Raw genomic sequence first — 72,089 nt, 5'->3', positions numbered from 1 at the left:
GTAGGACAGGCAGAACCTGGGGGTGAAATCAAGAGAGGAATCAGCCTAGAATCATTATGTTCCCACAAAGGGTCTAAGTCCCGCCCCTCTTGAATGCTGTTAACTCTTATCTAGCATCTAGTGCTGACCATTAGTTGACTAGATTCTTATATATAGGTATGAGCAATAAGTCAGCTTAGCTGGAACTTAATATGTGTTCCTGATTCTTCATGCCTGACAATAACACCAAACCAAAGTGCACATATGAGATGAACCTGTGAACTTCTGTGTAGAATTGTGTATACTTTTCAAGAACAGTCAGCTGGATTTTCCCTTTAAAAATGCAGTTTAATCAATAAACACTAAGAAGAAGAAGAAGAAGAAGAAGAAGAAGAAGAAGAAGAAGAAGAAGAAGAAGAAGAAGAAGAAGAAGAAGAAGAAGAAGAAGAAGAAGAAGAAGAAGAAGAAGAAGAAGAAGAAGAAGAAGAAGAAGAAGAAGAAGAAGAAGAAGAAGAAGAAGCATATCCATTATCAGACGTTGGCGATCATGTTGGTGATCTTGTTTTTATCAGCAGCCGCACAAAAAAGTGCTGCTGAGTTTTGTCCAAACCGGTCCCTTAGATTTTGAAGCCACGATGTTCTTCTTCTGCCTGGACCTCGTTTGCCTTCAATCTTTCCCTGGAGGATTAAATGGAGTATGCCGTATTTTTCTAGGTGTCGCATCACATGTCCAAAATATTCTAATTTTCGTTTTTTAATTTTTTGGATGATTTCCCTTAGCTTTCCCAGGCGGCTTATCACCTCCTCATTTCTGATCTTGTCAACCCAGCTTATACGTAACAGCCGCCTGTAAATCCACATTTCAAATGCTTCTAGTCTCTTCAAGTGGCCTTCTGGTAAAGCTGTTTTGGATATCTGGTCAGGTGGCTCTGAAAAAAACCCCCCACCTCTATATAGTTCCAATGAAACAATGATGACGGTTGACGAATTGGCATTAATTAGAGTTGACAGCCCAGGGGAACTGTCCTCTTGAGATATATGTGTTTAAATACCAATAATGTGTGACTGGAAACAAAATTAAAATGTCAAATTAACAGGAGTGATTAGAAAAAGAAATTTTAGCCCCAGGCAATTCTTGGGGAGGTCACCAGGAAAGGAAAATAAAAGTAATTGAAAAGAGAAATGTAGACAAGAGGAAGGAAAGAGATTCTCCCTTCGCTGCCCCTGTCCCCTCATCCTGCAGATAATATGCTGTGGCTTATTACAGCCGTTATCTGCATTGACTTAATTATTAGCAGAAACAGTCAATCTTTGGAAAAGTAATTATGATTTCCTTTCAAAGCTATTGGAACAGGTAACTATCAGCAGGGGGCTTCAGGCTAGAAATGCATGCTGGGAGGTGATGGAGGAGACTATAGTCAGATTTGGAGGGAAAAGTCTTTGATTTATAAATGACTTTTCTGGTAGGAATGGCAATCTTCGGGTTCATGCAGTTTTCCAGACCCATTAAAAAAAAATCCACAGCAAATGGACTATTTCTGGCAGGTTTAGATTTTCTAAATATATATATATATATACTCTAAAGTACAACATCAAGACTGTGACAGACTGAATACCCTCATTTTAAGTAAGAACCCTTTTAATTCTGCGCCTGCCAAAGGAAAAAGTAACTTTGGGGTTTGTTTGTTTTTCCTTTTACATTTGGTAAATTTGACAGTTTTTAAATGCTTTGCCTCTTAATTTGTCTATTCTGCTGCACATTTTCCAGGTCTGTGCTTGTTTTGGAGTTTTGCCTGATATGTGGAGTTTTTGAATCAGTTTTCCCCGATACTGAATTTTCCTTTTTTTCCACGATACTATGGATATATATACACAGTTTTCTATGGGTTTTTTGCCCCCATGTGTGTCTCACAGAAACATTTTAGTTTAAGAACTGTAGATGACGGTTCCAAAAGAAGTAAAAGTTACTTAGTCTGCGTATGTACCGCAAAGTGTTGATTCAAAGGGAACGAAATGAAAATTTTCTCTAATTTTAGATTCAGATGTAGTCATTAACTGAGTTGGGTCCAATTTTGTGGCATTTTTGTCATGGTCATTAAGTGAATCACCATGGTCATAAAGCGAACAAGGCTTCCCTCATTGCCTTTGCTGATCAGAAGCTCCTTGGGAAGGTTATAAATGGCGATTAGATGTGCTGCAGCTGCCAAAAAAGCCAACACAGTGCTGGGCTGCATTAACAGAGGGATAGAATCAAGATCACGTGAAGTATTAATACCACTTTACAATGCCTTAGTAAGGCCACACTTGGAATACTGCGTCCAGTTTTGGTCACCACGGTGTAAAAAAGATGTTGAGACTCTAGAAAGAGTACAGAGAAGAGCAACAAAGATGATTAGGGGACTGGAGGCTAAAGCATATAAGGAAAGGCTGCTGGAATTGGGTATGTCTAGTTTAATGAAGAGAAGGACGAGGGGGGACATGATAGCAGTATTTCAATATCTCAGGGGCTGCCACAAAGAAGAGGGAGTCAAGCTATTCTCCAAGGCACCTGAAGGCAGGACGAGAAGCAACGGATGGAAACTGATCAAGGAGAGAAGCAACCTAGAACTAAGGAGAAACTTCCTGACAATTAGAACAATTAACCAGTGGAACAACCTGCCTCCAGAAGTGGTGAATGCTCCAACACTGGAAGTTTTTAAGAAGAGACTGGACAGCCATTTGTCCAAAATGCGCAGTGCTTTTTTTGTAAAAAAAAAAAAAAAAAAAAAAGGTACCGGAACTCATACATGTCATACAACCCGCCTTGCCTACCCTACAAGGTTCCATCCAAAAAAGGTGCTGGAACTCCGTTCTGGGTGTTCTATGACAGTGATGGCAAACCTTTTAGAGACCGAGTGCCCAAACTGCAACCCAAAACCCACTTATGCATCGTCGAGTGCCGGGTGGGTGTGGCCCATTGGCTAGGTGTGGCCCATTGGGTGGGCATGGCTGCAGTAGTAACGGCAGACTGGGTGGGACTAAAAAGTTCAATCAATCAATTCCAACTTTGCAAGATCTTTTTTTTTCCTGTGAGAAGTTGAAATTGACTGATTGAACCTTTTTTTTTTTTTTGCACACGGCGGCAGAGGCTTAAAGCGAAAAGGTTTTATAAAACCCAGCTGAAGGCCTAGGATTGGGGCGATAGTGCGCATGCCCACAGAGAGGGCTCTGAGTGCCGCCTCTGGCACCCGTGCCATAGGTTCGCCACCACTGTTCTATGACAAAAAAAAGCCCTGCGAAATGGTATAGGGTTTCCTGCCTGAGCAGGGGGCTGGACTAGATGACGTCCAAGGTCCCTTCCAACTTTATCATTATTAACATGTCCTTTTTTCTTTCTTTTTTTTCTTTCTTTCTTTTTACAGTCTCTCCCTTTCAGACTTTCCTCACCCCTTACTTGGAACAAGCTCGTCAGATCTGGCCATGGTTACTCGGAGCTGGTGTGATTGGGGCCATAATAGCGATGGCCATCAAAGGACTTGTCGCATTAGGAACTCGAAAGAAGAAAAGAAACACAGAAGAGACCCAGCCTTTACTCATGGAGGAGGAAAATTATCCACACATTAAGTATCAGTCACACTTATAAAACCATCCTGGTGCAGACACCTAAAGCTAACTTTGTGATGATGTCCCAAATGTGCTTTTTCAAAAGGCAACTGGACTTTGTTTTTCCTTGAAGATGTTTCGCTTCTCATCCAAGGAGCTTCTTCAGATCTGGCTGAATGGGGGAGGATGGAAGGATTTCTATTCCTTGCAGTCATCTGGTTGTTAGTGCTCTTTCTGAGAGTTGTTGAGGCCACTCTGTGCCCTCGGGGTCACCTGAGTAGTGCAAATGGTTGTGGAGCCTTCTTAGAACTGCTGAAAGAACTGTGTCGTAAACAGGAGCTATATGGTGTCATATCCTGTTTACAACCCAGTCAGGACCATTCAGTAGAATTGAAGAAGCTTCTTGGATGAGAAGCGAAACATCTTCAAGGGGAAAAAAAAAGAACAGTTGCCTTTTGAAAAAGCACTTTTGGGACAACCATGGCCTGGAGGATTGAGAATCTCCATCAACATCTGTGATGACATCTTTTGAGGATTCCCAAACTTGGTGGGCAGTGTCCCTGTTTACACAATATTTTTTCTACTCAATATTCCTCCTTCTCTACAAAATAGTTGTCATTATGTGTGAAGCAATGTGAGAAACCCTTAATAATCCCTGGGGAGCTATTGTTTGGATCCCCATCCTGATGTCACTCCATGTTAAACTTTGAGAAAAGACCAGGAGATGACACAGGAGATCTGTTGGATTCCATTGACCCTGGCCTGTAAATTCAAGTTATTTTAAGGTGCTAATTGAAATTAAAGTAATTGAAAACTGTCTAAGAGTCATTCCTAAGCTGACTTTCAGGTCTCCTTTATATCTGCAACAAAGTTGGTGGAGTGGTGATGAAAGGATAAAGGTTTTCTTTTTTAATGTATGTTTGTGTTGTCTGAATGGCGCATATTATGTTGCATACGATGGCTTATAAAGTGCACAGAGGAATACGAGCTATATATTCTTCCTGTTCCAAAAGGCAAATGGACTTTCTTGGTTTTTTTCTATTAAAGCATTTCACTTCTTAACCAGTTATAAAGAAGCTTCTTGGATGAGAAGTGTGTCAGAGCGTGCACAGTCTTATTGCGCTTAGATAAACCAGGAGTAAACACAGTAAACAGTGGTCTATATTAAATGGTGGTTTATCTTACACTATCTACAACAGGGGTGTCAAACTCGCCTGTCGTGACGTGTCGCGATGTATAGCGACTTTTTTTCCATTGCCGGCAATGGGGTGGGCGCGTTTTCACTATAATGCATCCGGTCTGCAGGCCGGCAGTTTGATACCCCTGATCTACAATTCCAGATTTTGGCCTGATGTCATGGTTCCGAAAGAAGAAGCTCTTCAAAGAACTTTGAGGCATTGTTTACCTTAAAGAGTCTTTAATTTGCAACATAGCTTCAGCACGTACATAGAGAAGCCAAAATCTGGAATTCTCCTCCCCCAACACACAGTATCTAAGCATAACTCACTCCTTCATTTAACAGTCATTAATCACATTCTCCAATTGGTTTGAAGTGTGAACTTTCTCTCCCGTTCCATAAACCGCCAACACTTATCTCCTCTTATTACAACTAGCCTTGAAGAATACGCTACTGAAATATTGTTATGGCTAACTAGTCCCCAAGCACATTCTTTCCCCCCCTCCCTTCCAGCACCATCTAATTTTTATTCTAAAAGTAATACACAGGTTAAATAGAAAATGTCTGCATCTTCATATATTGTCAAGCAAGAACATCCGATGTTAGCAGCATTGACAATCATACACCAGGAACAATATACAAACACATACTAATACAGCAGACTACAACACACAGCATTTACAGCAGGAAAACGAAAGAGAACACAGCAGAGCCTTACTTTTACACAAAGGCTCTTAAAGGGACACAGACCCTGCTGAGTCATTCCCATCATTACATCATACATCTCACATTATACAAGCTGGTTAGCTGTTAAATTATTACCTTGACAAAGTGAAACATTTTGAAAGAAAAAAAAATCAGGAAAGTCCAGTTGCCTTTTGGAAAAAAAATACCTTTTAGACAACTATGACCTGGATGATTAAGAATCTCCAAGTTCTTCTTGTGCCATAATAGCTGGGGAAATGAACCATCGAGTGATGATGGGAATATTCACATGTATTATGGAGTTTTGAAGTCATAGCAATTATCAATTGGCAATTGGGGTTTGGGGTTGGAACATAGGAATTAAACAGAGACGTTCTGACTCACCTTTTTTCAACCCACTCCATTTTTTTTAGAGAGGGGGATAATTAGGTAAAACTATGAAGAGTTGGGATGGATTCAGGATTCATTAGGTATGAGGAACCAGGTAGTCCCATCAAACAAATGCCTTATATTACTTGCACACACTCTAGTTTGCCATATTACCTAGCAATCATCTTTTATTTCAATATTATCCAAAGGCATTTCCAGATTGTCTCGCTCCAGAATCTGCTTCATGACTCTTTGTTCTGCACACCGTAATCTGTAGGCAAATACTGAGTTGATTTATTTCTGACTTGGCTGGCATGTATCTCAAATTGCTAAAAAAAAAATGTTCTAATTGCAGCAACAGTGCTTTGCGGAGCTTGTGGGTGATCCATTGGAAAAGATTCTTGCCTCTCTCCTTCTTCTGGTTCAGTGATGACGAACCTTTTAGAGGCCGGGTGCCCCAAAACTGCCCCGCTTCTGCCCCCACTCTGCCTTCTCTGCTCCGCTCCGCTCCACCCCCCACCCCACCTGACCCTGCTTTATCTCTGCTCCGCCCTGCCCCACCCACCTGCAGGACCATTCACCACCTCCACGGCCACTGCAGCAGATCTCCCAGGCAGCCCTGCAGTGCCATGGTGGCCACGCCCTCCACCCACATCCCGCAGCATCATCTGGGGCATGAGGGCGGAGTCTTGTCCCTGCTGCCTGGTTGCTGTGTGCTTGGCTGCGCTGCTCCGCATGGGCCATGCATGGGGGCCTCTCCTCCAGGGGGGCTGCTGGTGAGGAGGGGGCCGTGGGGAGAGGCAGTGCTGGGGCGACGGCACATGTGCCCACAGAGAGAGCTCTGAGTGCCGCCTCTGGCACGCGTGCCATAGGTTTGCCACCACTCTTCTAGTTCCTAAGCTTCACTGGTCTTAAAGCAGAAAGGTGGTATGCCAGTTTCACACATTTATATATATTCCTCACTTTACAACCTTCGGTTAAGTGACTGTTTGAGGTTACAACAGTACGGAAAAAAAGGGAATTATGAGTGTTTTTTATACTTGTGACCATTGCAGCATCCCCATTGTCATGTGATCAAAATTCAGACGCTTGGCAACTGACTCATATTTATGACGGTTGCCGTGTCCCAGGGGTCATGTGATCCCCTTTTGTGATCTTCTGACGAGCAAAGTCCCAATGGGGAAGCCAGAGTCACTTTGGGAAAAAATGATGGGCAATTAAAGCAAGGAATTGAAACCTGGAGGACCGATGAGAAAACGTGGAATTTTGTGACGAGCCAATACACTGGAGTCAAAAATATGTCTAGAAATACAGGTGGTCCTCAAGTTATGACAGCAACTGAGTCCAAAATTTCTATTGCTAAGCAAGACATGTGTTAAGTGAATTTTGCCCCATTTTATGATCTTTCCTACCACAGTTGTTAAGTGAATCACTGCAGTTGCTAAGTGAGTGACACGGTTGTTAAGTGAATCTGGCTTCTCCAATGACTTTTCTTGTCAGAAGGTCACAAAAGGGGATGACGTGACACCCCCCCCCAGGGCACTGCAACCGTCATAAATGTGAGTCGGTTGCCAAGCATCTGAATTTTGATCCTATGACCCTGGGGATGCTGTGGAAAACGGTCATAAATCACTTTTTTTGAATGGTCACTAAATGAACGGTTGTAAGTTAAGAACTACTTGTATAAGCACACATTGGAGAAAAACTGAAGTACAGGTCACTATTTGTTTAGTGACCATTCAAAGTGACAATAACACTGGAAAAAAAAACAGACTTAGGCCTGGTTTTTGCAGCCATCGTCATGGTTGCATGATCAAAGTTCAGACGCTTGGCAACTGGCATGTACTTACGACAGTTGAACTATCTAGGAGTCATGTGATTACCATTTGTAACCTTTCCCGGCCGTCTTCTAACAGGCGAAGTCAATAAGAGAAACCAGATTTGCTTAATGACCGAATGATTCACTTAACAACTGTGGCAAGAAAGGTCATAAAATGTGGCAAAACTCACTTAACAACTGTCTTGCTTAGCACTGGAAATCTTGGGCTCCATCGTGGTTGTTAAGTCGAGGACCACCTGCATTTTTTTATAGAAGTAAGCTTGCATAAATGGGTCCATAAAATTTCCAGCTTTTCTGAAAAGCAAAAAACTATAACTGTGTCCTACTTAAAATTCCAGCAGTGTTGCAAGATTGTGGTTTACTGAAAAGCCACACAAATGCTTTCCTGATCGTAATAGCTCGGGGAAAAAATATAGGTGGCTTTATTTAAAGTTTCTGTTCATGACAATATATTTTCATAACACCCAATACATTTCCGTAACAGTTCTCTGTCAGATGCACTCCTGGCAACTGTAGCAATTAATATGAATTGAAGCTGGCTTTGAGGGATCTTTTATCTGGAAAGACAGACTGAATGGCACAGACTCAAAATTTCTTTGACTTTTCAGACAGGGACAATAGAAGATCTTCAGCAGTTCTGTTCACTACTTCAGTCATTCAGTAGAAAACGGCAGCGGGGAGGAAAAAGAATTGGCAACGCACAACTGCGATGGGCTCGCCTACTGCATGACTCAACAATAGCAATAGCACTTACTGTAGACTTATATACTGCTTCGCAGTGCTTTACAGCCCTCTCTGAGTGGTATACAGAGTCAGCATATTTGCCCCCAACAATCTGGGTCCTCAGTTTACCAACCTTGGAAGACTGAGTCAACCTTGAGCTCATCAGGATTGAACCCCAGGCTGTGGGCAGAGTTAGCCTGCAATTCTAACCCCTGCACCACCAGGGCTCTTATTATAGAAGGTAAGAATGAAACATATTTTGAAGCTGGGGAAAAACAGGCTTGAGAAATATTAAATTTTGTACCCAGTTCTATTAAAAAGAAGGTCTCTGTTGATTTGGTGCCTTGGGTGCAATCCCAAAACAACTGGAGCACGCCATTGGCATTGACAAATTCGCCATTAGTCAATTGCAAAAGGCGGCCTTACTAGGAACTGCTTCCATCCTGCGACGATATCTGTAATACCATCAAACATCCACATCTGCCTATCCCAGGTCCTTGATAAAGACTCGATAGGTAGATAAAAATACCAAATCCAATCTGAACATCTGGCTGACTGTGCGATGATTAATAATAATAATAATGAAGTTGGAAGGGACCTTGGAGGTCATCTAGTCCAACCCCCTGTTCAGGCAGGAAACCCTATACCGTTTCAGACAAATATGTCCTTTAATATTTTAATGGCTGTTGCCAGATTCCTATGGGGTCACGTAGGGGTCATGGCTGGCTGTTTTCTGCCTTTGTTAAGATATTTCTCCTCTTCTCCTTTAGGGAAAATATTCGATCCTGCCTCTTTTTAATATTAATAATAAATTTGATTCTGGGGAGGGGGAGCCTTCGTACAGTACTCTCTGAGCTTGCTTGTTTTCTTGCAGACGTTTCCTTACCCAACGAGGTAACATCATCATGATTACCTAATTGGGTGATGGAACATCTGCAAGAAAGAACCAAGCTGAGAGAGCACCGAGGACCCAAAGAGGAAACATTTTTTGCCCCTAAATGACCTCCAGCCTCTTCCAGTTGCCACCCCAACAAAGAAGCTAAATATTTCAGCTTGAAAAGGTAAAGGTTTCCCTGTCAAGTCATGTCCAACTCTAGGGCATTTCTTGGCCAAGGGAGCTAGAATTGTCCAAAGACAATTTCCGTGGTTATGTGGCCAATATGGCTGTATGCCAAAGGTGTACGGAATACTGTTACCTTCCCATCAAAGTGATACCTATTTACCTACATGCATTCGCATGCTTTCAAACTAGTAGGTGGGCAGGAGCTGGAGCAAGGAACGGGAGCTCACCCCGTTGCCAAGGGCTCAGATTTCGAACCAGGGCTGTCAGCTTTCTAGCTGACACGCTCAGTGTCTTTAAATATTAGTACACCCCAAGGTGAGAGCTATTATCTCCCAAGGCTGAAGAAATATCAAAATGAAAATGAAAGATGTTGAGACTCTAGAAAGAGTGCAGAGAAGAGCAACAAAGATGATTAGGGGACTGGAGGCTAAAGCATATAAGGAACGGTTGCTGGAATTGGGTATGTCTAGTTTAATGAAGAGAAGGACGAGGGAGGACATGATAGCAGTCTTCCAATATCTCAGGGGTGGCCCCAAAGAAGAGGGGGTCAAGCTATTCTCCAAAGCGCCTGAAGGCAGGACAAGAAGCAATGGATGGAAACTAACCAAGGAGAGAAGCAACCTAGAACTAAGGAGAAACTTCCTGACAGTTAGAACAATTAACCAGCGGAACAACCTGCCTCCAGAAGTGGTGAATGCTCCAACACTGGAAGTTTTTAAGAAGAGACTGGACAGCCATTTGTCTGAAATGCTATAGGGTTTCCTGCCTGAGCAGGGGGTTGGACTAGATGACCTCCAAGGTCCCTTCCAACTTTTTTATTATTATTATTATTATTATTATTATTATTATTATTATTATTATTATTATTATTATTATTATTATTATTTGTAGTTGCTAAAAGGTTGCCTACATCCCACATGAAAGCTGAAATATAAGATCCTCTCGAGAATAACATGCTGAAAACCGCATGCCAGTCTGGAGATGGATGGATAATCTCCAGCCTGCCTGTGTTATCCCTTCCTCAAGTTCATTGAAACTTCCTTCCAGTTCCCTTATTCATTCAACTGGAAGTTAGGATTTGTTCAGGGAAGCCTAGAGCTAAAAATGGCACTAGGGCCACAGATTGTCCATCTAAGCCAGGGGTAGGCAACCTTGGCTCTTTGATGACTCGTGGACTTCAACTCCCAGAATTCCTGAGCCAGCCATGCTGAGGGGAGAGGGAGAGGTTTCCAAGCTGAGCCATGCTGGCTCAGGAATTCTGGGAATTGAAGTCCACGAGTCATAAAAGAGCCAAGGTTGCCTACCCCTGATCTAAGCTAATCCTTGACTTACAACAGTTTTTTTAGTGACCAGATGAAATCACACCGGCACGGAAAAAATGACCATTTTTCACACTTATGACCATTGCAGCATCTCCCTGGTCACGTGATCAAAATTCAGACACTTGGCAACTGGCATGTACTTATGGCGGTTGCAGTGTTCCTGGGGTCATGTGATCCCCTTTTGTGACCTTCTGACAAGCAAAGTCAATTGGGGAAGCCAGATTCACTTTACAACCGTGTTACTAAGTTAACATCTGCAGTGATTCACTTAGCAACTGTGGCAAGGAAGGTCGTAAAGTGGGGCAAAGCTCATGTAACAACTGTCATGCTTAGCCACAGAGATTTTGGGCTCAATTGTGGTCGTAAGTCGAGGACAAGCTGTATTAGGCAGGGCAAGGTATGAACTTTAATGACCGATATTCAAAAATTCTCCAATTTATTCTTCCAGGAACGTTCTGTTTTCAAACAATTTGGGGCTGGTCCTAAGTTCTGTACAGTACTGAAACCCTACAGCTGTCCCATCATTTAATGTGTGCTTTTGAGAAAATCTGTACTTGCAAAAATAAAGCCCGATTGTTACAGTACTTTTAATGCACTAAGTGCTTTGTTGTGTATTGCTACTCAACAATACTGTATCTGAGTGTTGTTCCCATTTTACACAAGTCAATTAGTGCCTGCAACGACTGCATGCCAAAGAGGATGCCAAAGTAGCCATTAGTGGTCAACCCTATTATTTAGATGGGGGGGGGGAAATGAAATTTGTAACAACTGAAATTGATTTTTAAAACCTTTTCAGAGGATATAAAAAAGCTTCCTTCCTTTTAGCTAAGTTAAGGCAGCTCCCAAAGTAATTTCACAGTCGGGCTAATTAAACACAGTTCCATAAAATGACCCACAGCAGGTTAAAATGTATAAAAATAAGGGAGGGGGAGAGGAGAACTATATGCCATTAAAGAAAAGTGCAAATCAAATACGTTCCTTGGCATTTGATGTAGAAGTGGGGACTTTCCATTTGAGACACCCCAATGCTTTGCAAACTCTACTGGACTAATGTAGGCAACATGGATATGAAAGCAAATAGGAACTCCTCAAATATTGCAACACTGCTATCATGTCATCTCCAGTCTGTCTAGAGCAGGCGTCCCCAACCCGGTCCGCACGTGAAGTATTAATACCACTTTACAATGCCTTAGTAAGGCCACACTTGGAATACTGCATCCAGTTTTGGTCACCACGATGTAAAAAAGATGTTGAGAGTCTAGAAAGAGTACAGAGAAGAGCAACAAAGATGATTAGGGGACTGGAGGCTAAAACATACAGGGAAAGGTTGCTGGAATTGGGTATGTCTAGTTTAACGAAGAGAAGGATGAGGGGTGACATGATAGCAGAGTTCCAATATCTCAGGGGCTGCCCCAAAGAAGAGGGAGTCAAGCTATTCTCCAAGGCGCCTGAAGGCAGGACGAGAAGCAACGGATGGAAACTAATCAAAGAGAGAAGCAACCTAGAACTAAGGAGAAACTTCCTGACAGTTAGAACAATTAACCAGTGGAACAACCTGCCTCCAGAAGCGATGAATGCTCCAACACTGGAAGTTTTTAAGAAGAGACTGGACAGCCATATGTCTGAAATGGTATAGGGTTTCCTGCCTGAGCAGGGGGTTGGACTCGATGACCTCCAAGGTCCCTTCCAACTTTTTATTATTATTATTATTATTATTATTATTATTATTATTATTATTATTATTATTATTATTATTATTAAAGCTCCATCCGTGAGATGCAGGCAGCACACAAAATCATGCACCCTCCGGTCCATGGAAAACCTCTCTCCACGGAACTGGTCCCTGATGCCCCAAAAGTTGGGGACCTCTGGTCGAGAGAAAAGAAGGACTAGGGGGGGGACATGACAACAGCGTTCCAATATTTGAGGGACCGCCACAAAGAAAAGGGGGTCAACCTATTTTCCAAAGCACCTGAAGGCAGGACAAGAAACAATGGATGGAAACTAATCAAGGAAAGAATCAACCTGGAATTAAGGAGAAACTTTCTAACAGTGAGGACAATTAACCATTGGAACAGTTTTGCCTTCAGAAGATGTGAGTGCTTCATCCCTGGAAGTTTTTAAGAAAAGGCTGGACAGCTACCTGTCTGAAATGGCATAGGGTCTCCTGCTTGAGGTTGGACTAGAAGACCTCCAAGGTCCCTTCCAGCTCTATGCTGCAGGTATATGTACTGTATATATATGAAAAGTTAGGATCCTCTGGATCTATGTCGTGGAGAATGCTTTTTCTAGCAGTTTTCTCAATGGAAATCTAACTATTTAGCTAAATATCTGAATTCTCTTCTAAACTGGCAACGTCCACAGTATAATCTCTGCCAAATATCTGCTTCCTGATAACTACAAAATTGGCCATAGATATAATCCGAAAGCATTTTTAAGTTTCCTCTCCAGGATTTTGCTCCAAATCTAGCAGGGAAATAAATCAATTCTACTGTATGATTCCAAAGACACTGTTTAAAGTATTCAATTGGCAGACAAACTCTGATTTGGGACATCCTTAATGAATCCTTTCACTGATATCTGAACTGTAAAAGAAAAATCTAATTTCAGTCCAATAAGCTCAAATCCTGGCAATTACACGTGGAAGTCCATGTTATTTTTCTGGATAACAAGCCAGAGGTAGTTTGCTATTGTCTTTCTCTGAGGTTTTTTTCCACCCAAATTCCCAGTCTAGCCTACAGCCTTGTGGGGTTTTTGGATGGCTGCCCAAGCATTTGTTAAGGAAATCTGATCATGTTTGGTTTCTAAATTCAGATAATTTCTGCTGGGTGCTGCCACTTCTTGAGAGTTCATTTAAATCAAGGGTCCCCAACCCCTGGTCCGTGGACTGGTACCGGGCTGTCCACAGCTGGAAAGCAGCAAAGGAAGAAGGCCATTGTCCACATGCCCTGGATGTGAGCTTAAACAAAACCCTAAACCTCACGAATTATTGACTTCATCCCAACAAGATTTTTATTGTACTGTTATGCACAGGCTATTTCTCCCATAGCCATTTTTAAATTGCAGGATTTATCAAAATCCCCAAAGTAGCATTGCACTGTCATGCTGCATGAACCATCACGATTTAATAGAAAGACGTGTATGTATGTATGCATATATGTGTGTATGTATGTATGTATGTATATGTGTGTGTGTGTGTATACGGGGCGTTGTCTTACCTGAACGCCTTTTCTCAGTACGGAGATGGAGAAACACACATATATATATAATGTATATATAATGTATATCTTGGACTGCAAGGCATTCAAACCGGTCAGTCCGAGAGGAGATCAACCCCGACTGCTCTTTAGAAGGCCAGATCCTGAAGTTGAAATTCAAGTACTTTGGCCACCTAATGAGAAGGAAGGACTCACTGGAGAAGAGCCTCATGCTGGGAAAGATGGGGGGCAAGAGAAGAAGGGGACGACAGAGAATGAGGGGGCTGGATGGAGTCACTGAAGCAGGAGGCGTGAGCTTAAATGCACTCCAGAAGATGGTAGAGGACAGGAAGGCCTGGAGGAACGTTGTCCATGGGGTCGCGATGGGTTGGACACGACTTCGCAACTAACAACAAATAGTTGTTGTTCTTTTTCTTTTTTTTCTGCAGTTTATTTTTATTCCTTTTTAGTTTGCATTAGTTTTCATCTTTTTAATTGTAATGTTAAACAAATTTATTATTCTTTTTTTTAAAAAAAAAAAATCAGAGCAACTGCTCAAAATCAGGTTGTCAATTTCTACCCCCTGATGCCAGGGCTGCTGCTATGCCTCCCTTCCGTTGGTTTTATTTCCTTTCGTCTCTGTAGATTTCTCCCTGGGAGTTTCCAGAGAGCATGGCAGTGCATGCTTAATGAAGGCACGCTGCCTTGTGAATACACACCAGGACACTCTGCAAGAGCAGCGGCCAGGTGACATATCTTTGTGATTATTAATGGGGTGTCTGGCAGCTTTTCCCATGCTTGGGTAGAACCAGGGCATGGCTGCATCAACTGACGGGCAAGTCTCTTGATCAGGACCCCGAATCAGTCAAACCCAGAGGGTGCTGTCTTTTCCCCCCAGACGCGGGTATGATAAGCAGCAAGAAATGCCCTGCAACAGCGTGGAGACGTATCTCTCGAGTAACAGGGGAGAAGCACAATTGTCATTTTCCTATCCACGTTCTGCACCCAGAGGGAGAAACCAGCAGAAGGATCAGAAGACAAACACAATGACCTTGCAATGACAGAATTTTAATGGGTGTCTGGCACTCCTAAAGCAATGCTTTGGCTTGCCAGCCTGCGCGCTCGCTCTCTCTCGCTCCTTTTTTCCAAGTGTTCTTATATACACCAGACTTTTATGTAAGTCTGTTTCTCAGCCTTCATGCTTGTCCTTACCTGAGGTCAACACGCCGTTTAATCAAGATTTATTTATTAAGCTGTCAAATTTGCTTACCTCCCCGGGGACGCTCTGTTCCCGCTTTTGACAGCCCTGGGAGGTGAAGGAGTTAAAATATAAATACACATACAATGATATCCAGATCAAAGCACAGATCAAAGAGGGTGACCAAGAAGCCCTTTCTGAAATATTGCTGTCCCTCCCCCTCCAAGTCATGCAGTGAAGGGCCGCAGAGAAGGACGTCTCAAAACGCTCCTTTGGGTCATTGAGGACACGAGAGATGGTCTTCATTGGAGACATTTTTCTTCCCGCAACACACAATCTGCAGAGTAGGATCCAAATTGGACCATTGACAAAAATTTCGGTAAAGACTGGGGCTGGGGAGGGGAGGCATGGAGAGCAATGGCAGGCAGGCTTGACCCACACAGCTACTCCATCTTGGAATCTTAGAGGCAGAGATTCAAGGACACAGCTCTGGGTAAGTTTGTTTTTAAAACAGATCCTAGAAAAGCTATAACTACAGCAGGAAATCAGCAATTAGCAACCATTATCAATCAATCGGAATAGAGCTGGAAGGGACCTTGGAGGTCATCTAGTCCAACCCTCTGCTCAAGCAGGAGATCCTATACCAGTGATGGCGAACCTTTTAGAGACTGAGTGCCCAAACTGCAACCCAAAACCCACTTATGTATCGTCGGGTGCCTGGTGGGGGTGGCCCATTGGGTGGGCGTGTCCCATTGGGTGGGCATGGCTTCGGTGGTAATGGCAGACTGGGTGGGATTAAAAAGTTCAATCAATCAATTCCAACTTTGATTGATTGAACCCTTTTTTTTTTTTTTGCACACAGTGGCGGAGGCCTAAAGCGAAAAGGTTTTATAAAACCCAGCTGAAGGCTTAGGACTGGGGCGACGGTGCACGTGCCCACAGAGAGGGCTCTGTGTGCCACCTGTGGCACACGTGCCATAGGTTCGCCACCATAGCCCTATACCATTTCAGACAAGTGGCTGTCCAGTCTCTTCTTAAAGACCTCCAGTGATGAAGCACCCACGTCTGAAGGCAAGCTGTTTCACTGGGTATAGGAGGAATGAAATGGAATTGTTTGAAGAGGGCACATCTAGCTGGCTGGCACTTTGCGGAGATGCCCTTCCTATTTCAGCATTTAATTGCAGTTCTCACTTGATTGCCATGGTTGATTGAGTAGGATCTGAAAATCTCTGGATGGATTGCAGAAGTATTTAAAACATGAAAAGCATTTTTTTAAAAAAGAATAGGAAGGATATTATAAAAATATCAAAAGCAGCTATTCCAGAATAACAGAGTTGGAAGGGACCTTGGAGGTCTTCTAGTCCAACCCCCTGCTCAAGCAGGAGACCCTATACCATTTCAGACAAATGGTGATAGCCATCACCGGACGTTTGCAAGTGGCTTCCAGGATCTTTCTTGGATCTCCAAATGACAAGTATTGATGAACATTAGGAGACATAATTTTTCACCATTTTGAGGCAGGACATACATGAGAGGTCTCCTTTAAGTCACAGAAGGCTTAACAAAGTTTGAATTATATAGAATACTCTGGAATCTCTTCAAATTATCAATAAATAATAAATATAATAAAATAAAATAAAATAGGTTTGTCCTTTTTTCATCAGTTTCATCCACCGAAGCTACTGAGTTCCCCACCTCCATCCCCCAAAATGTTAAATGGAATCGGGGGTCCTTGGTGCCCTCTGAGCTTGCTTGTTTTCTTGCAGATGTTTCATCACCCAAACTAGGTGACATTTGTCAGTGCTAGGTACAAAGTGATCAGTGCATCATCATCACTAGCACTGATGATGTTACCTAGTTCAGGGCTTTTCAACCAGTGGTACGGGTACCACCTGTGGTACATTGGCACCTGGTAGGTGGTATGCGACCATCCTAGAAAAGTGGTAGCGGGGGAGGGGAATGAGCTGAACCGGTGGCAGCACCGCACAAGCCTGAGCGAGAGACGGCTGGAGCTGCAGGGCTGTCAGGGCTCAGTGGAAGCACCAGGATCAGCGCCAGGCTCCAGCTGTAGCTCAGCACTGATCCTGGCACTTCTGCTGAGCCCAGAAGAAGAGCCGATCAGCTGGAATGTTGCAGCATCTCCAGGGTCTTGTGATTTACATTCAGATGCTTGGCAACTGATTCATATTTATGACGGTCACAGTGTCCCAGGGTCATGTGAAGTGACCAAAACCTGCTGCAACCACCCAGCAGACGGGGGGGAATAAAAACCAAACACCCCTCCACCCCACCCCCGCTGCCACTCCTCAACAGAAATGCTCACAACAATGGAAACCTCGGACAGGAGGAAGAGCGCCGCTGGGTGGGCATGCAGGTGTCTTCCTCGGCTGTGGCTTGGGGGGCAGTTTTTTCAGTGACATTGTAACCTCCAACAGTCACTAAGCGAATTGTTGTAAGTCGAGGACTACCTGTACTTCATCACTTTTTTCTTTTTTGGGGGGGGCATCAAGGTTTTGACACCTTGCTAGGCGACTGGTGGTACTCGGATGTTGCCATATCCTAAAAGTGGTACAATGGGTGAAAAGGTTGAAAAGCCCTGACCTAGTTGGGGTGATGAAAAGTCAGCAAGAAAACAAGCAAGCTCGGAGAGCACCAAGCACCCCACATTACAACCCCCGAGCTACAAATATTCTCTTTTATTGGTTAAATGGAATCCTATTTGCAGCTTTACAAATTTAATCGCCCAATGAATAGGCGCTAAGTATGTACAGGTAGTGCCTCGACTTCATTTAGTGACCGTTCAAAGTTACAATGGCACTGAAAAAAAATGACTTAGGACCATTTTTCACACTTAGGACCAATGCAGCATCTCCTTAATCATGTCATCAAAATTCAGACGCTTGGCAACTGGTTCATATTTATGACGGTTGCCGTGTCCCGGGGTCACATGATCACCTTTTACGACCTTCTGACAAGGAAAAGCCAATGGGGGAAGACAGATTCACTTAACAACGGTGTTACTAACCTAACAACTGCAGTGATTCACTTAACAACTGTGGTAAGAAAAGGCGTAAAATGGGGCAAAACCCACTTAATGAATGTTTTCACTTAACAGCAGAAATTTGGGGCTCCATTGTGGTCGTAAGTCGAGGACTACCTGTATACAGCGGATCCCTTGGTCAGATAGTTTCGAGTTTGTTAGAAATGCTGGGCTGAAGTTAGAAAGTTCCACCCAAGGAGAGTTAGGGAGAAACCTCGAATTTGCTAAGTCTCCTGGCTTTCAGCTTCAGTGCACCTGTAAATATTTAACTGTAGTTCTCTATTATTCTGATTCCTGAATTGCTCTGCCGTGTGACAAATGTGCAATGACACTACTTAGCTGCAACTCCATCACCTCTCAACCTCTCCTCTCCTCTCCTGACATCATACAAGTTACCAAGCAAAAGATGTAGGTTTGAGTTTACTATTCCTTTGACAGCAAGAATGCAGAAATATAATTACTCCCTGCTTACTCCCTTGGTGATCTCAATCAGGTTTTCACTGACCACTACACAGATCCCCCGTCCCTTGGCTAACACCTGCTATTTCCTGAGCTAATGCATCTATTTTTCCTGCTGTGTTCTCTGTACAAACCCTGGTTTTGAGCAACATCAATATATAACTCTTCTAACAGGCCACACCATAAGGGACTCACTGTTTTATATATATTATATATATATAAATTTAGCGACTGTTCCAAGTTACAGTGGCACAGAAAAAAAAATGCCTTCTGACAGTTTTTCACACTTAAGATGGCTGCAGCATCCCCATGGTCGTGTGATCAAAATTCAGACACTTGGCAGCTGGCTCATATTTATGACGATTGTCCTGGGCTCGTGTGGTCATCTATTGTGACCTTCTGACAAGCAAAGATTCATTTAACAAACGTGTAGCTAACTTAACAACTGCAGTGATTCACTTAACAACTGTGGCAAGAAAGGTCATAACATGGGGCAAAACTCACCAGTCTTGCTTAGCAGCAGAAATTCTGGGCTCGATTGTGGTAATAATAATAATAATAATAATAATAATAATAATAATAATAATAATAATAATAATAATAATAATAATAATAGTAGTAGTAGTAGTAGTAGTAGTAGTAGTAGTAGTAGTAGTAATAATAATAATAATAATAATAATAATAATAATAATAATAATAAAGTTGGAAGGGACCTTGGAGGTCTTCTAGTCCAACCCCCTGCTCAGGCAGGAACCCTACACCATTTCAGACAAATGGCTGTCCAGTCTCTTCTTAAAAACTTCCAGTGTTGGAGCATTCACAGCTTCTGGAGGCAGGTTGTTCCACTGGTTAATTGTTCTGTCAGGAAGTTTCTCCTTAGTTCTAAGTTGCTTCTGTCCTTGATTAGTTTCCACCCTTTGCTTCTTGTCCTGCCTTCAGGTGCCTTGGAGAATAGCTTGACTCCCTCTTCTTTGTGGCAGCCCCTGAGATATTGGAACACTGCTATCATGTCCCCCCTCGTCCTTCTCTTCGTTAAACTAGACATACCCAATTCCAGCAACCATTCCTTATATGTTTATCATTTCTAAGTTTTAAATGTTCCCAATTCCCTTTATCACAATTCCTCACAATCTCAGCATATTTTTTACATCGTGGTGACCAAAACTGGATGCAGTATTCCAAGTGTGGCCTTACCAAGGCATTGTAAAGTGGTATTAATACTTCACGTGATCTTGATTCTATCCCTCTGTTAATGCAGCCTAACACTGTTGGCTTTTTTGGCAGCTGCAGCACACGGCTGGCTCATATTTAAGGTGAGGGCTATCTGTATTTTCAGTTCATTTTGCCACCCCTCCTCCAATGATAAACTTGCAGTTTTGCGACTTCCTGAAGATGCGTTATGGACGGATCTTTCTTTCAAAATTCCATCTCAAAGCTGCTCAAAGTGAATTAGATTGTCCTTGAATCTCTACTTGGAACTGAAGTAGGACTAATTGGCTTAGCCCTAGGATGCGTCCTGAGAGGGGATTTTAGGCATTAAGTTAAGGGATTGGAGAATGGATTATTTTGAAAGGTTGTGAGGTTGGATATGAAGAGGCTGCGCTTGATAAAGTTAGGCTGGACTCAAAGAAGGGATGCCGCAGAGTCTTGTAATATTCTTGCAAACTGCCTCCCTTCTACCTCCTAGCTGTCTTGTCTTTGTTTTAAATATGGGTATATTTCATTGCCTTATTTATTCATTCATAATAGGCGCATCCATCTTTTCATTCAGAAGCTCGAGGCATTCCCTCTTCCCTCCGAGTGTCTATGGCAGGGGTAGGCAACCTTAGTTCTTTTATGACTCGTGGACTTCAAATCCCAGAATTCCTGAGCCAGCCAAGCTGGTTATGGAGATTCTCAAGTCATCCAAAAGTGCTTTTCCAAAAGGCAACTGACTTTCTTCATTTTTTTTCCCCTTGAAAACATCTCACTTCTCATCCAAGAAGCTTCTTCAGTTCTGAGTCTTCCCCACCTCTGTCCTATGAAGGAGGTTGGGCTGAGAGAGAGAGAGAGAGAGAGAGAGAATGACTGGGTCACCCAGGGAACGTCCATGGCTGAGCAGGGAAATGAATCTGGGTCTCCCATTCCTAGTCCTACAATACAGGTATGTCATGGCCCCATTGGAGCACGGTTCGGAGGAGGAGTTGGAACCAGGACCGTCCGTCAGGGATGGCACGTCTCTCTTGGCATGTTTGGAGAGGCCAGGGGCTGAGGTTGTCCCACACCCCTCAAGCATTGGGGGAGGTGGTCAACCGGACGGAGAGCTGCCTGCCTTCACAGACACAGGGGAGGATCGGCTGCTGACAGGCAGTGGTGCTGATGGACAGCAGATCCCCTCTGATGAGGAACAGCTGCCTCCTCCACTCGATCCAAGGGCACGGAGAGTGGAGCGTAGGCAAGCCCAGAGAAGGGCTGCAAGGCTACTCAAGAGAAGGTCACCCCACCCCTCCTTACAAGGAACATCTGGAGGGGATTGACTTAAGGAGAAGTCGTGGGGAGTTAGTGTTTTCCAGGAACAATTGCTTGCTTTGGTTTACACTCTCACCGCTTTGACTCGTGCCTGTTGCCATTGGCCTTGCCTCGCTTTGAAGACTGCTTTTCGCTTTGCCTAGCCTTGAGGACTGCTTTTGTCTTGGACCTCATCCTTGTCTTGTGGACTGTTTTTGGCCCTTTGCTTCACCTTTAGCACTGCCTCTTGCCTTGTACCTTGTCTCTGCCCTGAGGACTGCCATTTGTCTTGTGCCTGGACTTTGCCTTGTGGACTTGCTCAGCCGGGTGGGCTGGACTCGGAGCCCTGGATCTTGCCCTGTGAGCATGCTCCTTGTTGTGATTCCTCATCAGCCAGCAGACTCAGCAGCTGAATATGGGGAATCAGAGGAGGAGGAAGAGGACGGGCCTGGAGGGACATCAGAGTCAGAGGAAGGGTCTGATGAGCTCCAAGACTTACAGTCTGACGAGGAGCCTGGCCCCTCTACTCGCGCTCAGGCTGAGACACAGCTGTGCTGGGAGTCTGAGTTGGACAGTGATGAAGAACAGTTGGGAAACATCCAGGATGCACAAAAGCGCAGGCAAGAGAAACGAGTAGGACAGAGGAATGCAATGGGGCGGCTCCAAAGGCAAAGGAGAAGGCATTAGGAAGCCACGCCTTGGTGTGGAGGTGCTGGTTGCTGAAGGCAACCGTTTGTGTTAAGGAATCAAGTTTCATGAACTGTGTTTTGTTTGCCTTTGGACATTTACTCAGGTCTGTAAATAATAAAAGGGGATTGGTTTTTTTCCTGCGGTTCCAGCCTGCTTGTTGGAAGAGGGATTTCTCCCTGTGAGCTTAACAAGGACTCACGTAGGCTGGGACAGAACACTCCTACTCTGTGGGCTTTATTTGTAATACAGTATAGGGGCTGTTGTTTGGGGACTGAGGATGGCTGCCTTCAGGGTAACATGGGGGTGGAGCTTTACTGGTTGTTGAAGGGGGGATGGCTGGAACATTTATTGAGAATAATAAAGGATTTTCTAGAGCAGGGGTCCCCAACCTCCAGTCTGTGGACCGGCACCAGGCCGCAGCATGCCAGAAACTTTGCTGCACAAACAAGCAAAGCCCCATCCATGGGATGCAGGCAGGATGCAAAACCACGCTCCCTCCAGTCCGTGGAAAAACATGGAACCAGTCCCTGGTGCCCAAAAGGTTGGGGACTGCTGCTCTAGAAGCCGGCCTTGCCTTGACCACCTGGGTCATAACCAGATAGTCCTTGATGCATGACTAATCATTTAGTGACCATTTGAAGCCACGACGGCATTGAAAAAAGTGACTTACGACTGGCCGTCACATTTGCAAACGTAGCATCCTGACAGCCATGAGATCAAAATTCGGGTATGCATTTACAATGGGTTGCAGCGTCTTTGTTTGTCAGGTCACAAAAGGTGATCACATGACCCTGGCACCCTGCAGGGGATGCCACAACGGTTTTAAGTGTGAAAAACAGTTGTCACTTTTTTCATTGCAGCCATAACTCCGAATGGTCACTAAATGAACTTCAATAAATTGAGGACTACACTCCCCTATGATGCTGATACTTACATTAGATTTGGAAAGTAAAGGCAGTGGTTCCTCCAAATCCTTTACCTTGTCTAAACTGGCACTGCCATTTTGGCAGCCTCCGGTATGGTTTTGATCCCTGTCTAATTAACTGAAATTGACTGAGGATATTGGAAGGTCTTTATTTTCTCCTATTGAATCTGTAGCCGTTCTGCCTTCATTTTCAAGTTTGCTTTATTCGTCTGCCAGCACAGGGAAGAATTTTATTATTATTTTACTTCCACTACATACTCCCGTCTCTTATCCAATCAAGCAATGTTATTTCCTGGGATATGAGGAAAGTTCAAAAGTCCCAGAGATTGTTCTGAAAAAAGCAGCCAAAGAAGCAAGTCTCCATCTCTAATTGCCTTTGTGTAATTTGGGCAGATTGCCAACGCCTGTAATAACTTGGCTTTCTTTCTTTCTTTTTGCATATCCAAAAGGAGTGTATTTCATTTTTTTATGCTTTTCAGATTTAAATAGTCATAAATTATCAGGAAAAGGAGAAAGCAAGGAAGGAAAGAAAAGACAGGCTTTGGTACAAGTGGTCAAAGTAAAGCTGTTGATTTTTTTTTCTTTTTTTAACCAAAAAAAAAAATTGCACTCAAATCTTCAAGCAGTCCTTGGAAAGCCCCCGATGCTCTCAGCTAAAGGATTCTTTGTTGTATTCAAACCTTGTCCCGTAAGGATTGCGCCTATTGCTTTGTTTGTGTACAGCTTTGGAGATTCCACGAGGGCCGCAGCAAAAAACGCCAACTGTTTTCCTGGGGAGACCAAGGAGAGAATCACCAAACTCATTAATGCGAACAATAAAAATAAACATTAACACTGAGCACATCCTTTTCTTTCCCTTCGTTGGCTTGAAAGGCTAATGGCTGTGGTGGAATATAGTCTGGATTCCCAGAAGGCAGAGAAGAGCAACAGGAAGCTCAGTTTAGATAGTCTGCATGGGAGAAAGTGGGTGAAGATAGCTTCTCCCTAAGAGTTCCCAGAATATATGCTTTAAACAAAATTGCACTATAACCAACAGTGTTTCTCAAACTTAGAGACATTAAGACGTGTGGGCTTCAACTCCCAGAATTCCCCAGCCAGCTTTGCTTTAAGACCTGTGAACCCTTGCTGGCTGGGGAATTCTGGGAATTGAAGTCCACACATCTTAAAGCTGACAAGATTTAAAAACACCGCTGTAAAATATATTTCTTTCACTTTCAGTTTCGACATCAAGCACTTTAATCCCATATCCTGGATTTTTTATTAAAACATTAATACCATACTAACAAATTTCCAAAGTAAGGTTTATAACCCCACAAAAAGGAAAGGGTATAACTAAAGAATAAAAAATCCTTTAGACCAGGGGTCCCCAACCCCCGGTCCGTGGACCAGTACCGGGCTGCAGCACACCAGCAACCGGTCCGCACAAACAAGCAAAGCCCCATCCATGAGAGGCAGGCAGCACACAAAACCACACGCCCTCTGGTCCGCGGAAAAACGTCTCTCCACGGAACCGGTCCCTGGTGCCCAAAAGGTTGGGGACCTCTGCTTTATGGTACAAATCGTCTTCTTTAATTCGGCCAGATTCTGTGTAGAACAATAAATGAAACTGGGTTTTGGAGCCTGAAGTTCTGACGGCTGGAACACACTCACACAGACAAAGACACATGCACGTAGTCACAGACTCACATTTTGAGTGCTTGGCAACTGGCTTGTATTTACAGCAATTTGGAGCATCCCTTAGTCATGTGACAATGATTTTTGGGTGGTTTTTTTTTTTTTTTTTTTGCTGGTTTCCAATGTTTGTGTCTGGTTTCCAGCAAAAAACACCAACTAGATCAGACATGTCAAACACAAGGCCCGGGGGCCGGATGTGGCCCGTAAAGTGGTTTCATTTGGCCCGCGAAGCCATCCTGGAAACAGTGAGGGAACGGCCCCCGCTGCCTTGGCCCTGGCCGGCTGGGAGCCAATATACAATTTTGTGGTGGCCATCTTGGCACTTGCCCCAGTGGACCATGCCTTGGCGCTTGCCCCGGTCCCACCCCCTTCTGCCAGAGACCCTCAGATCTGTCCCACTCCTGCCCAGGCCCCCACAGACACCCTTGACGCGAACGATGTAGAGCTGGCCACGCCCACCCAGTAGGCCACACCCACTCCATTCACGCCCACCCAGTAGGCTGCACCCACTCTGGCCACACCCACCCGGCCTCCCCAGGGCAACCACAATGCTGATGCGGCCCTCAGTGAAATTGAGTTTGACACCCCTGAACTAGATAAAGGCTGTAAAAGGTTACTGGTGACCCACTTAATGGCCGCAATGACCTACAACTGTAATTCCAAGCTCCATTACAGTCATAAGTTGAGGACTAGTTGTAATAGTCTACTTTTAACTTAATAAGCTTAATTCCATTTGTTACTGGCACATTAGTTCCCTTATTCTGGAATCAAACCTCTGGGCATCTACTTACTCGTCCCGAGTCATTGCTTCCTGCATCCTAATGTGCACAATACACTTGTTCTTATTGCCAGCTGAAATGTGAAGGATTCAGAGCATATCCCCATCAGATCTTAGAACCATATAAAGTCACCGAGTTCAACTCCTGCTTAATACAGGAATCCATTAAATTAAAGCTTTCCAGGCTGGCTGTTTACCCTCCCCTGTTTTATGCATGCTGTGATCTTGCTGAGACACTGATTCTACTGTCGAGGTGCCCTTCCTACTGGAAAGTTCTTCCTAACATTCAATTCTAAATCTGCCTCCCTGTAAACTTAAAATCTAGTATTTATTATCCTGCATTCTCCAGTAAGAAAAGAATAGGTCTTGACTTTCTATGTGAGATGGTAATTAAAGCATGCAACCTTTCACCTGCAGTCATTTTTCAAGGCTGAATGTATCCGGCTCTTGCAATCTCTCTTTCCAAATCTTGGTTTCTAATTCCTTGATTTATAAAGGTAAAAGATTCCCCCTCTCCAATCATGCCCATCTGCAAGGGGAAGTGCTCATCTGTCGAGGGAGTCAACGCTGTCTGAAGACATTGCCATGGTCATGTGGCCATTATTATTATATTATATTATAAGTAGATAAATAGGTACCATTTCAGACAAATGGCTGTCCAGTCTCTTCTTAAAAACTTCCAGTGTTGGAGCATTCACCACTTCTGGAGGCAGGTTGTTCCACTGGTTAATTGTTCTAACTGTCAGGAAGTTTCTCCTTAGTTCTAGGTTGCTTCTCTCTTTGGTTAGTTTCCACCCGTTGCTTCTTGTCCTGCCTTCAGGCGCTTTGGAAAATAGCTTGACTCCCTCTTCTTTGTGGCAGCCCCTGAGATACTGGAACACTGCTCTCATGCTATTAAATATGCTGGCTCATATTTAAATGATTGTCCACTAGGACTCCAAGTTCCCTCTCACAGTTACTACTGTTGAGCAAGGTACCCCCTATACTATACCTGTACATTTGGTTTTTCTTGCCTAAATGTAGAACCTTGCTTTTTTCACCATTGAATTTCATTTTGTTAGATAGCGCCCAGTGTTCAAGTCTGTCCAGATCCTCCTGTATCCTAAGCCTGTCTTCTGGAGTGTTGGCTATTCCTGCCAGCTGGGTGTCGTCTGCAAATTTGATGAGTTCCCCATCTATCCCCTCGTCCAGATCGTTGATGAAGATGTTGAAGAGCACTGGGCCCAGAACAGAGCCCTGGGGCACCCCACTACACACTTCCCTCCATGTAGATGCGGTTCCATTGAGGACCACACGCTGAGTACGGCCGGTCATCCAGCTACGGATCCATCTGGTGGTGATGCTGTCTAACCCGCATTTTTCTATCTTATCAAGTAGTAGGTTGTGATAGATTGCGTTTGCATGCTTTCAAACTGCTCCGTGGGCAGGAGCTGGAGCAAGAAACGGGAGCTCACCCCGTCGTGCGGTGCTCGGATCTCGAACCCTGGATGTCAGATTTCCAGCTGACAAGTTCAGCGTCTTTAACTGCTGAGCCATTGAGCCCCTGTCGTTTCTAACCTGCTCCTATTTCTCTGAACTGCGATGTGTTGCTCAGTCAAGATGGGGGCCAAAATATCATGAAATGGTTACTTTCACACCTTGTAAATTATTCTTCATTGACGCAGTCTAAAACTGTATTTCCCTTTTGTGGCTCATCCATTTACTATTCCAAGATCTTTTCCCCAGGTGCTCTTGCCAAGCCAGGTATCTACACGCACGTGTTTGGTTTTTATTATTTATTTATTAAACACATTTCTATGGCCGCCGGTTTCCGAAACGGAACTCTTTGTAAGCAAAGAACTTCGCATTGCTCTGTATTAATTTTCGTTCTGTTGCTTTCGAGACTGATTTGAATTTTCTGTCTTTCTTCTAGCATGTTCACTCTCTCGCTCCATCAATTGCAAATTTAATCCATTGCAAATTTAATAAGCAGTCCCTCTGCCTCTTCACTGAAATTTAAATGAAACTATTAAAGAACAGAGGATCTAGAACTGATCCTTATGGCATTCCTCTCCGAACTTCACTTAAGGAAGTTATCAAAGGAAAAACTGAGATAAGATTCATCTGGCAAGTTATGTTTTCGGCAAAGCCGTACTGAGTTATGCTAAGTGCTACAGGTTTTTTTTCAATATACTTTATGTTCACAGAATGTTTTAAATAGTGACATTCTTACGAGGGAAGATGACCTTTTCTACATGGGAATAGAATACAGGCTCAGCCCAAGTTTTATTAATTTTCCAATTCATATGGAATTTGGAATAAAACCTGCGTTTTTCAGAATTCACTGGAGTTTTTATCCTGTGCCGGGGACAATGGGAGAAGTCACCCAAAGTCATAAAGCTTGAATTTGTGTGATCAGCACAACCGTCAAAGAGGTATCACAGGTAATCCACAGGATACCACAGGGTTTCCTGCCTGAGCAGGAGGTTGGACTAGATGATCTCCAAGGTCCCTTCCAACATTATTATTATTATTATTATTATTATTATTATTATTATTATTATTATTATTATTATTACACAATCAGCCAGATGTTCAGACTGGATTTGGCATTTTTGTCTACCTATCGAGTCCTTACCAAGGACCTGGGATAGGCAGATGTGGATGTTTGATGGTATTACAGATATTGTCGCAGGATGGAAGCAGTTCCTAGTAAGGCCGCCTTTTGCAATTGACTAATGGCGAATCTGTCAATGCCGATGGTGTTCAAGTGGTGCTCCAGTTGTTTTGGGATTGCACCCAGGGTGCCTATTACAATCCCAAAACAACTGGAGCACCACTTGAAATAATAATAATAATAATAATAATAATAATAATAATAATAATAATAATAATAATAATGATGATGATGATGATGATGATGATGATGATGATGATGATGATGATGATGATGATGATACTTAAATCCAGTGCATAGGAATCCAGTGGAGTAGAAGAAACACCATTCTCTTTGGAAAAGGACCATAGAGGTCTAAATAATGAGGGGAAAAAATGGTTATATCCACTTGGTAAGAAGGCTTTTGTGAAGATTGCCAATCAAACCCAGCAGAGTCCAGATTACATGAGACTTATGGGGTAACGTTTCTATGTCCCTTTGTGGATCTTGGATGGTTTGTATGTTTGTGTATATGGTGTATTGCATTTGTGCATGATATTTTTTTCCCAGATTCAAAAAACTGTGTTGTCTTCTACTATTTATTTTCATGGGGTGTTTAGTCTCTCTCTCTCCCTCTCCCTCCCTCTCCCTCCCTCCCTCTCCCTCAGAATAGAACATAGAATAATAGGGTTGGGAGGGAACCTTGGAGGTCTTCTAGTCCAACCCCCTGCCCAAGCAGGAGATCCTATACCATTGTGAACAAATGGTTCTCCAATCTCTTCTTGAAAAAATCTCCGTTGATGAAGCACCCACAACTTCTGGAGGGAAGCCATCCCACTGATTAATTGTTATCGCTGTCAGGAAATTTTTCTTTATTTCTAGGTTGAATGTCTGTTTACTGATCTTCCACTTGTTACATGTAGCTGCTACATGCTCACATCTCTCAAGTGGTGCCTTCAGCTTGAGCTATTTGGGGGTACTACAATAGTTTTTATCTTCTGAGTGAATATAATCATCCATCCATCCATCCATCCATCCATCCATCCATCCATCCATCCATCCATCCATCCATCCATCCATCCATCCATCCATCTATCTATCTATCTATCTATCTATCTATCTATCTATCTATCTATCTATCTATCTATCTATCTATCATTATATATCTCTATATTAAACTTGTATCCAAATCTCTATCCAATGATCTGGTGTGTGTGTGTGTGTGTGTATATGTATATGTATGTGTGTGTCTAAATTTCTCTCTCTCTGTCTCTATCTATCTATCTATCTATCTATCTATCTATCTATCTATCTATCTATCTATCTATCTATCTATCTATCTATCTATCTATCTATCTATCTATCTATCATTATATATCTCTATATTAAACTTGTATCCAAATCTCTATCCAATGATCTGGTGTGTGTATGTGTGTGTGTATGTATGTATGTCTATATTTCTCTCTCTCTCTCTCTTTCTCTCTCTCGAGAGAGAGAGAGAGAGAGAGAGAAAGAGAGAGAGAGAGAGAGAAAAAGAGAGGGAGGGAGGGAGGGAGAGATAATTAGAAGAGAATGTCTCCAGTCCCTTGATCATTTTAATGGTCCCAGCTCATCCTCCCCAACTCTATTATTTTCTTTGGTTGCCTAAATTACGTCATTCCAACTTTAGCTATACAACATATTTGTTTGAAAGCAGCTACAGTATATATTTGGGGTGATCTTTTCTTAATGGCCTCAAGACATTTCCTTTTTTTCATAGCAGTTGCTGCTTGGAGCACCATATCATGAAACTAATGCTTATAGCTCAAAGTTCTCATGCCTGGTCTATCTCCACAGCTTAAAAGTCTTGTTCTGTGGGAGAAAGAAATTCTCACAACAAAACTAGTCCCGAGAGATCTTTTTTTTGGGATGATACATTAATTGTTGGCATCTGTCCCTCTAAGATGGGTCTAGACTTCCAGCGTTCCTCTGGGTGACTAATTAATTTAATCGGTCTGGTGCTTGACGAGGCTGATCTTGGATTGACAGGACCGACCAGAAGTCTCTCCTGTGGGAGAGTCACAATTAATAAACCTTTTAACGTTGCCAGGAACATTTCATGGTGACAGCATCGATGCCAGATGTTCTTATCGCTTCCTAATCATTGCTGTCATTTTGAAATAAGATGATTCTAAGATGGCACCAGTTACCCCTTCTCTAGATTAGTTTTACACAGTGATTAATGAACTCTTAAGAATCCTGTTTGAGTTGCTAAGCTTCACCTGAAGATCATTATAATTGATATATAAAAAAGTTTTTGCAAGGTACCCAGCAGTGCTATACTAAATCATACATCTGCAATCATAGAACATAGAATCATAGGGTTGGAAGGGACCTTGGGAGGCCTTCTAGTCCAGCCCCCCCGCGCAAGCAGGAAACCCTACACAGGTAGTCCTTGACTTAACAACAGTTAAGCCATTCAAAGTTCCAATGGCACTGAAAAAAGTGACTATTGTTTTTCACAGTTATGACCTATGCAACATCCCCATGGTCATGTGATCAAAATTCAGATGCTTGGCAACTGGTTCATATTGATGACCGTTGCTGTGTCCCAGAGTCACGTGATCACGTTTTGTGACCTTCTCACTTACAAAGTCAATGGGGAAGCCAAATTCACTTAACAATCGGGCTACTAACTTATCAACTCCAGTAATTCACTTAACAACTAATAATAATAATAATAATAATAATGATAAAGTTGGAAGGGACCTCGGAGGTCATCTAGTCCAACCTCCTGCTCAGGCAGGAAACCCTATACCATTTCGGACAAATGCCCTTCCTATTTCAACATTTAATTGCAGATCTCACTTGATTGCCATGGTTGATCGAGTAGGATCTGAAAATCTCTGGATGGGTTACAGAACGACTTAAAACATTAAAAGCATTTTTTTAAAAAAAAAGAATAGGAAGGATATAATAAAAATATCAAAAGCAGCTATTTCCAGAATAACAGAGTTGGAAGGGACCTTGGAGGTCTTCTAGTCCAACCCCCTGCTCAAGCAGGAACCCCTATACCATTTTAGACAATGGTTGTCCAATCTTTTCTTTAAAGAACTCCAGTATTGGAGCATCCCATAACGTCTGGAGGCAAGTCCTTCCACTGATTAATTGTTGTAACTGTCAGGAAGTTTCTCCTTAGTTCTAGGTTGCTTCTCTCCTTGGTTAGTTTCCACCCATTGCTTCTTGTCCTGCCTTCAGGCGCTTTGGAGAATAGCTTGACTCCCTCTTCTTTGGGGCAGCCCCTGAGATATTGGAAGACTCCTATCATGTCCCCCCTCGTCCTTCTTTTCATCAAACTAGACATACCCAATTCCAGCAACCGTTCTTCATATGTTTTTAGCCTTGAGTCCCCTAAACATCTTTGTTCCTCTTCCAGTATATTTTGAACATCGATCCACAACTGAATGAATTATAGACCTGGAAAGGGGTCACTGAGTTCATTGAGATTCAACCCACAATCCAAGGAAATGGCTGCCTGGCCTCCATCTGAGTGCCTTCCATCCCTTTTTGTCCCACTGATTCCACCAAAAAACTGTTCTTAATTTTAGGCTTCACGGTGTGGCAGGCAGCCACTCTTGCGTGAATCTTGTGTGAGCCCATTATACTTCTCTCTCTATCTCCAACGGCATTCATCAACCCACTCTAAAATTGTGCGCTGGCAAAACCAGCACGAAGCGAAGAGGGCTGAATGCCCCTGATGACACGATATTGGGGGGGGGGGGAAGGTTGTTGCTTGCTTTCCTGCAACATTCAAGCGATTTAAGAGAGCCGCACATTTTCTCTGGTGTCGAATGCCCCAAGACCAGCTGCTGAAGAATGGCATAGTTGCAAACCCTCCACGTAGTTCTTCTCCAAATTAGAACTGGAAAGCAGTGGAACAGAAGTTCGCTTTCAACCTGATGGCGCTCAACGTTTTAACTGATGACGGCTATGAGCGTGACCGCCTTCTGCCTCAGATTACCTCTCAGCGGCCGATACGCTCCCACAGAGAGGGCCTCCTCAGGGTGCCGTCAGCCAGACAGTGCCGGCTGGCGACCCCCAGGGGGAGGGCCTTCTCGGTTGGAGCTCCCACCCTATGGAACGAACTACCCCCAGAGATCCGGGTGATTCCGGATCTTCCCTCCTTCTGCCGCGCCCTCAAGACATGGCTATTTAAGCTGGCAGGACTGGCCTAAGGGTTATTTTTAACATGGTTTTATAATAATTTTTATAAAAAATAATAGGCCTTATAATAATATTTCATTTTAAATTAACATTTTAACTTTAGTATTATTATATTTATGTATTTGTTTTTAAAAGGCTGTAAGCCGCCCTGGGTCCGTAGGGAGAAGGGCGGGGTAGAAATATAAATAATAAAATAATAATGTTACCCATTCAAATGTGGAGCTGCAAAAAAGAGGGTGGAAGGACGCCAGAAAAACCCTACAATGTTCAGTGCAAGCTATTTAGGTGCCAGTAGGTGGCAAGTCCTTTGCTTGACACAGCTAAACTAAGCAGGATGGGGAAAAAAAAAATCCAATGGAATGGTTTCCTGCCTAAAAACATTTGTACCGTGCTAAAAATATGCTAATCTTTTTAAAAAGGCCAGGTGTTTAATTCCCCAGCAAGCTAATTTGGCTGCCTCTTTTAGCATCTGGTGGAACCGAGCCACAGCAGAGCAGAACCCTGGTGGCACAGTGGTTAGAAAGCAGTTATTTCAGGCAAACTCTGCCCACAGCCTGGAGTTCAATCCTGACGGGGGTCAAGGCTGACTCAGCCTTCCATCCTTCTCAGATCGGTAAAATGAGGACCCAGATTGTTGGGGGGCAATAGGCTGACTGTAAACCGCTTAGAGAGGGCTGTAAAGCACTGTGAAGCAGCATGTAAGTCTAAGTGCTGTTGCTAAGTGTGAAGGAAGGAAGGAAGGAAGGAAGGAAGGAAGGAAGGAAGGAAGGAAGGAAGGAAGGAAGGAAGGAAGGAAGGAAGGGAGCCATGGTGGCACAGTAGTTAGAATGCTGTATTGTAGGCAAACTCTGCCCACAGCCTGGAGTTCGATCCTGACGGGGGCTCAACGTTGACTCAGCCTTCCATCCTTCTCAGATCGATAAAATGAGAACCCGGATTGTTGGGGGCAACAGGCAAATAATGCTTACATTGTAAACCGAGACTGTTTCAAGTTACAGCAGCACCGGGGAAAAATGACTGATGTCTGTTTTTCACACTTACGACCATCGCAGCATCCCCCCATGCTTCATGTGATCATAATTTGGAAGCTTGGCAACTGGCTCATATTTATAACAGTTGTAGCATCCCGGGGTCATGTGACCTTGCCAAATTGACAAGCAAAGTCAATGGGGGAGCCACATTGACAGCCATGTGACTAACTTGACCAGTGCAGCGATTCACTTAACAACTGTGGCAAGAAAGGTCATAAAATGGGGCAATACTCAATTAACACCTATCTCACTTATCGACAGAAAGTTTAGTCAATTATGGTCAGAGGTTGAGGACTACCTGTACAGGTATATATTACCTCCCCTTATGTTTCTTTCTTTAAAAAAAATCTCTTATCAGTTATATTATATAAATTACTGCCTCTACTGCAACAACAGATAATAATGATGATGATGATGATGATGATGATGATGATGATGATGATGATGATAATAATAATAATAATAATAATAATAATAATAATAATAATAATAATAATAATAATAATAATAATATAATAAAGTTGGAAGGTACCTTGGAGGTCATCTAGTCCAACCCCCTGCTCAGGCAGAAAACCCTATACCATTTCAGACAAATGGCTGTCCAGTCTCTTCTTAAAAACTTCCAGTGTTGGAGCATCCACAACTTCTGGAGGCAGGTTGTTCCACTGGTTAATTGTTCTAACTGTCAAGAAGTTTCTCCTTAGTTCTAGGTTGCTTCTCTCCTTGGTTAGTTTCCATCCGTTGCTTCTTGTCCTGCCTTCAGGCGCTTTGGAAAATAGCTTGACTCCCTCTTCTTTGTGGCAGCCCCTCAGATATTGGAACACTGCTATCACGTCACCCCAAGTTCATGAAATATCCAGACTGGTTAAAGAATAGGCTTTGTGGCAGCCCCTCAAATCACTGGGGGAACGGTCTCAGAAACCACAGGATTTGTGTGTTGTAAGAGAGCTGGCTTGGAGCATCCACAACTTCTGGAGGCAGGTTGTTCCACTGGTTAATTGTTCTCACTGTCAGGAAATTTCTCCTTAGTTCTAGGTTGCTTCTCTCTTTGGTTACTTTCCGTTGTTACCGTTGTGTTTGGAATCAGCACCAACAACCTTGAACAGCTACCCAAGTGCCACGAAAAGCCTTGCTGATAAGTGTCCCACTGAGAAAACATCTGTACTGCAGCCCTTCCTTGCACTCACAGACACACAAACACACATACCACATTCTGAGATTAGGGGCAAGGGAAACGCAACATGCAATTAATTACAAATTCGCCACTGGGAGGTTGGAGTGGATAATGCTTCTAAAGGATTGGATTTCTAGACAATAGGTTTGCCAACAAATCGACTTGGCTTGTGTGTTTTCAACAGGGAATACAAGACGCATTAAAAAAAAACAAAAAACCTTCATTTCTTGAGACCAAAGACAGCCTTTTCACATCGGAAAAGATCCTGTTAAGTACAAAAGATGTTTGGGCCTGGATCCCACAGCCTGACTAACAACAAACAGAACGCTCATTTATTCAGAGAAATTGCAAATATATAAATTGGGAGAGGGAGGGGAGCTCAATCGTCTAATCAGTTTGTCCTCTAACACAGGAGTCCCCAATCTTGGCCATTTTATGACTTGTGGACTTCAACTCCCAGAATTCCTCAGCCAGCATGGCTCAGCTTGGAAACCGCTCCCTTTCCCCTCAGCATGGCTGGCTCAGGAATTCTGGGAGTTGAAGTCCACGAGTCATAAAAGAGCCAAGGTTGCCTACCCCTGACCTAGTCAAATACAGATAGTCCTTAACTTACAACCATTTACTTAGCAACTGGTCCAAGTTAGAACGGTACTAACAAAGTGACTTAGGGTACCCCTGCTCTAACAGCTCCTTTAGTAATTTACTTGCAGATACAGCATTAATGAGCCAGCCTTCCTCACCTGCATCCTCCAGATGTTTCGAGCCACACCTTCTCACCTGGAAATGCTGGAAGTCATAATCTCACACCTCTGGAGCCCAAAATACTCGGTGGGATTCACGTGGTGTCACTTAAACCATTCTCTCAACAAATATCAGAACTCAAGACTTGTTCTTTGTTAAGTCCATTTCCAGTCTCGATTATTATTAACAGAGTTCTGATTCTAGTGATTTGAGGGGAAAGATATTTCGATCTAACATACCTTGACAAGTCCAAGGTAGAGAAAGAAAGGATAACTGGGATGAGAGGATTACAGGTAGTCCTCGACTTACAACAGTTTGTTTAGTGACCGTTCGAAGTTACAACGGCACTGAAAAAGTGACGTTTTTCACACTTACGACCCTTGCAGCATCCCCAAGCCAGCTCTCTTACAACACACAAACACACTCATCCCCCCCCCTGTGGTTTCTGAGACCGTTCCTCCAGTGATTTGAGGGGCTGCCACAAAGCCTATTCTTTAACCAGTGTGGATACTTCATGAACTTGGGGTGACATGATAGCAGTCTTCCAATATCTCAGGGGTTGCCACAAAGAAGAGGGAGTCAATCTACCCTCCAAAGCACAAAGGACAAGAAGCAACGGATGGAAACTAATCAACCTGGAACTAAGGAGAAATTTCCTGACAGTGAGAACAATTAACTAGTGGAACAATTTGCCTCCAGAAGTTGTGAAAGCTCCAACACTGGAAGTTTTTAAGAGACTGGACAACTATTTATCTGAAATGGTATAGGATTTCTTGCCTGAGCAGGGGGTTGGACTAGATGACCTCCAAGGTCCCTTCCAACTCTGTTATTGTTATTTTGTTATCCAAAAGACCAAGAAGCAACATATGCTTAGCTGGTCTCAGAAACCGAGTGCTGGGTTGGATAGACTTTAGACCTGATCCAGCAAGACAATGTTTACATTCTCATGTGCATTTCTGCAACACAATTAGAGAATGCGCAGGGCCACCTGACTCCACAACAATTCTATTTCCGAAAGACAATACGTCCAGCTTCTCCCCTACTCTCCCCTACACAAGTCCCACCTAAATAGGGATGTAAAGTGGAAAGGGCTACCGACAATCAGCTCCCATTCACTTCAAGAGATCCGTGCAGGAAATTTTCCCCAAGGATTGCAGATCTTTTTCAATGCCAGTGATGGCGAACCTTTTAGAGACCGAGTGCCCAAACTGCAACCCAAAACCCACTTATTTATCGCTGGGTGCCAGGTGGGCGTGGCCCACTGGGTGGGCGTGGCTGTGGTGGTCATGGCAGATTGGGTGGCTGTGGCCAAGGTGGGCGTGATCACCTTGATGTTGCTCGTGGGGAGGGACGCCTGTGGGGGCCAGGCAGGGTTGGGGGAGATCCAGGGGGTCTCTGGCAGGTGGGGCAGTGGGCAGGAGTCTCGTCCTGCGGGATGAGGTGAGACAAGGCGAGGCAGGGCAGCGGTGCCATTGTCACAGGGCAAGGCGAGGCAGGGGCCAGGGCGGTTGCTGCCTGACACCATTGGCCCCCGCACACAGAGGCCAGCGAGCGCATGGGTGCTGGGATGCATCTGGCCATGTGGGACCTCGGCGAGTTAGCGGGCGGCTGGTTGAAGAGGGAGGGTTGCCATCTCTGGGGCATGGCCCGTGTGCCCACAGAGAGGGCTTTGAGTGCTGCCTCTGGCACGCGTGCCATAGGTTCGCCACCACTGTCCTATGCTAACAAACTCAAGAAATGATAACAATAGACGAGACAGGTGCCAGCGCCAAAGCATCATGGACTGCAAACTAGGCCAAGGTATGGAAATTATAACAGAAAGTGCAACACCTTTGATGGATGTTGAAACAGAAGAGTTTCCTCCCCACCCCTCCCACCAGCTGCCTGGTTACTGGGAAGATGAAGTACTTTGATTGTGGAAGCTGACAGTTCTTTGTTAAAACTCCATTTCTCAAGATACAACATATTAGATAACAGCAAGCATCAGGTGCTTTGGCATTAAATGAACGTGTTAAACCCAAACGCATTTCCATACAAATGCAGTTTATTAAACCTCCCCTTCGCATTCCTCAAGCTGCTGCATAAACTGAGTTGGGAATCTTACTTACTGTCTGTTATACTTGGCTATTTCATTAAATAGGAGTTTCCATCGTGGCCGTCCGATAAAAAGCCGGCGGTTCAGCACTTTATATTTCTTGCCAATTATTTTCTGCAAAAAACAAACAAAAAAAACAAAACAACCAAGACATTCTCGTGGGTGCACTTTGCAGATTGCTGCCGATCAATCAACCTCCACTTTACAATGTCAGTCTAAGAATCATCTGGACAACTCAATGCACCGATGCTCAGTTAAATTCATCGGTTAATATGTGTCTGTGCATGCATGCATGCATACACGCGTGTGCATCTGGGTATATGAACATTCTCCTGCATCAAATGCACAGCTTCCTTAGGTATCTGTTGAGACTTTGGTGCCCTGGCAAATCCATTGTAGGATCTGCTTTCCCCATTTCTCGGCAGGGAAAAATAGGTTGAGCTCACACGACAGGTGTTCATGTAGCATATATTTCCCCAAGAAATAAATAATATTATGTCTTAATGCTATCACCTGTTTCAGATAACTTGCATAACATATTAGATTCAGCTAAAATGGGGTTGGGAGGGTCCCATATTACACTGGACTACAAATAACTGGACTCTCCTAGGTCTAATCTAGTATCTTGCAGAAAACAGATCTTATTCCAAAAAGCTTAGAGTATCTAGACCAGGGATAGGCAACCTTGGCTCTTTTATGACTCGTGGACTTCAACTCCCAGAATTCCTGAGCCAGCCATGCTCAGGAATTCTGGGAGTTGAAGTCCACGAGTCATAAAAGAGCCAAGGTTGCCTACCCGATCTAGACCAGTGGTCCCCAGCCTTTCTGGCTCTGCAGACTGGCAACAGTGGCGGGGGGGATGGTTTCGCACACACGTGCATCTCTTGCACAAGTGCAGCTTCGTGCACTCACCCGCTGCTTGTGTGGCCCGGTTCCCAAAGGGGCTGTGGATCGGTACCGGGCCAAAGACCGAGGTTGAGTATACCTGGTCTAGACAACTAGGCATTGTGGGTAATCTACATCAGTGTTTTTCAAACTTGGCAACTTTAAAGTGTATGGACTTTAACAACCAGAATCCACAGATCGCACAATGAAGACCACTAATCTTAAAGCTGCCAGTTTGGAAAAACACTGATCTAAATGAAGAATTCTTCAATTGTTAGTGTTGTTCTTTGCCAATGCTTCCCGGTATTGACAAGATATTCTAGAACAGGAGGTTTCTAAGATTTTCAGGCTACAGAACCTGTTTCTATTTTTTAATAAATAAATAAATCCCAGAACATCTTTTCAAGAAGCAAAGCTCAAGTAATAGAAAATTGGCAGTTTAATTTTTCATAGGAGTCTTGGATTCTGTGGAACACATTTTGAAAAATCCTCTTCTGAAGGGCAGCTATCCACACCACTTGTCACCGGCTATCTATCTATTGCTGCCTTCTTTAAGTTTAGTCTGACAATCAGGATGACTAGCATCTAAGGCAGGGCATTGAAGATATAATTAAAAAGCATTTTTTTTCTTCCTAGCATTTTCCCACAAGTGTAGGGTCCCCTTTTTCAGATCAAAGTGTTGATCCATTGTTTACAACAGGAATTTAGCCTGACATTATCACCCAGATGGTTTTCATGCATAAGGCAGGACCAGAACTCACAGTCTCCTGGTGATTGGCTCAAAGTCACCAACTGGCTACTATGCCTAAGGTGGGACTAGAACTCACCGTCTCCTGGTGATTGGTCAAAAGCCATCCAGATGGTTTTCATGCCTAAGGCAGGATTAGAACTCACAGTGTCCTGGTGATTGGCTCAAAGTCACCAACTGGCTACTATACCTAAGGTGGGACTAGAACTCATCATTTCCTGGTTTCTAGATTAAACCTCTAATCCAGGGGTAGTCAACCTTGGCTCTTTTATGACTCGTGGACTTCAACTCCCAGAATTCCTGAGCCAGCTAAGCTGGCTCAGGAATTCTGGGAATTGAAGTCCACGAGTCATAAAAGAGCCAAGGTTGACTACCCCTGCTCTAAACTAAACAGGTTCTCTTAGGTGTAATAAGAGCATACTTAGTTTAAAACAAAAGCAAAAACAATCACTCTGTTGAAAATCAACATTTTGTTGCTGAAGTGGCCCACATATAGCCACAGACCACCATCCCTGGACTAATGTATCATGTCACCTACGTATTTTCCATCAACGATAGAATACTCATTGCTTCAATTCCATTTCTCAGGCTCCCAGCAACAGCGGAGAACCCATGGTACTTAAGGCAACCTTTTGACCTTTATTAGATGTGTCTTTTCAAGTATTCTTTGAACTAACAGTTCAGCTGCCCACTGTATTTTACTACATACCTGTATCCCATCTGTTTGACTGAGGTACAGCTGAATATTGATAAAATCTGGTCGGTTTTCTTGCCAGAGCTTGTGCATAGTAGGAAAAAAAAGCGAATTAGCAATTTTTTGTATTTGTGGAAACAAAGCATTTCTATCATCAAACTCACTCTCTAGAAAGAGCTAGATGGCAGCACTAGAGGGAAGAACGAGAAACAATGGTTGGAAACTGACCAAGGAGAGAAACAACCTAGAATTAAGGAGAAACTGCCTGACAGTGAGGACAATCAACCTCAGAAATTGTGGGCACTCCATTACTGGAGATTTTTAAGAAGAGACTGGACATTCACCTTTCTGAGATGGTATAGGTTCTCCTGCTTGAGCAGGGGGCTGGACTAGAAGACCTCCAAGATCCCTTCTATTCTATTCTATTCTATTCTATTCTATTCTATTCTATTCTATTCTATTCTATTCTATTCTATTCTATTCTATTCTATATTCTATATTCTATATTCTATATTCTATATTCTATATTCTATATTCTATATTCTATATTCTATATTCTATATTCTATATTCTATATTCTATATTCTATATTCTATTCTATCATGTTTCAGTGGCGTATCTTGACAGCAAATATGTACATTTAAAATCTTGTGATGAGACTGTGGGAAGGAGGAGATGTTGATCGCCATCCACTCCTACTCTGCCCAAGTTGAGCCATTGGCAAGTATCCAAAAGGAGCCAAGAATCAATAACCAAATGTCCAAAGCAACACTAATCGGATTGAACCAGGAATCATAGCTAAAAAGAACATAGCTACACAACAGAACCAGGAACACATTGCTCAAAAAAACCCCAAAAAAACAGCCTCGGTCTCTGATCTAACAGTTAGAGCCCATCCTGAACAGGTCAGAAGCTACCTTTTAAGAGTTCCAAGATACAGGGTTGGTTTGTCCCATGGAGTCCAAAATATCAACTGAGATCCCATTGCATTTTTAACCAGAACAATTAAAATCCTAATAACTGCATCAATGCTAAGTGGAGTTAGGGTTCAACTTTAGTTAGATTTGGATTGGGTCGGGGAGGCTGAGTACGCTATGGAGACACAGCCTATTTGGTTCAGAGTATAAGCAGACATCACCCTGCCAACAAAAGTGCGTATAGTCAAGGCCATGGTTTTCTCAGTTGCAATGTACAGTATGGCTGTGAAAGTTGGACCATAAGAAAGGCTGAATGCCAAAGAAATGAGGCCTTTGAACTATGGTGCTGGAGAAGACTCCTGCGATTCCCCTGGACTGCAAGGTGATCAAACTGATCAGTCCTAGAGGAGATCAACCCTGACTGCTCTTTAGAAGGCCAGATCCTGAAGTTGAAACTCAAGTACTTTGGCCACCTAATGAGAAGGAAGGACTCACGGAGAAGAGCCTAATGCTAGGAAAGATGGAGGGCAAGAGAAGAAGGGGACGACAAAGAATGAGGTGGTTGGATGGAGTCAGTGAAGCAGTAGGCGTGAGCTTAAATGGACTCCAGAAGATGGTAGAGGACAGGAAGGTCTGGAGGAATGCTGTCCATGGGGTCGCGATGGGTCGGACATGACTTCGCAACTAACAACAACAAATTGTGCAAAGGAAACATGCCAATTCAAAGAGATGGTTAACTGAGCCTAATCCATCCCTAATATCTGGCCACCAGTCCCAAGACAATTGGCAATTATTTTTCATGACACTGCTTCCTCCTTACCTTGTTGTGCAATTTGCAGAGCAGATCCGCAAACCAGTGGAAGGACAAGATGTCTCTGCACACCCAAATGAAGTAAAGCCTTCTGAGTTTGTAGGGCTTCCAGTCATCCCTTCACATACGGACCAGGTTTTGGGGGGAGAGGCAATAAGAAATCACTAGTTAAAAATGAAGGAGCACTTTAATAGCAATAGCACTTAGACTTATATACCACCCATGGTACTTCAGAGCAGAGGTCCCCAACCTTTTGGGCACCAGGGACCGGTTCTGTGGAGAGAGGTTTTTCCACGGACTGAAGGGTGCGTGGTTTGGTGTGCTGCCTGCATCCCACGGATGGGGGTTTGCTTGTTTGTGTGGACTGCTTGCTGGTATGCCATGGCCTGGTACTGGTCCATGGACCTGGGGCTGGGGACCCCTGCTTTAGAGCACTCTCTGGGCACTTTACAATGTCTGCTTATTGCCCCCAACAATCTGAGTCCTCATTTTATTAGCCTCAAAAGGATGGAAGGCTGAATCAATCTTGAGCCGATCAGGATCAAACTGCTGGCAGTAGGCAGAGTTTGCCTGCAATACTGCATTCTGGCCACTGTGCCTCCAAGGCTCTTTAAAATTTCTTTGGAGACATTGCTCTGAGAAGATGTAGCTGGTACAGCAGGCAACAATGAGATGGCTAGTGAGACAACACCACCAGTCTAGAAGGACCCCTATTTTAAAGTTGCTGCATTGTTGCCACTAAGTTTTGGGCCCAAATCAAATTCTTGGTTGTCACTTTTAAAGTTCTACAGAGTACAACACCAGGCAGTGGTGGCCAGAACTGAATCTGCTATCCAGCCTAGGCATCTATAAAGAATTTGCTTAGATTCCATGAGACCTTCTCAGAAATATTTTCTACTTTGTGGAATTCCTTCTTCTAGAGCAACGGTGTCAAACTGCCGGCCCATGGGCCGGACACGTCACGAGGAAACTGTGCCCATCATTGCCGGCAATGTTGAAAAAGTTCCGATACGTCGTGCATGACATCGCGAGTTTGACATGTCTGTTCTAGAAGTAGATGCAGCTCCCACCTCACTCACATCGCTGAAGTGGTGCCTTCAGCTTGAGCTACCTTGGGGGTGTTACAATAGTCTGTACCTTTATCTTACATTTTTTGCACTAACTTTAATTTGTATTGTTCACTGCTGGCCAGAAATGCAATTAATAAATATACATGAATACTTTAGGTTTATTACAAGAATTGCTCTTGGAGATTGCAGCAATTCAATCAAATGAGATAAAGCTTAAATAAAACCACTTTGCTACCCATTTATACATTTCCATCCACATATTTGCAATCCCAGTTTGACATGCGAACTAGCAGGGTAGGAGAAACTGCTGGCAATAGAGTTTACTACCAAGAAAACTGCAAGGTAAAATTGTTTGGTGAACCATTTATACTCCGTTCACCCCTCTCTTTTCTTTCTTTTTATTCTCCCAGTCCACACAGTGGAAACTCAAGTTTTCAAGTCATTCAGAAGGGAAGGCTGGAGTTTACTGCAAATGCCCCTGCTTGATGGGGTCATGCCAACCGGAGCTCCCAGGCCCCAGGATTTTAAATTTCTGCACAGATTTTAAGATCCCCGATGTGTAAATGTTGCTGAATAAAAATCATGTTGGTTTTTTTTTATATTCCAGGAGGAATCTCATTATTGCGAAATGTATTTGGTAGAAGATCTTGGGGTGACATGGGGGCAACTTTTAAGGCAATGAAGCTTACATACAGCAGGGTATTGAAGACAGCTGCAAATGGAGTCACACCAATGCCTCCAGCTATGCACAGGCTGACTTCATAATTGAAAGATTCTTCAAAAGGGCTCCCAAAGGGACCATCGACATGCAGCCTAGAGGAGAAAAGAGGAACATTTTTAAGAATCAATTAACACAGTTCTTTATCCACCTGTCTGAGACGATATAGGTTCTCTTGCTTGAGCAGGGGGCTGGACTAGAAGATCTCCAAGGTCCCTTCCAGCTCTATTCTATTCTATTCTATTCTATTCTATTCTATTCTATTCTATTCTATTCTATTCTATTCTATTCTATTCTATTCTATCATGTTTCAGTGGCATATCTTGACAGCAAATATGTACATTTAAAATCTTGGATCTGTTTTTTTTCCCTTAGCTATGGAATTTGGCTCTTCATTGTGATGAGACCGTGGGAAGGAGGAGATGTTGATCGCCATCCACTCCTACTCTGCCCAAATTGAGCCATTAGCAAGTATCCAAAAGGAGCCAAGAATCAAGAACTAAATGCCCAAAGCAACACTAAAAGGATTGAACCAGGAGTCATAGCTAAAAAGAACATACTACACAACATAGTTATTCTATTCTATTCTATTCTATTCTATTCTATTCTATTCTATTCTATTCTATTCTATACACACACACACATATGTATATGTGTGTGTGTGTGTATATACATGGCTGGCTGAGGAATTCTGGGAGCTGAAGTCCACCAGTCTTAAAGTTACCAAGTTTGGAGACCCCTGGTCTAGACCAACTAACATCCTTCCTTCCAATAGGTTGGAAGTCTCTAATGAGAGGCCACTAAAACTTGGAATCCAGGGGCTTCAGACCACAAGAATGAAGAACATCCTACTGAATCTGTCCAATGCCAACTTATGTTTCTTATAGTAGCTAATAAGGCACCTCTCGTGGCTCATTAGTAGATGTGGCTGTTTATTTCCCTATTACTTTCACCTGCCATCGTTATCTGGAAGCTGTGGTCTCTCTGACCTAGAAAGTGTGGGAAATCAGCCCCCCAGAGAAGAAAATATTAAAAGGGCAGAAAAATATATTTCCTCAAAGGATCTTAAAGAGGCAGAAAAGCATGCCCAGTTTTCTTAATAGTCCCAAGTCTCCCTCCCCCAAGCAGAAACCAGCTCTGTAGAAATGCAGATGTAAACCAACAAGGAAGGTCAAAGCTAGAAGCTTAGGAAGACAAAGACTCCTAAAATCTACATACCCCACCCAAACTCTAAGACAGGACATAATAGGATTAACCCACAGATGCCAAAGGGCACACTCAGACTCAGATCAGAATACATGACACAGGAAATAGCCTCAAACAGGAACAGGAAACAACTCCAAACAAAAGCTCCAGAGGGTATAAAAACCCACTCCCTACATGTGCTCTCTCTCTTTTCTTCCAGAGCCATCTTCCTGTCTGGCTCTCCTCTTCAATAAACCGCAACCTTCTTTCTAAAGCAGTCGCCATGTTGTTTATCTCCAGCTTGGACTGAACCATGATGAAGACTTTTCTTTCCACAAAAGAATATGTCATTTCAAGGAATATAACCTTTCTTGCTATTGCCCTCTGTGAATTTATCCAATCCAGTTTTCAGAAATGGTTGCTTGATGGGGTTGAAAACCCTCTGCCGAGTGAAATTATTTAAGACTCCTGCCTGGAAACCAGAATGTGAAAGGGCCCCAAGCATGGATTCCAACATCTTGCCATTGTCTTGCATTTAACAATGCTTAGATATTCGTGGAATTTCAAAAGTGCTTTATTGTAGGAGGTTGTCATGGCTGAGAAAACCAAGGCCGCAGCCACCTTTATTTCAGAATACAGACATTTAAAACGACGACAAAGGGATTAGAACTGTAATCATTTCAGCCAAGTTGTTCAAATAAGAGTCTTTTTTTAAAAAAATAAAACAAAACAAAACACCTTAAAAGAGCCTTGAGAGCTGTTAATTGCACAAGGATAAAAACTCCAGACAAATACCTAGGCTCTGTTAACTGTGGAGTGAAAAGAAAGAAAAAGGGAAAGCCTTGTGAAACAAAATAAAACTTTCCAAGGTGATACTAACTTCTTTCAGTGATTTATAAGTTAGTCCTTGCTTAAAAAGCCATTCGCTTAATGATTGTTCAAAGTTACAGCAGCCTTTGGAAAAGGTGCTTTATGGCCTGTGAAACACTTCCAACTGTCACAAAATGTCATAATATTCCCTTGGGCAAGTCATCACGTGATTGCAGTCTGGGTGTTTGGCAACCAAGTCACACTTTACAACCAATGGCTAAGTGCTCTGTACGACCAGGTTGCCAAGCACCCAGACCAGGGGTAGGCAACCTCGGCTCTTTTATGACTCGTGGACTTCAACTCCCAGAATTCCTGAGCCAGACATGCTGAGGGGAAAAGGAGAGGTTTCCAAGCTGAGCCACGCTGGCTCAGGAATTCTGGGAGTTGAAGTCCACGAGTCCTGAAAGGACCATAGTTCCCCCATGCTGGCTCAGGAATTCTGGGAGTTGAAGTCCATGAGTCATGAAGGGGCCATAGTTCCCCCATGCTGGCTCAGGAATTCTGGGAGTTGAAGTCCACGAGTCATGAAGGGGCCATAGTTCCCCCATGCTGGCTCAGGAATTCTGGGAGTTGAAGTCCACGAGTCATAAAAGAGCCAAGGTTGCCTACCCTTGACCCAGACTGCAATCACAGGACTGCCCAGGGGAAATACAGGTATCCTCAACTTACAACAGTTCATTTTGTGACCGTTCGAAGTTACAACGGCACTGAAAAAAAGTGACTGATGACCATTTTTCACACTTAGACCGTTGTAGCATCCCCATGGTCACGTGATCAAAATCCAGATGCTTGGCAAGTGATTCGTATTTATGACGGTTGCCGTGTCCTGAGGCCATGTGACAAACAGAGTCAATGGGGAATCCAGATTCATAACAACCAGGTTACTAACTTAATTATTGCAATGATTCACTTAACAACTGTGGCAAGAAAAAGTCATAAAATGGGGCAAGCTCACTGAACAAATGTTTCACTTAGCAACATAAATTTGGGGCTCAATTGTGGTCATAACTCGAGGACATGTGTGCATATGTATCAAAATAATGCACAAAATTCCACTACATTAAGGACAATTATTTCAGAAAACGTATACACTTTACATTGGAAAATGGGTGTATGTTTAGAAACAAGTGGAATGAGTCTATATTATTGTCTTATTTTTTTTAAAAAGGAGAAATCTGAAGTTTGATGAGTCAAACATGGCATATTTGCCAAATGAGAAGCTGAGAGAAACCAATAACTAATATATTGATTATCCCATTATTATAATCCAAACCTGACATTCACTTATTCTTATCAAAGGTTACAATAATCTTCCCAATCAACTTCTAGACTTTCCTTCCTTATTGATAGTTATCAATCTACTCTATCAGTCATGTCTCCTCTGAAGGCTCCAGGCTATGAAAGGCAGAAATGAACTACCATGAGCATCCTGGTGATACGTTGGCCACTATGGAAGACAAGAAGCTGGATAGGTAGCCTTTAATCTAATTCACCGGGGCTATCTTACATCCCTTAGAAATCCAATTAGCTTCCTGTGTTTTTTCTTATCACTGAGATTTTACTGAATGTCAGTGAGGTGTCCTTTTCTATGCCCAGCTGTAGTTACACAGCAGTCTCACTGACTGTGAAAACCTTATCCTCTGAGCATCATTTTCAAGGAAATAGACTAGTCCAAAGCAGTGGTCCCCAACCTTTTGGGCACCAGGGACCGGTTCCATGCAGAAAGTTTTTTTCCACAGACTGGAGGGTGTGTGGTTTTGTGTGCCACCTGCATCCAATGGATGGGACTTTGCTTGTTCGTGCGGATCGGTTGCTGGTGTGCTGCGGCCCGCTACTGGTCCACAGACCGGGGGTTGGGGATCCCTGGTCTAAAGGATTTTTTATTCTTTAGTTACACCCTTTCCTTCTTTTGGGGTTATAAACCTTTGGATATTTGTTAGTATGGTATTAATGTTTTAATAAAAAGTCCAGGATATATAACCCACTGGGATTAAATTGCTTGATGTCGAAACTGAAAGTGAAATAAATATATTTTACAGCGGTGTTTTTAAATCTTGGCAGTTTTAAGACCTGTGGACTTCAACTCCCAGAATTCCCCAGCCAGCAAGGGTTCACAGGTCTTAAAGCAAGGCTGGCTGGGGAATTCTGGGAGTCGAAGCCCACACGTCTTAATGTCTCTAAGTTTGAGAAACATTGTTGGTTATAGTGCGATTTTGTTTAATCAATATGCACGAGGGCAAAGCTTCTCTGCAGACAAATTACTTTTAACAAACAGAACAAATTTTGCTCTTTTGGAGCATGGCATTCATAACCTCTAGAAAAAAAATCTGGCCTTTTTGTAAATGATTTTCCTTATTTTAATTTTGGGAAGAATGAATGTAACGTGTTGTGTTTTACGGCTCACCTCTGGTTTTTTTTAACTTGGTCTTTTCATCACTAATGAATGGCTTGTTCTTACTTCATAATTCTGGAATTTTTAAAATAGAACTATCAACTGCTTTGGATTTGATTGTCACTGATGTATGCGGATGAGGTATGCAACAGTGAAGATTAAACAGTTCAATCAATTAATAATTTAAGTTGTATCCAGCCTTTTCTTTTAACAGAATAAAAGAGTTGGAAGGGACCTTAGAGGTCTTCTAGTCCAACCCCCTGTTCAAGCAGGAGACCGTATACCATTCCAGACAAATGGTTGTCCAATCTCTTCTTAAAAACTTCCAGTGTTGGAGCATTCAAAACTTCTGGAGGCAGGTTAATTATTCTCACTGTCAGGAAATTTCTCCTTAGTTCTAGGTTGCTTCTCTCCTTGATTAGTTTCACCCATTGCTTCTTGTCCTGCCCTCAGGTGCTTTGGGGTATAGGTTGACCCCTCCATCTCTTTTGTGGCAGCCCTTTAGATATTGGAAGATAGCTATCATGTTCACCCCTATTCCTTCTTTTCATTAAAGTAGACATACCAAATTCCTATAACAGTTCTTTATATGTTTTAGCCTTCAGTCTCCTAATCATCTCTTTGAAACACTGATGGACTCAAATATAAATAAATTCCAGTTTTCTTGCATTTCCATAGCAGTGAAATTTCCATCACAAGTTCAGAACCTCACTAGATGTAGCAAACATCGTCCAGCATGTTTTATCATGCTCTAACAAAACAAGGTCAATTCACAGGGCAGCTTATAATGATTACTACTGGTGAAAAATGTTTCCAACATCTCTACCAAAAATTTTTCTTCCTTCTGTCTTTTTGCCAAGTGAAACTAAGGCCAGAGGTCAGCTATTATCTCTTAACCCTTGATGACTTTGCTCTTTGTTAGGATACAAAAGACTGCTGGAAAATGTGCCATTTTTTAAAAAAAAATCTCCTTAGAGAGCAAAACTTAGTACAGTTGAAGCTGTCCCATTTTTCTGATAAGGTTGCAAAGTGGGAAAAGGGTCTGAAAGAATAAATACAGATAGTCCTCCACCTACAACAGTTTGTTTAGTGACCCTTTGAAGTTGCAACGGTGCTGGGGAAAAAAATATTTATGATCGTTTTTCACCCTTACGACCGTTGCAGCATCTCCATGGTCACGTGATCAAAATTCAGATGCTTGACAAGTGACTCATACTTACGACGGTTGCAGGATCCCGGTTTTGCAAACTTCTGACACGCAAAGTCAATGGGGAAGCCAGACTCACTTAACAACCATGTTACTAACTTAACAACTGCAGTGGTTCAGAATAACAGGATGACAGAGTTGGAAGGGACCTCGGAGGTCTTCTAGTCCAACCCCCTATTCAAGCAGGAAACCCTGTAAGATTTCAATCCATCAGACTAGAGCTGGATTCACTTAACAACTGTGGCAAGGAAGGTCGTAAAATGGGGCAAAACTCACTTAACAATTGTCTCGCTTAGCGTCAGAAACGGGCTCAATTATGGTCGTAAGTCGAGGGCTACATGTAGTCAGCCAAGTATTCAGATTGGATTTGGCATTTTTGTCCACCTACTGAGTCCTTCCCAAGGATCTGGGATGGGAAGATGTGGCTGTTGGGTGCTATTAAAGATATTGTCGCAGAATGAAAGCCATTCTGAGTGATTATGTTATGATGATGTTTCTTGCCATCACTTGGGCAGGTATCCAATCAATCATGCTTTGTTACCGTACCAGCCAGGTTGCATACAGTCTGTCATCCTTCCTACTCACACCTGCTCTGCTCAAGGCAAGAAAATTTTCAACCTGGGAGCGCCTACATCTCCCCTCTAACCACAATGGTCTCGACATTTCCAGCAAACTGGTTTGATGACCTGGATCTGATCTCGTTGGCGGCTCAGCCTCTTTGGCATCTGTCAAGCGCGTCTGCCAGCTGTCCTGGTATAGCATGTTCAAAGACGAGAAACCTCTTTTGCTAAGGGGCAGATGCAGTGGTGGGATTCAAATATGTGAATAACTGGTTCTCTGCATGGATGCCCCTTCTGGAAGTCCGTTCTGGGCCTGGGACTCCAAGCTCCAGAACAGACTTCCGGAATAAGTGTCCATGCACTTCCAGCAGGCCGTTCTGGGCCTGGGAAACCTCCTCCAGGCCTCCGAGGCCAGAATGGACTTCCGGAAGTTGCATCCACACACTTCCGGCAGGCCATTCTGGGCCTGGGAGGCCTCGTCCAGGCCTCCCAGGCCCAGAATGGACTTCCAGAAGCAGCGTCCATGCACTTCCTAAGGGCCATTCTGGGCCTGGGAGGCCTCCTCTGAGCCTCCGAGGCCCAGAACGGACTTCCGGAAATGGCATTCACACACCTCCGGTGGGCCATTCTGGGCCTGGGAGGCCTCGTCTAGGCCTCCAAGGCCCAGAATGGATTTCTGGAAGCAGTGTCCATGCACTTCCAGCAGGCCATTCTGGGCCTGGGAGGCCTCCTCCGAGCCTCCGAGGCCCAGAACGGACTTCCGGAAGCGGCATCCACACACTTCTGGCGGGCCATTCTGGGCCTGGGAGGCCTCCTCTGAGCCTCCGAGGCCCAGAACGGACTTCCGGAAGTTGCATTCACACACTTCCGGCGGGCCATTCTGGGCCTGGGAGGCCTCGTCCAGGCCTCCCAGGCCCAGAACGGACTTCCAGAAGCGGCGTCCATGCACTTCCTAAGGGCGATTCTGGTCCTTGCAAAAAAGGGCTAGGGCTTCACTGGGCGCCATTCAGTGGTGGGATTCAACCAGTTCACCGAACTCAAAAAAAAAAAAAAAAGCTACTGGTTCTACCAAACTGGTGCAAACTGGCTGAATCCCACCACTGAGGAGATCACTAGATTGCTAGCCAGAGGTGATCAATGCCTGAGCCCTGGGGGGAAAACTTGGACGGGCACAAGAATGAAGCAAGTCTTTCATTTCCTTAGCCCAGTGATGGCGAACCTTTTAGAGACCGAGTGCCCAAAAGCTGGCCCCACCCCCGCTCCACCCCCTGCCCTGCCCTGCCCCTGCTCCGCCCCCACCCCACCTGCTCGCAGGGCCACTCACCGTCTCTAGGGTCCGCCGCAAATCGCCCAGCAGCGCCATGGCAGCCACGCCCTCTGCCCGCACCCCGCAGCATCAACTGTGTGCGATGGGGCATGAGGGCAGAGTCTAGTCTACGCTGCCTGGCTGCCATGTTCTTGGCTGCGCTACTCCGCGTTGGTCACGCTCGGGGGTGACTCTCCTTCAGGGGGGCTGCTGGAGAGGAGGGGGTCACAGGGGGAGGCGAGGTTGGGCAACGGCATGTGTGCCCACAGAGAGGGCTCCGAGTGCCGCCTCTGGCACCCGTGCCATAGGTTCGCCACCACTGCGCTTAGCCAAAGCAAAGTTTTTCCTTCCCCTTGTTTCTTTTCTCCTTAAAAAGTGGCTTCCTTTCCTTTTGTTTTCTTATTTCTTTCCACTTATTCAACCAAACTGAACCGAGAGAAATTTAAAAACGCCATGACAGTTGCCTATACAGGTAGTCCTCGACTCTCGACCATTCGTTTAGTGACCGAAATTACAGCGGTCACTATATACACACCTACATTTACAAAAGGATGTACTGAGTTTTTGAAAATACATCTTTTTTTCAGATATCTATATAAGCTCCCTTTGCTTCTTTACTTCTTAGTTCCGGGTTCTCTCTGTTTCCTTATCTGAACCATTTAATTTAGAAACCGTGAATTTACCTGCAGAATTAACTTGAATGAACATCCTGTTTGTACAGTTCAGCAAATAAATGCAGGGCTTTATCCGTTTTAAAGGTAAAGTCTCCTTCAAAACTGGCTCAACTCCTGATGGTTTACGGACAAATCCGTTCAACGTTGTTGGCCCCGGTAAAAGTGCTTTGCTCTCACCGTCTTCTAAAATATTTTTTTTTCTCAATTTCCCAATCTAGCCACAGACCTGGCATCCCCTGTTGGTTTCCTTTCCAAATCCTATCCAACCTGGTTACTTTTGGGATCAGAACAAGCTGCCACCTGCTGTGATTTAGCACTTTTACAGACTGGCTGAACATTTGTCAGTGTTGACTGGCAGATGGTAAGAAAGATGTCAGGTTCCCTTCTGTTCCTCCACTGTGCCTCCAGGTATACTGTAATTACTATATCAGTGGGTAAAATAAATTGCTGAACATATATTTCTACATGTGGCAAGTTGTGTCGCAGTCAAGGCTACATAATTTTTGCTGCACGGGCTGCTCGAGACATCCTAAACCAGTGTTTCTGAACCTTGACAATGTGAATGTGAATTCCCTAGCCAGCAGTTGCCAGGGTTGGACTAGAAGACCTCCAAGGTCCCTTCCAACTCTGTTATTTTGTTAACAGAAAGGGGGAAATCTTTTTCTGTTTCTTTCCCTTAAACATCAGACCTCTCTGGGGGGCTTCCAAAACAAGGAACAGTTGCTGGAATTGGGTATGTCTGGTTTAACGAAGAGAAGGATGAGGGGGGACATGATAGCAGTCTTCCAATATCTCAGGGCTGCCCCAAAGAAGAGGGAGTCAATCTATTCTCCAAAGCGCCTGAAGGCAGGACAAGAAGCAACGGGTGGAAACTAATCAAAGAGAGAAGCAACCTAGAACTAAGGAGAAACTTCCTGACAGTTAGAACAATTAACCAGTGGAACAACCTGTCTCCAGAAGCGGTGAATGTTCCAACACTGGAAGTTTTTAAGAAGAAACTGGACAGCCATTTGTCCAAAATGGTATAGGATTTCCTACCTGAGCAGGGGGTTGGACTAGATGACCTCCAAGGTTCCTTCCAACTTTATCATCATCATCATCATCATCATCATCATCATCATCATCATCATTATTAAGGTTCACAGTTATCTTCAATATACAGTACTGATCTAGGAGTGTTACTTCTTTTTCCTCTCCTTGTGTGGGCAGCTGAAGAATTTAGGAATGGTTATAATTTAGGAATGAAGATAATGCTTTGCCTACACATGGATCTTATTCAATTCTTCAAAATCTCTAGGCAGGTCTGAAAAAAACTCTCCATCTGGAAGTTTGGAGAATAGTTGCTGGTGAAAGTTGAGCTGAATGGACTAAAAGTGACATGGATTAAAACTGACATTATTGTTAGATATAGTTTTAATTATCTTTGCTGTAACAGAATAACAGAGTTGAGATTGACCTTGGAGGTCTTCTAGCCCAACCCCCTGCTCAGGCAGGAAACTCTATATCATTTCAGACAAATGGCTGTCCAATCTCTTCTTAAAAACTTACAGTGTTGGAACACCCACAACTTCTGGAGGCAACTCATTCCACTGGTTAATTGTTCTAACTGTCAGGAAATTTCTCCTTAGTTCTAGGTTGCTTCACTGCTATCATATCACTCCTAGTCCTTCTTTTCTTTATTTTATTTTTATTTCTGATAGATTGCAAGGGGTGTAACAATTATATGTTTCTGAAAAAGTGGAATTTTTAGGGTTTTTTTTCATAAAAAAAGCAAAACAGAAAAACAAAAGCAGAACATTAATCCTTCCCCTTACAAGTCATTTGGGGATACCATTTCTGGCGCAGGAACACAATGGAGTAAAAATACTGCGTTGTATTTTAAGCAGGGAACGGATGCCTCAAGAAAAGAATCTGTTGGTGGGGCAAAGCAAGTGTTTACTCATTGTGTGGGCTGTTGATAAAAAAAAGATGCTGTAAATGAGGAGAGGAATTCCTGATACTAACAGATCTGTAAGCCCTCACGTAACTTCAAACAATGTGTAATTCTAGCTCTGAATGACAGAGTCTGAAATTTACAAGAACCTAACCTTAAGCATGTGTGGGACAGATGTGAACAACTTGCACAAGTAGCTCACAAACCTATATTCAATGAGGGGGGGGGATCCAAAAATTATTCTGTAACAAATCAGTGTTTTGATGCCAAATGTTGGATAGAATAGAATAGAATAGAATAGAATAGAATAGAATAGAATAGAGCAGAGCTGGAAGGGACCTTGGAGGTCTTCTAGTCCAGCCCCCTTCTCAAGCAGGAAAACCTATACCAGGGGGTCTTCAAACTTGGCCCTTTTATGACTTGTGGACTTCAACTCCCAGAATTCCTCAGCTGGCTCAGGAATTCTGGGAGTTGAAGTCCACGAGTCATAAAAGAACCAAGGTTGCCTTCCCCTGGTATAGGGTCTCCTGCTTCCGCAGGGAGGTTAGACTAGAAGACTCCCAGGGTCCCTTCCAAGTCTGTTATTCTGTTATATATCAGATTGGCTTATAGAGCAACTTTTAGCATTTTATGTTAACTCCATGCCTCCATTTCATCCCATTTGAAAGAAGCAGGCCTGTTTCAGGGCTCAGCTGCCACCTCATCTAGGACCGACTTTCGAAGTAATTTGCAATAAAATCTCTTCTTCGGTCGATCCAATTGATTGGTCCAGAGTGCAGAGGATGTCAATATACCTCTGGCTCTAGGCAGAAATAAAATGGTAGCATAGCAAAGGATTGAAATGTCAAAGTATTGGAAAAGGTAAAAAGACCCCACGGAAGCCCTTTGAGGAGCTTAATAGGAATTCACTCAAATGTTCCTTGGAGAAGCAAAAACGAGCTTTCCAGCTCTTACTGGCTCTGCTGCAATGCTCCAATAAAGGTAAAATAAATCATGAAAAAACATGCCCGAAGCAATGCACTTCACTGAGAAAAGGGGCTAAGTGGATGACTGTCCATTGACTTAGGACAGGGGTAGGCAACCTCGGCTCTTTTATCACTCATGGACTTCAACTCCCAGAATTCCTGAGTCAGCTGAGGAATTCTGGGAGTTGAAGTCCACAAATCATAAAAGGGCCAAGTTTGAAGACCCCCTGGTATAGGTTCTCCTGCTTCAGAAGGGGGCAGGACTAGAAGACCTCCAAGATCCCTTCCAACTCTGCTCTATTCTATTCTATTCTATTCTATTCTATTCTATTCTATTCTATTCTATTCTATTCTATTCTATTCTATTCTATTCTAGTCTATTCCCTCCAACATTTGGCATCAAAACACTGATTTGTTACCGAATAATTTTTTGAGCTTCTTGTGCAAGTAGTTCACATCTGTCCAACACTGAGTCAGTGATAAAAGAGCCGAGGTTGCCTACCCCTGACTTAGGAAAAGGCAAACTCACAGCAGGCTATACGAAGATCCAAGTTCGCATCCTAATAGCAAGCAACGTATAGAATCCTAAGTATAAGAAACGACTTTATAAAGTCAGCCAATCCAAACTCAGGAACCCACTAACTAACCCAACCTTGATAGACATCTATGGAGATGCTCAGTCATCCAGGTCAAGGTTGTCCCCCAGGTGCTCATTCCAAAGGTGACAGGAGTTTGGTTTTCCTTGAAGATGTTTTGCTTCTCATCCAAGAAGCTTCTCCAGTTCTAACTGAATGGGGTCTACAACAACTCGCCACAGCCAACTCACCACAACCAACTTGCTGCAGCCAACTCCATGGCGAACTCACCGCGGGACAAATTGCCACTGAACAGCAGTTACACAAATATCGAAGGAATGGTAGAAGAGAATCATTAAAGAAAGGATGCCAAAGGAGGGACAAAATGAAATGCGAATGACAAAAATTTAAATAATTTTTAAATTATTTTAAATAATTAAATTGAGTTATTGAATTGTCCCGCAGTGAGTTCTTGATTCCCAGAGTATATCTATAATTACGCAAATAGTTTCGTTAGTTTGGCAAGATTCTGTCTATACAAGAGCCGTGGTGGTGCAGTGGTTAGAATGCAGTATTGCAGTCTCATTGCTCACTGCCAGGAGTTCGATCCTGACCGGCTCAAGGTGGACTCAGCTTTCCATCCTTCCGAGATCAGTAAAATGAGGACTCGGATTGTTGGGGAAATAGGCTGACTCGATAAACCGCTTAGAGAGGGCTGTAGAGCACTATGAAGTGGTATATAAGTGCTAAGAACTAGGGCTGTAGGTGAAGAAAAATAAAGGAAACTACCCAGAAATAATTCCATTTGCCATTTCGTGAAAGTTGGACCATAAGAAAGGCTGAGCGCCAAAGAATTGAGGCCTTTGAACTCTGGTGCTGGAGAAGACTCCTGCGAGTCCCCTGGACTGCAAGGCGATCAAACCGGTCAGTCCTAGAAGAGATCAACCCCGACTGCTCTTTAGAAGGCCAGATCCTGAAGTTGAAACTCAAATACTTTGGCCACCTAATGAGAAGGAAGGACTCACTGGAGAAGAGCCTGATGCTGGGAAAGATTGAGGGCAATAGAAGAAGGGGACGACAGAGAATGAGGTGGCTGGATGGAGTCACTGAAGCAGTAGGCGTGAGCTTAAAGGGACTCCAGAAGATGGTAGAGGACAGGAAGGCGTGGAGGAATGTTGTCCATGGGGTCACGATGGGTCGGACATGACTTCGCAACTAACAACAAATTCTTGGGTCCTAACATTGAGTCAGTGTTGACTCTTAGGAACTGCACACATTTTCTTCATAATCATCTCTCCCTAACCTGGTCCTTTAGATCAGGGGTCCGCAGCCCAGGACCGGGCCATGGACTCTTGGCCAGCGGGCCGTGGAAAAGTCTGGCTGGTGTGCGCACGTTTGGGTGCGCATTCCCCCCCACTCGTGCTAGCACCTGTGGCCCCATTTGCGCATGCACGTGGGTATGAACGGGGGGATGCTAGAGCGGGGCGGGTATCCTCAGCCCATTTGCGCATGCACCACTAGCCTGGGCAGTTTGCACAGCCCGTTTGTGCATGTGCGAACATGCCGCTAGCTGCTGTGGGGGGTGCATGGCCGTTTGCACATGTGCACGGTGCCAGCGTATGCTGCATGCGCAAACTTGGCTGCTAGTGCCGCACCAGTGTGCGTGGCCTCGTGTGTGCGCACACACCAATTTTGAAGCTGCTTTCCTTCTCTCCGGTCCTTGAGCCCGGAAAAGTTGGAGACCTCTGCTTTAGATCTTCCAATAGTGCAGGGGTAGTCAACCTTGGCTCTTTTATGACTCGTGGACTTCAACTCCCAGAATTCCTGAGCCAGCTTAGCTTAGCTGGCTCAGGAATTCTGGGAATTGAAGTCCATGAGTCATAAAAGAGCCAAGGTTGACTACCCCTGCAATAGTGCATTCACTACCACTGTAACCAAGTTCATCCATCTTGCTCGCTGTTGATCATCCCTTTCTTCTCTTTCTTTCCAGAGATTCACTGAGACAACTACTATAGATAGTCCTCGGCTTTATGACCACAATTAGCCCAACATTTCCATTGCTAAGTGAGGCAGTTATTAAATGAATTGTGCCTCATTTTAGGACCTCCTGCCACAGTTGTTGCGGCATCTCCATGGAAACGTTGATCAAAATGCTTGGCAACTGGCATGTACTTGTGACAATTGCACTGGGTTCAGTCTTACCTGATTCTTACTACTACACGGGGTGGGGGTGGGAAATGGAATGAGATAGTTGCAATTTATAATTTCGGAAATCCTGGAGAAAAGTCACATTATACAACAAAGGAAATAAAATAAATAGAAGAGCTCGCTCAAACAGATAGGAATAAACTGGAACGCACACTTCTCTTGTTCTAATTTCCACCAAAAGGAACTATTTGCCAGGCTAGGCTTCAAAAACGATGTGCGCTCTTCTGGAAATGGATAGCAACAGATTTATCCCCCCACCCCACTGAAACAAAAACAAAAAAAACATGGAACTGGTGTCATCGGGCTGTACAAATCAATAGGGCCGTGCAAAGCTTTAGGAGAGGTGATTCAACTCAAAGGGGATTCGATCATTGCTTTAAATCGAATCTTTAATTCAGGTGCACTGAATTACTTCAAAGGGCTTAGAAGGCAATTTGGAATTTTGATAGACTTTCTGGCTTTGAGTCTTAAATACAGCGGGGCAGCTGCCTTCCATATATGAGACAGACGGGTTCTTTAATATTCACCCAGTGAGTGTTATTAATTCCACAAACCCAGTGTACGAAAGCGCTTGGACTGGTGCTGCTCTGTTATTGATGTCTCACTCTTCTTAGAAGGGGGTGTGATGACTTAGCACAGTGATGGCGAACCTTTTAAAGACCGAGTGCCCCAAAACCGCCCCCCACCATGTAACAGTGTGGATGCTGCAATGGTTGTAACTGTGAGAACTGGTCATAAATCACTTTTTTTTCAGTGGCGCTGTAACGCTGAACGGTCATTAAATGAATGGTTGTAAATCAAGGACTACCTATATTATAATCTGTGCTTGTTATTTTAACCAGTTTATTTGAAGTTCTTTAGCTGTTTCACTCTATCCATTCTGTAGATCCATCTTTCTCCTCCCCCCCTATTATATTAGAATAAGTTACAATGGCTCTATCACCATTTTTCACACTTTGCAGCATCCCCGTGGTCATGTGATCAAAACTCAGAGGCTTGGCAACTGACTCATATTTATGACGGTTGCAGTGTCCCGGGGTCATGTGATCCCCTTTTGCGACTTTCTGATGAGCAAATTCAGTGGAAAAGCCAGATTCACTTAACGATCACGTTACTAACTTAATAACGGCAGTGATTCACGTAACAACTATGGCAAGAAAGGTCGTAAAGTGGGACAAAACTCTCTTAACAACCGTCTCGCTTAGCAGCAGAAATTTTGGGCTCAGTTGTGGTCGTAAGTCGAAGGCTAACTCTATTGGTTCAGTGAATTCTCTATAGATTCTTTGCTGGACAGCGTGCAAGTTCTCTGCAGTGCTTATTCATATCTGCCATCTCTGCCTCAAAAAAAAAGTCTTTAAAAACTGCATTGCAGTAAAACGTTTGAAGCCATCAGACTGAAACATTGCAGAATTAATGTCCTCTGAAAATCCCATCCTTTCTTCTCTATTCTCCTTCGCTTTCCTGTTTCCCTGTTATTGCCTGTGGCCAAATCTTTTTTTCAAGTCTTGAATCGGTGCAAATCCAAACTTTGAACTCCAAAAGCAGAGCCCACTATTATATATTTATTAGCACAACACTGACCACATTGGGGGGGGGGTGCATTCCTGCTCTCCTCTCGTGTTGTTTACATGTGTGAAATGCACAGGCTGAGTTCCATGTGCTCAACCTGACTGGAGGGAAGAAAATAGAGAAGTGAGAATGAAGCACCTCAGTCACTAACTAATTAACTAACTTTTCAAGCCATTGCCCAACTGCCTCTGGGGGGGGAATTTGAATTTTTTTTTGTTTAGAATAGAATAGAGCTGGAAGAGACCTTGGAGGTCTTCTAGTCCAGCCCCCTGCTCAAGCAGGAGAACCTATACCGACTCAGACAGGTGAATGTCTGGTCTCTTCTTAAAAATCTCCAGTGATGGAGCGCCCACGATTTCTGGGGATAAGCTGTTCCACTGGTTGATTGTCCTCACTGTCAGGAAGTTTCTCCTTAATTCCAGGTTGCTTCTCTCCTTGATCAGTTTCCAACCATTGTTTCTTGTCCTTCCCTCTGGTGCTCTGGTGAACAACCTGACCCCCTCTTCTTTGTGGCAGCCTCTCAGATACTGGAACACTGCTATCATGTCTCCCCTATTTCTTCTTTTCTTTAGACTAGCCAAACCCAAGTCCCACAGCCATTCTTCGTATGTTTTAGTCTCCAGGCCTTTGGTCATCTTAGTTGCTCTTCTCTGAACTTTTTCCAAACTCTCAACATCTTTTTTTGTGGTATGGTGACAAAACTGGGGGGAATTTGAATTTTTTTTTGTCTGTAGCCCTTGGGCAATATAATAGTATGTGAGAATGACCTTGGAGGATAGGAAGAACGGCTGCAGACAGAATGGACCAACTTGCCAGGACCAACTTGCTAGGATCAACTGGCCGAGGTCGACTCGCTGTGGCCAGTTCGCCTCAGGACAACTTACCATGGCCAACTGAGATGATGAAGAGCAACAAAGATGATTAGGGAACTGGAGGCTAAAACATATAAAGAACGGTTGCTGGAATTGGGTATGTCTAGTCTAATGAAGAGAAGGACGAGGGGTGACATGATAACACTGTTCCAATATCTTAGGGGTTGCCACAAAGAAGAGGGAGTCAAGCTATTCTCCAAAGCACCTGAAGGCAAGACAAGAAGCAACGGATGGAAACTAATCAAGGAGAGAAGCAACCTAGAACTAAGGAGAAATTTCCTGACAGTTAGAACAATTAACCAGTGGAACAACCTGCCTCCAGAAGTTGTGAATGCTCCAACAGTGGAAGTTTTTAAGAAGAGACTGGACAACCATTTGTCTGAAATGGTATAGGGGTTCCTCCCTGGCAGGTGGATGGACTAGAAGACATCCAAGGTCCCTTCCAACTCTAGTTATTCTGTTAAACATGCTGCAGGATAATTCAATAAATTCAAAAGTTAAATTAATATTGACTAAACTGTGGCCAAATAATATTAAAATAGAGTCAATCCAGAAATACAAGAGTTTCGGTAATTTCGACGAAAATGTGGTCACTCATAATAAAAGTAACTGAATGAAACAATTAATCAAGCACTGAATTGTGCCACAATGAGTTGTCCCACAACGAGTTGTCCCACAATGAGTTGACCACGGGTGAGTTGGCTTTTGAACTGGAGAAGCTTCTTGGATGAGAAGCAAAAAGTCTTCAAGGAAAAACAAAGTCCAGTTGCCTTTTGAAAAAAAGGCACCTTTGTGATTCAGAACACAAAAACAAGTTTGAGTCAAGCTGGTATGTCAAACTGTGATATTATTAATCAAAAAGCAGCATAAGGCAGCCTCCAAAATTAAATTGGCTCCTCCCCCCCAAACTGCTGAATGTCATTGTTTGACAACTTGATAAATGAACATTTCCATCCCATTTTCAGGAGGAAACATTTGGGCCTGATGTCAACACTTTCAGATCAGTGGTGGGATATTTAAAGATCTCAAGGCTCCTCGCTCCTAAATGAGAATGGATATGGTGTCATGCTGGATCTCATCCTGCATCTGTATCCTTTGTACATCATGAAAATAAGAAAAGGGGGAAAAGTCTAGGTCTAAAGATCAGCATTACAGAGTTGGAAGGGACCTTGGAGGTCTTCTAGTTCAACCCCCTGCTCAAGCAGGAGAGCCTAGACCAGGGGTAGGCAACCTTGGCTCTTTTATGACTTGTGGACTTCAACTCCCAGAATTCCTGAGCCAGCTGAGGAATTCTGGGAGTTGAGGTCCACAAGTCATGAAAGAACCAAGGTTGCCTACTCCTGGTATAGGGTCTCCTGCTTGTGCAGGGAGGTTAGACTAGAAGACCCCCAGGGTCCCTTCCAGCTCTGCTCTGCTCTGCTCTGCTCTATTCTATTCTATTCTATTCCCTCCAACATTTGGCGTCAAAACACTGATTTGTTACAGAATAATCTGTAACAGATTATAGATCTGTAATCTATAATGAACAGTTGAAGGAACTAGGTATGTCTAGCCCACGGTTAGGCAACCTCGGCTCTTTTATGACTCGTGGACTTCAACTCCCAGAATTCATGAGCCAGCATGGCTCAGCTTGGAAACCTCTCCCTTTCCCCTCAGCGTGGCTGGCTCAGGAATTCTGGGAGTTGAAGTCCACGAGTTATAAAAAAGCCAAAGTTGCCTACCCCTGGCCTAGACTATTTCGGACAAATGATTATCCAATCTCTTCTTAAAAGCCTCCAGTGATGGAGCACCCACAGCTTCTGAAGGCAAGCTGCCCCACTAGTTAATTGTTCCCATTGTTAGGAAATTTCTCCTCAGTTCTAAATTGCTTCTCTTCTTGATTACGTTTGTTTCTTGTCTTGCCTTCTGGTGCTTTGGAAAATAGGTTGACTGCCTCTCTTTTGTGGCAGTCCCTCAAATATTGGAATACTGCTATCATGTCACCCCTAGTTCTTCTTTTCACTTGACTGGACATATCCAATTCCTGCAACCATTCTTCACATGTTTTGGCCTCCAGCTCCCTAATTACCTTTGTTGCTCTTTTCTTTTCTGTACTCTTTCCAGAGTCTCTACATCTATATTTTTTATATTGTGGTGACCAACATTGGATGCAGTATTCTAAGTGTGCTGTTATTCAGGCTTTATAAAATGGTAGTAATACTTCACGTGATCTTGATTCTATCCCTCTGTTAATGCAACTTAGGATTGTTTTGGCTTTTTGGGCTGCTGCCACATACTGCTGGCTCACATTTAAGTGATTGTTCACTAGGACTTCAAGATCCCTTTCGCAGTTACGGCTACTGAGCCAGGTTTCACCTAATCTGTACCTGTACATTGGATCCATGGAACTTCTTAAGCGTGGTGACAATGATTTTGAAAGAATCAGACACAAGTAACCTATCCTGCCAAATTTATGGATCCCAAATAGTTCTCTAGAGAAGATTCAGATCAGCTCTCATTTTTAATGCCCACTTCCTGCTTTAAACGAGTCTCAATACGTGGGCACTGAATGTTCGCCTGGATTTCTTAAGAAACCATGTATATTCTATCAATAGTCTTCAGCTTATTTGTTAATGAGCTGCAGTGCCAATGACTCATTTCCTGTAATGAGCAAAATTCTTCTCTCTCTCTCTCTCTCTCTTAAATTAATGGCATTATAAGCAGTAGTCAATGGCTCAGAACAACATAGGTAAAAGATTTCTCCTTTAATTAGCTGCTGAAGAGGGGCTAGAAACATGCACGAACATACAAACCCTCCCACACACTCAAGCCATCAGCCTTGCTACAGAAAAGATTTCAGCCAGTTCTGTTCCTGTGCTGTAATGAGGGACTGTTATCCTTTCAAACAGTGTGCGACTTGTAATCTAAAGCAGCGTGAGACTGTGGTTCAAACAATATGGGGTTTTCAGAGAAGGTCCACTGCCCACTGATTTGATGGAACTGAACAAGGAGCTAAAATGTGCTGCCCATTTGACTCTTCCAGGAAACATCAAGAGTAGTAACAGTGGGAAACTGTTCTTTTGCATGTAAATTACACAATCAAAAACCCTGCTTTTTTTTTTTGTAAGCAAGCATCCTACACCCACACCTACACACAGCTATTATTACAATATCTGGAGCCTGCCAATCATTTCAATGCAGGCAGGTAATGAGGGAGGGAGGGAGGGAGGGAGGAAGGAAGGAAGGAGTGAGAGGGAGAGAAAGAGGAAGAGGAAGAGGAAGGAAAGAAGATAAGGAAGGAAAGAAGGAGGAAGGAAAGAAAGAAGGAAGGAAATAAAGATGAAAGAATGAAGGAGAAAGACAGAAGTGAGGGAGAAAAAGGAAAGAAGGAAGAAAGGAAGATAGAAGTGAGGGAGAGAAAAAGAGGGAGGAAGGAAGGAAAGAAGAATGGAAAGAAAGAAGGAGAAAGGTAGAAGGAAGGCAGAGGAAGGAAGAAAGGAAGGAGGAAAGGAAGGAAGGAAGTTATATTATTTTTCATTACAGTAAGCATTTCACTAAGGAGGCAAAAGAATAGCTATGCATGTGGGGAAAAAATATTCCTATTCACTTTGTTTTCATTTATTTTTGTCCAAGAGAGAATAACATTTTGGTATATTTCTCACAGACAGGATGTCACAACTTTCCAAACATTTTCTGATTCCCTTAGTTACAGGATGATCATGGATTGTGTGTGAACATCCCATCTTTGCATATGTCAACTCTTCGAGATAGACCAGGGGTAGGCAACCTTGGCTCTTTTATGACTTGTGGACTTCAACTCCCAGAATTCCTGAGCCAGCCATGCTGAGGGGAAAGGGAGAGGTTTCCAAGCTGAGCCATGCTGGCTCAGGAATTCTGGGAGTTGAAGTCCACGAGTCATAAAAGAGCCAAGGTTGCCTACCCCTGAGATAGACTATATCAGCACACAGACTTCACAGGAATATAAAACCTTATTTTATCAAGAGAAGTATAGCAGAATCTTACAAATCTGCTTTCTCCACCTCATCTTCTTATAAAGATAGTCCTTGAGTTATGACCATAACTCATGATGGTGGTAGAGCAATCGTGTGACTGCCCCAATTTTATGACCTTTTTGTGGCAGTTGTTAAGCAAACTACAATGGTCATTAAGCAAATCCACAGTTATTAAGCAAACCAATGGTTTGTTATGGGCGTGGTGTTGCCAAAAACTGGAAGTAAATGCAAATTTTCAGGAGCCCTGGTGGCACAGTGGTTAGAATGCAATATTGCAGGCAAACTCTGCCCAAAGCCTTGAGTTCGATTTAATTCCACGGGGAAAAAAACTTCACAACAGCACTATGGTGGTGTTAATGTTCTTAATTATTGTTTTTTTTTAAATATCTTGGCTGCTGTAAATATTATTTATTACTTTGCTATAATGGGTTTTATTTCGTTTTTAATGCAGATTTGTGCATTTGAGATGGGTGGCTGTATACATTGAATGAACCAATGAACTGTTTGGGACTTATTTAATTGGAAAGCGTGAGCAGGCAGGGAGTAAAAAGAAAGAATCAACTGTATCTTTCATTCTTTTGCAAAATTCAATTTATGTTATACTACATACACACTGTATACACATAAAATATTTAAATAATGTATAAGATCGCCCAGCTCAAACACTGCAACTCCGGCTCAAACTTTACAAGCAACCCCAAACAAAAATCAAATTAAGATAAACTATTTCAATTAAACTTCAAAATTGTAAACTGGCAACCCCTCACTCAGGTTTTTTATTTCTTGCAACTAACTGTAGGGCATGTGGCTTTGTTCAAATGAACTCAAACTGAGTACTTTTCCATGGTCTGCAAGCTCCCAAATAACAGTGTGAGCCTAATTAATCTGTCTTCTGATTTTCTGAAAATGTTTTCCTCCTTGAAAAAGTGGCGCTTTCCCCTCGTACAAATTCAGTTGGAAAAACTACATTTCTTTTTTTCAGAACACAGAGCTCCATTTTTATGTCCGATTCTAGACCTGATCTTGACTGGGGTTTTTTTTTGTTTGTTTTCTTTGAAACTTTAGTTGGGCAGTTCTTAAATCAAGTAATCATCACATTTCACCCTCGCCATCATTTCCACTGCACATTTATTCACTTCTAACCTTGATCCCCTCCCCCCCAAATAATCCACTTCATTATCAAAGACGTCCCTCTCCATTTAGCTTCGGGGATCTGAAACAACCTTGTTACATTTTGCCACTTAGGTGACAATGATTTGCTATTTTCTATACAACGATCCTTTTTTAAAAACAAACAAAAAAAATCACTATTTTGGTTTCAAATTAAATGGTAAACTTTTAGCCATATCTTTGGAAAGAAGCATCCTTGAGCCCAATTAATCTTTCTTGGGAGAAGACACCTCTGGACTGCTTACTGTACTGTAGGTGAGACAGTACAGGTAAGTCCTCAACTTCTGATCACAATTGAGCACAAAATTTCTGTTGCTAGGTGAGACAGCTGTTAAGCGAGTTTTGCCTTATTTTACAACCTTTCTTGCTACATTTGTGAAGTGAATCACTGCAGTTGTTAAGTAAGTTTGTTGTTGTTGTTAATTGCAAAGTCGTGTCCAACCCATCGCGACCCCATGGACAACATTCCTCCAGGTCTTCCTGTCCTCTACCATCTTCTGGAGTCCCTTTAAGCTCATGCCTACTGCTTCAGTGACTCCATCCAGCCACCTCATTGTCCGTCGTCCCATTCTTCTATTGCCCTCCATCTTTCCCAGCATTAGGCCCTTCTCCAGTGAGTCCTTCCTTCTCATTAGGTGGCCAAAGTATTTGAGTTTCAACTTCAGGATCTGGCCTTCTAAAGTGCAGTCGGGGTTGATCTCTTCTAGGACTGACTGGTTTGAATGCCTTGCAGTCCAGGGGACTCGCAATTCTTTGTCGCTCAGCCTTTCTTATGGTCCAACACGGTTAAGTGACACTGTTTTCCCCATTGACTTTGCTTGTCAGAAGGTTGCAAAAGGGGTTCACCCCGGGACACTGCAACCGTCATAAGTACGTGCCAGTTGCCAAGCGTCTTAATTTTGATCATGTGACTATGGAGATACTGCAACTGGTCGTAAGTGTGAAAAACGATCGTCAGTCACTGTTTTCATTGTCGTAACTTTGAACAGTCACTACATGAATGATTGTAAGTCAAAAATTACCTGTAAAATTTTTTTTTAAAGGCCAACTATTCCTACCCAATTGTATGGATAACAACAGCAACAATGACAATAACAATATCAGTAGCAGAAACATTTGTGTGCATTTGGTATAAACTGATCTACAGCATATATGTATATGCTGCGTGTGTGTGTGTGTGTGTGTGTGTGTGTGTATGACCAGAATGTATTGTCATTTTATTGGGTCAGGGATGTTTATTTCTGATGACTTTAATATTTTTATGCTGCCCAGAGTCTCTTTCAAATGAGGTGGGGCGGCAAATAAATTTAATAAGTAAGTAAATATACTTGAAGACATAATGACACTAGCAAACCTACTTCACATAGATGCAGTGATGGGATTCAGCCGGTTCGCACCGGTTCGGCAAAACCGATACCTAATTAATTTGTTGAGTTCGGCGAACCGGTTATGATAAATCTGTGTTTTCCAGAACACATCTGGTTTTCGTTCAACTTCCTTCCAGGCCCGGGGGGGGGGGGAATCTCCCAAAAGTCCATGAGAGAAATGATGAAAACCAAACAAAGACACGGCGCCTTTGATCACGTCACTCAGGCGAAAGATGCTTTATCTAACTAGTTTCCTGACTGGTCCATACGGGAAAAGGGGCGAGGTCAGTACTACCTTTTGGTATATCATTTTTTAATACATAAAGTGGTCATTAGGGCAGAGAACCAGTTGTTAAATTATTTGAATCCCACCACTGCGTATTGTGTTTGCAGAAGTTCCCTCCAAGTTTATGAACTTGTAAACAAAAAATATCCAAAATCTATATCAGGAAAAAGTTGAACTCTCTCGTATGTATAAATTACATAAAGAAACAGGTGTTTGTTATTTAAACATACAGGGTCAAGCAAAATAAGGAGCATCTCACCAAAGTAGGTGCTCAAAAGATGCTGATCCAACAGTCGATTATCTTCCAGCAGGTATCCCCCACCTCACTTTCTACTGAGAGTCATATCAAATGTTCCCTGTTTTAAAAATTCTTCCTGGATTTACTTACTTAGGATAACATCTTTGATGGAAGACTGGCAGAATCGCGGCATCCCAGCTTGAATGTAGGAGCAGCTGATCTCGCAATCTCTCTGTAAAATGGTAATAAATATAAACAAACGCATAATATTTTGATGAAGGAGAATTGGCCCTTTCAACACAGTCACTGAATTTAGATCATGCCTATATAAATAGCCCATCATAGGCCATCATAGCTGTTATGGACAGGGAGTAACAGCAGGTGAGGAGAAATTTGAAGACCAGCTTGATCTAGTAGGGGTAGGCAACCTTGGCTCTTTTATGACTCGTGGACTTCGTAAAAGGTGATCACCTGACCCCAGGACACTGCAACCGTCATAAATGTGAGTCAGTTGCCAAGTTTTAATCAGGTAGCCCTGGGGATGCTGCAATGGTCGTAAGTGTGAAAAATGGTCATTGGTCACTTTTTTCAGTTCCGTAACTTTGAACGGTCACTAAATGAACTACGTAAGTCAAGGACTACGTGTACTAGAGTACACGTAGTCCTTGACTTACGTAGTTCATTTAGTGACCGTTCAAAGCAGGGGTGTTAAGCTGCCAGCCCGCGGGCCAGACGTGTCATGAGGAAACCGCACCCACCCCATTGCCGGCAATGGGGAAAAAGTTCCGATACGTCACGCGACGTCACATGACGTCGCGAGTTTGAAATGTCTGCTCTACAGCAATAACTTCATATTTTACTGTAAACTGCTTTTAAATGGAAACATAATAAATATATCCAGCCTCTGAGAAGAAACCGGTGCTCTTTTGTACACCTTCTCCCCTTCTACAGCGATCCTTCTGCTGACCCTCAATTCTTTCTGATTGACTGCTGAGAACACAAACTGTATTGTGCCCCCATAAATGTTTCAGATATGGGAACAATAAGGTTAATAATATTTGTCATAGAAAAGCCATTTGTATTTATTTCTTTATAGCTCTTTCTTCCTCTGGCATCTCAATATAGGGTACACAGGGGTACTTTCTTCCATTTTGTTTTACTCAGAACAAGAACTTTGAGTAGGGCTGAAAGAAAATTAACCTGCTGGCTGAGGAATTCTGGGAGTTGAAGTCCAGAAATCTCAAAGTTGCCAAGGCTGAAAAACACCTCCTTAATCGTGGTACCATACCCGCTCTTAATACAGCAGGCCGACTATCCTAGCATCGAATAAAAATCTCCTTTCACTTGTATGGGTAGTCCTCGATTTACGACCCTAATTTAGCCTGGGATTATGATTGTTAAGCCATGCTGGTTATTAAGTGGGTCATCGTGTGATCACACCCAATTTTAGGACCCACGCTGCAACGATTTTTAACATGGTGATCGTAAGCAAACCCAGTGGTCATTAAGCAAACATCACCGTGGTCATTAAGTGAATGCATCTGCAAACGGTGGTTTTTGCAGGACACTAGAACTACAAGCCAGTTCCCCACAACAATGTTGTAAATCACAGCCACATGACTGCTGGACACTGCGAACAGCCATAAATACCAGTCCTTTGCTGATCATCTAAAAATGAAATCGCATGGCTACAGGAAGGATGGACGCCTCACAACTTCGTATCTTCGATTATAAATAGCCCTGGGAAGATTTATCGGCAACTCTGAATGATTGCTAAGCAACTGGTCGTAAATCAAGGACTATCTTTATGGCAGAAGGAGATCCTTTCTGTGTTACCTCCTCAGCAAACATTTCATGGAAATAGTTTTCAAAATGGAAAAACCACAAACAACATTTGAAAACTTCCAGGCTTCTCCTCCTCTCCTGAGATGTAATCAGCAGGCTCACAACCAAAAAAACAGACCGAATCAACACTCTTGAAAAGTTGGCTAAATGCTGGAGAGTTATCAGCTCCTTTCACTTTTGCTGACTCCCACAGAAAAGTTACCCCTCACCAATGTTCACCCCAAAAGACGGGCTCAAGTTCCAGATGGATCTCGACAGATTTGAACACTGGTCCCTATCTAACAAAATGAAATTCAATATAGAAAAAAGTAAGGCAAGAAAAACTAAATCTATAGGTACAGAGTAGGTGAAACTTGGCTCAATAACAGGAACTGTGAGAGGGATCTTGGCATCCTAGTGGACAATCACTTCAATATGAGCCAACAGTGTGCTGCAGCTGCCAAAAAAGCCAATGCAATTTGTGGCTACGTTAACAGAGGGATAGAATCAAGATGACGTGAAGTGTTAGTACCACTTTACAATGCCTTGGTAAGGCCACCCTTGGAATATTGCAACCTGTTTTGGTCGCCACGATATAAAAAAGATGTAGAGACTCTGGAAAGAGTGTAGAATGCTGAGAAGAGCAACAAAGATGATTAGGGGGCTGGAGGCTAAAACATATGAAGAATGCTAATCTAGCGAAAAGAAGGACTAGGGGCGACATGATAGCAGTGTTCCAGTATTTGAGGGGCTATCCCAAAGAAGAGTGGGTCAACCTATTTTATAAAGCGCCTGGAGGCAGGACAAGAAGCAACGGATGGAAACTGATCAAGGAGAGAAGCAACCTAGAACTAAGGAGAAATTTCCTGACAATTGGAACAATTAATCAGTGGAACGACTTGCCTCCAGAAGCTGGGAATGCTCCAACATTGTAAGTTTTTAAGAAGAGTCTGGACAACCACTTGTCTGAAATGGTATAGGGTCTCCTGCTTGAGCAGATGGTTGGACTAGAAGACCTCCAAGGTCCCTTCCAACTTTGTTATTCTGTTAACCTGTTATGTTTCTTTTCAATGCCTACGCAAGGGCAAAAACATGTGTATGCAAGAAAGAGACAAAGAGAGAGAGAGAGAGAAAAAAACACTCATAGAAAGTTAGAATATAAACCACGAATCCTCTAGGAAAAACAAATGTTTCTTCTTGTTCCCAATTAATGGGAAGCGTACAGCTGTAGAAACATAAATTGCTATACTACATACACAATTAATTCCCTTTTCATTACCAAGAAAGAGATGCCCAAAACAGCTTCAGACAATGTGCTGCCATGGAAAACTAGAGGAGACCAAGCAATTTAAAAAATATGAGGAATGGGAATATTATTTATATCATCCATAAGAGACTTGTTTGAAGTTTGAAGTTTGAAGTTTTATTGCATTTATATGCATTTATATTCTTGCAAACATTCAGAATTGTATTCAGGCAGTCCTCGACTTACGACCAGTTGCTTAGCAACCATTCAAAGTTATGACCTACCTGAAAAAGAGGACTTATGACCCAGATCTGAAGTTCTGACAGTCACCCTGGGTCACGTGATCACATCTGAGGTGCTCAGCGAAATGGTTGCATTTACGCCTGTTTGCAGTGATTTACTTCTGCTTTTTGGCAAAACTGTGCCATAGTGAATAAGGTTTCGCTTAACGACCACCACATTCGGTTACCTACCGCTGCAAATACCATCATAAAAATTGGGATTGGTCATGTGACCAATCTGTTTTTTAGATTGTTATGACTTACGACCGCAATGGGCAGGGTCCATTGCAACTCAAGGATTACCTATACATTGTCGTGAAGTTTCTGCTAAAAATGGATCAAATTCTTAATCATAGACCGTTTAGAACAGAGTTTTTCAAACTTGGCAACTTTAACATGTCTGGACTTCAACTCCACATGCCAGCTGGGAAATTCTGGGAATTGAAGTTGACACATTTTAAAAGATGCCAATTTTATAAAACACTGGTTTAGGGCATCAGCGGTTAGAAAATATTAGTATTTTATCCTGCTTTTTTTCTTTCATCCTGATGAACTTGCATTGAAATTGTCAACTATTATTCCACCAAGATAACTCTGCTCATGGTGACTCATGCCTTAGTCACCTATCATTAAGATTACTGCAATATGCTCAACAAGGGGGCTGCCCTTGAAGAGTGTTTGGATGCTGCACAGTTGGGGTAAAATGGGTGGCCAATAAATTGGATGGATGGATGGAGATAGACAGACAGACAGACAGACAGACAGACAGACAGATGACTGGTAGATAGATAGATAGATAGATAGATAGATAGATAGATAGATAGATAGATAGATAGATAGATAGATAGATAGATAGATAGATAGATAGATAGATGATGGACACATGGACAGACAGACAGACGATCAGTGGTTCTCAGCTTGTGGTCTGCAGACCTCTGGTGGGGTCGTGATATCACCACAGGGAGTCCCTCAAGGCTTGAAGAAATTTTATGTTTAAATCTTGAGTTAAGACTTGGGGGTCCCCAGCCATGGTCTGTGGCCACAAAAGGTATTTAAAGGGGGTTTCTGGTGAAGAAAAGGTTGAGAAGCACTGCAGTAGACAGATGCATGTTGCAGCTGGTCCAGAATGGTAATATGAACAGTTTTGGGGGTCTCTCAATATGATCCTATACTGTAATTCTGCTCTTCTTCAAGCTGTGTTGGTTCCCAGTAAGCTGCCAAATCCAATTCAAGGCACTGGTTACCATCTATAAAGACCTACATGATACAGGGCCATCTCCTTGCAAGTCCACATATTCTTCCAGGTCTATTGCCGTAAACATGGGCATCCTGTTGAACCTCACAGTTGTGCCTACTTTGGGTCTGCCTCTGTCCTGTGGAACAGCTTCCCCCAGGAGCATCTCTCCAGAACCTCAACTCTACTGTAAGGGTGTGAAGATCTGGTTCCTGAACTAGGCTTTTGAGCCAGGCAGTTTGTGAGCTCATTTGGTGAAGTGGTTTGGTTTTAGGGCCAAATAATAATGGTTTTAATCTTTGTGTGCTCGCCAGAGTCATTACTGTAAGATGGGTGGCTCTATAAATCAGGGCTTTTCAACCAGTGGTACGGGTACCACCTGCGGTACATGGGCACCTGGCAGGTGGTACGCAACCATCCTAGAAAAGTGGTAATGGGGGAGGGGAATGAGCTGAACCAGTGGCAGCACCGCACAAGCCTGAGCGAGAGATGGCTGGAGCTGCAGGGCTGTCAGGGCTCAGCGGAAGCGCCAGGATCAGCGCTTCTTCGAGGCTGTCAGGGCTCAGTGGAAGCCCCAGGATCAGCGCCAGGCTCCAGCTGGAGCTCGGCGCTGATCCTGGCACTTCCGCTGAGCCCAGAAGAAGCGCCAATCAGCTGGAATGTTGCAGCATCTCCAGGGTCTTGTGATTTACATTCAGATGCTTGGCAACTGATTCATATTTATGACGGTCACAGTGTCCCAGGGTCAGTTGAAGTGACCAAAACCTGCTGCAACCACCCAGCAGATGGGGGGGATAAAAACCAAGCACCCCCCACCTCACCCCCGCTGCCAATCCTCAACAGAAATGTCTCACAACAATGAAAACCTCGGACAGGAGGAAGAGCGCCACAGGCAGGTGTCTTGCTCGGCTGTGCCTTGGGGGCGCACTTTTTCAGTGCTATTGTAACTTCGAACAGTCACTAAGTGAACTGTTTTAAGTCGAGAACTACCTGTACTTCATCACTTTTCCTTTTTTTGGGGGGGTCATCAAGTTTTTGACACCTTGCTAGGCAACTGGTGGTACTCGGATATTGCCATATCCTAAAAGTGGTACAATGGGTGAAAAGGTTGCAAAGCCCTGCTATAAATTGCTAAAATAAAACAACTTAGAGCTTTGGGGGGAGGGGGGGAAATAGAACCAAAAGTGGAGAAGGAGAGATCTCTT

At 43.3% G+C, this 72,089-nt stretch overlaps 2 protein-coding genes across 2 annotated transcripts in view; one reads left to right on the top strand and one right to left on the bottom strand.

Annotated features, from left to right (window-relative positions):
• The window catches only part of TYR (tyrosinase), a 45,314-nt gene extending 41,713 nt beyond the window's left edge, over nt 1-3,601 (top strand). Inside the window, exon 5 of the mRNA XM_015814723.1 lies at nt 3,381-3,601. Coding sequence (XP_015670209.1) covers nt 3,381-3,601 — 221 coding nt within the window. The remainder of the gene's footprint in view (nt 1-3,380) is intronic.
• Nucleotides 3,602-23,375: 19,774 nt separating this feature from the next.
• Nucleotides 23,376-69,961, bottom strand: LOC107286352 (NADPH oxidase 4). The gene is made up of 7 exons (XM_015814711.1): nt 69,954-69,961; nt 66,450-66,590; nt 42,906-43,025; nt 41,152-41,260; nt 39,430-39,498; nt 37,101-37,201; nt 23,376-23,526 (listed from the first exon to the last, which is right to left on the bottom strand). The coding sequence occupies exons 1-7, from the start codon at nt 69,959-69,961 to the stop codon at nt 23,406-23,408; spliced, it is 669 nt and encodes a 222-aa protein (XP_015670197.1). The 3' UTR covers nt 23,376-23,405.
• Between the last annotated feature and the right edge of the window lie 2,128 nt (nt 69,962-72,089).

The sequence above is a fragment of the Protobothrops mucrosquamatus genome, unplaced genomic scaffold (genome assembly GCF_001527695.2).
Source record: "Protobothrops mucrosquamatus isolate PMUCROS unplaced genomic scaffold, P.Mucros_1.0 scaffold_92, whole genome shotgun sequence".
Taxonomy (NCBI): domain Eukaryota; kingdom Metazoa; phylum Chordata; class Lepidosauria; order Squamata; family Viperidae; genus Protobothrops; species Protobothrops mucrosquamatus.
This window is presented reverse-complemented; position numbering and strand designations above follow the sequence as displayed.

Coding starts and splice junctions, on each gene's coding strand:
- LOC107286352 (XM_015814711.1), bottom strand. Junction 41,261..42,905: donor GCTGTCTTCAATACCCTGCT/GTATGTAAGCTT, acceptor CCGTATGTGAAG/GGATGACTGGAAGCCCTACA. Junction 39,499..41,151: donor TCTGCAAATTGCACAACAAG/GTAAGGAGGAAG, acceptor ACTATGCACAAG/CTCTGGCAAGAAAACCGACC.